Genomic DNA, 72089 nt, shown 5'->3' with positions numbered 1-72089 from the left:
TCTGTGCTAAGATTGGAAACTTTGTCTGGCTTTTGTAAAACTACCCTCCAGAGCACTTCATTCTTTGACAATAAGCAAGCCTGTCACCCAAGTTACAGTAAATCTGAATCAAGAACAACTAAAAGAGCCTCCCTAAATCACTGTATTTCAATGCATATGTGTTGAGGTGAGAGTGAGGTAATCTTTAATCTTGGCAATGTGTGGATTCATGATATGTGAGGGGTTATGTTCATTTTTTGAAAAATGATAAAAAGGATGGCAAAAATGATAAAAAGAAAAAAGGAAGAAGAGGGACTGTTCTTGTGCTAGTTATCAGACAAATCAAATTTAGAAAAAAGCAATATGGAAGGAGAAGATTTGACAATTTATTCCCTAAATATTCACTTGGCAATATTTCCACGGTATAATACCCCAGTGTGAAGCCTTGCTCATAAGGTTAAGAACACCCAGGGTTGTTCGTACCTGCAATTTATGTTAAGAGAAACTGATTAGCAGTCATACTTTAGGTCAATGTTTTTCAAATTATGGATCTTTGTTATGTCATTAAATTGCTTTGGTAAATCTCATGTAAATATATTTTAATTATGATAATTTGAAATAGAAAATATCAAAATACAGAGTTTGTCATAGTAAAAATAAGCATTATTTTGGGAAATTTGTTATTGAGAAATTTGATTTTATATACGTGTATATGTACACATGAACATACATATAGATATATAGATATATGTAGTAGATTATATTGTGAAATATATTTCTTACTATGTATAATATTCAAAGACTATAAATGCAAAGACCTGGTTCCTTAGGCAGATAAATATAGATTAATACTCAGTTTTCATCATATGGCTGTGAAATTCCTCTCAGAATACTTCTCTTATTTTTTTTTCTCTCTCTCTTTATATGCCAAGTGCCAAAAACTGAAATTTAAACGAACTGACCTTAGTGCTAATATACAGAACGGGTTACAAGAATCTCATTTTGCAAGAACCAGTTTAGCTAGTTGATGTCTTTAAAATGATCTTAGTGGCAAGAAAAATGGATTGAGAAAATCAAATGAGGTGCCTGAGACAGGTCAAAATTTTACAAAGAGCAAGTAAGTTGAAGCAAATCTTGTAACACAAGGTCTCTTGGTTTAGTGTTACATGCTATTTAAACAACTCTTTCATCTACATATGTTTGCAGGACTTTTCAGGTATGATGACTGACAATAACTAATTTTCCTTCCTCTGTTTTCCAATTGTGGTACTCATATAAACGAAAAAGAATTGTAAAAATTTATATATACTGGAAACTGGTGAAAAACTGCAGAATCCCAGAAGGAGTTCTTGCTATCCAAAGAAAGAAAGAAAGGTGAGGAGTGACGGATGAGAAAGACAAGTAACAGGCTGCCCATTACAGATAAATTCTATCGGAATTATACCACATTATGCCTCCTGTAATCCCAGTATAGCCATCAGATTTTCTTACCCCTACCCATAGCAATGCGCTTCCCTGATGGCTCAGATGGTAAAGAATCTGCCTGCAATGAAGGAGACCGGGGTTCGATGCCTGGGTCAGGAAGATCCCCTGGAGAAGAAAATGGCAACCCACTCCAGTATTCTTGCCTGGAGAATCCCATGGACAGAGGAGCCTGGCGGTTTGCAGTCCATGGGGTTGCACACAGTGGGACATGACTGAGCATGCATGCACACCCACACCCATAGCAATACCCAAAGATATGTACACATATATCTCAAATCAATAGATCTCAAAGTACAGTTTTCTCAATAATCTCAAGTGTATCTACTAGTAAAACAAAATTTTAAAAAGGATTTTAATGTAGTGTGGGGAATACCAAAGGAAAGTAGATATTCTGCTGTTGGATAACCCATAGCCATCAATGAATCAGTCCTCTCTTTCCTCAGCATAGAGCATGGGACCAAACAATTAATGAGTATATGAACATAAATATGAAGAGGTGCAATGCATGAACATAGGGGTGAATGTATCCTTTTGAATTACAGTTTTTGTTTTTGTTTTTTTCCTGAATATATGCCCAGGAGTGGGATTGCTGGATCATACGGTGATTCTGTTTTCAATTTTCAGAGGAACCTCCATACTGTTTTCCATAGTAGGTGTGCCAACTTACATTCCATCAACAGAGTAGGAGGATTCCCTTTTCTCCACATCCTCTCTCAGTTCAGTCACTCAGTCGTGTCCAACTCTTTGCGACCCTATGAACTGCAGCATGCCAAGCCTCCCTGTCCATCACCAACTCCCAGAATCCACCCAAACCCATGTCCATCGAGTCAGTGATGCCATCCAACCATCTCATCCTCTGTCGTCCCCTTCTCCTTCTGCCCTCAATCTTTCCCAGCATCAGGGTCTTTTCCAATGAGTCAGCTCTTCGCATCAGGTGGCCAAACTATTGGAGTTTCAGCTTCAACATCAGTCTTTCCAATGAACACCCAGGACTGATCACCTTTAGGATGTACTGGTTGGATCTTCTTGCAGTCCAAGAGACTCTCAAGAGTCTTCTCCAACACCACAGTTCAAAAGCATCAATTCTTTAGTGCTCAGCTTTCTTTATAGTCCAACTCTCATATCCATACATGACCACTGGAAAAACCATAGCCTTGACTAGACGGACCTTTGTTGACAAAGTAATGTCTCTGCTTTTTAATATGCTGCCTAGGTTGGTCATAACTTTCCTTCCAAAGAGTAAGCGTCTTTTAATTTCATGGCTACAATCACCATCTGCAGGGATTTTGGAACCCAGAAAAATAAAATCAGCCACTGTTTCCCCATCTATTTGCCATGAAGTTATGGGACCAGATGCCACGATCTTAGTTTTCTGAATGTTGAGCTTTAAGCCAACTTTTTCACTCTCTTCTTTCACTTTCATCACATCCTTTCTAGCATTTGCTGTTTGTAGACTTTTTAATGATGGCCATTCTGACTAGTGGTACCTACCTCATTGTAGCTTTGATTTGCATTTCTCTAATGATAAGCAACGTTGATCATCTTTTCATGTGCCTTGTAGCCATCTGTATTTCTTCTTAGGAGAAATGTGTATTTAGATATTCAATCCATTTTTCATTTTGTTTGGCTGAGTTGTATGAACTGTTTGTATGTTTTGGAAATTAACCCCTGTTGGCCACATCATTTGCAAATATTCTCTCCCATTCTGCATGTTGTCTTTTCCTTCTTTGCTGTGCAAAATCTTGTAAATTTGATTAGATCTCATGTATTTATTTTTGTTTTTATTTCTAGTGTCTTGGAGCACTGACCCAAGAGAACACTGGTACTATTTATATCAGAGAGTGTTTTGCCTATGATCTCTTCTAGGAATTTTATGGTATTATGGCTCATGTTTAAGTCTTTAAGCCATGTTGAGTTTATTTTTGTATATGTTAAGAGAGTATGTTCTAGCTTTACTGATTAACATGTAGCTGTACAACTTTCCCAACACCACTTGATGAAGAGATTGTCTTTTGCCCATTGTATATTCTTGTCTCCTTTGTTGAAGTTTAATTGACCATAGGTGTGTGGGTTATTTCTGGGCTCTCTATTCTGTTCTATTGACCCATATGTCTGTTTTTGTGCCAATATCATGCTATGTTTATTAGTATAGCTTTGCAGTGTTGTCCGAAGTCTGTGAGGATCATACCTCCCGCTTTGGTCTTTTTCCTCAGGATTGTTTGGGCAATCCTGGGTCTTTTATGATTCCATATATATTTTAGGTTTATTGTTTCTAGTTCTGTGAAATGTCATGGGTAATTTGATGGGGACCACATTAAATCTGTAGATTGCTTGAATAGTATGGCCATTTTAATAATATTAATTCTTCCAATCCAAGAACATAGGATATCTTTCCATATGTTGGAATCATCTTTAATTTCTTTTATTAATGTTTTACAGTTCTTTCATGTCCTTGGTAAGGTTTAGTCCTAAATATTTTATTTGGGGGGTATGACTTTAAAAGATATTGTTTTTATACATGTTCTTTCTGTTGTTTCTGAACATACCTATGAAAACAGAAACAGTCTAATGGACATAGACAACAGATTTGTTGTTGAGAAGGGGGAGAATATTGGGTGAGAGAGAAAGTGGGAGGTTGAGGTTAGCAGATGTAAGCTTTTGCATATACATATATAGGTAATTGTTGTCAGTTTATATTAGTTTATAATTGTTATTGTACATATATAGAATTGTTAGTTGTTGTTAGTCCATTATATACATATAATATATAAGGTCCTACTGTACAGCACAGAGAAATATATTCAGTATCTTATGAGAAACCATAATTAAAATAATTTTAAAGGAATATATACCTATATACATAAAACTGAATCACTTTGCTGTACAGCAGAAATTAATACAACACTGTAAATCAACTATACTTCAATGTTAAAAGATAAAGTGAAATAAAAAGGGAAAATTCTTAACAGTAGAATATAGGTAGTAGAATATGGGAATAACATAATAATGGGCTTCCAGAATAGAGACCATGAATAGGTATATTAAAAGGGTGATCAAGAATGTCAATCTTGAGTTCATATATAGCCTATTTTATTTAGGAAAGAATAGTCATGATAAAAAAAAAAATCTTAGTTATTTGCATGCTTCTTCCAATCAAGAATTAGGTTATCAAGAGAGAGTCAATGAGAATGTTTGTAAAGGCCGGTAAGTTTTACCTAAATGTCTTCACATGGCCCATAAAAATACAGAAATAATGTGTTACATAACATTCTTATTTGTAAAAAGTCATTTTTTGTCTTCAGAAAACCTGAGTAAACTAAATATATTTGTTTTATATCTTTAGACATAATTGCAATTCAAATTTGTTAACATTTATATTTCATAAACATTGGTTTTTCTATCTTTGCTAAAGATAAATTGAACTAGTTATATGCAATAATTTTCCTATGAGTCAATGTCAAAAGACAGTACTATTTTATATAGCTAATTGAATTATTAATATATACATAAAAAACAATCATCTTTCAGTGTCAGTGATCTTATTTTAAGTACAATCATACTTATTGTGTTTTTAATATAGTGTATAGCCTATACTTTCCAAATTTCGGTAATTTTTTAAAAATTTTGTAATTTACCTTGCTTTTTTCCTCTGTATTTTGGATGAATCACAATAATTACAGTTCTCCTTGCTAGTATTAAAATAAAACAGTCTTAATATGTATGAAAATCACATACCTTTTTATGCATTGTTTCTGGGCATATTTCCAATAACTTACAGCTTTATTAAAAAGTTATTAATTTCAGAATGTTCCCATGTATTTACTTCCCTGGTGGTTCAGATCGTAAAGAATCCACTTGCAATGCAGGAGACCCAGGTTTGATCCCTGGGTCAGGAAGATCCCCTGAATAAGGGAATGGCAACCCACTCCAGTATTCTGGCCTGGAGAATTCCATGGACAGAGGAGCTTGGTGGAATACAGCCCATGGGGTCACAAAGAATAGGATAAAATTGAGTGACTATGGTTAATTTTTGCATTATCTTTGCATTAAAGATATCTTTAATATCTTTATATATGTAATATATATATTATGTATATAAAATATATATATATATCTTTATATATGTATAAAATATACACACATACACACACACATATATTCTGTTCATTTATATGACATAAGGCTAATCAGTTCAGTTCAGTTGCTCAGTCGTGTCCAACTCTTTGCAACTACATGAACTGCAGCACGCCAGGCCTCCCTGTCCATCACCAACTCCCAGAGTCTACCCAAACCCATGTCCATTGAGTCGGTGATGCCATCCAGCCATCTCATCCTCTGTCGTCCCCTTCTACTCCTGCCACCAATCCTTCCCTGCATTAGGGTCTTTTCCAATGAGTCAACTCTTTGCATGAGGTGGCCAAAGGATTGGAGTTTCAGCTTCAACATCAGTCCTTCCAATGAACACCCAGGATTGATCTCCTTTAGGATGGACTCGATGGATCTCCTTGCAGTCCAAGGGACTCTCAAGAGTCTTCTCCAACACCACAGTCCAAAAGCATCAATTCTTTGGTGCTCAGCTTTCTTCACCATCCAACTCTCACATCCATACATGACTACTGGAAAAACCATAGCCTTGACTAGATGGACCTTTGTTTGCAAAGTAATGTCTCTGCTTTTAAATAGGCTATCTAAGTTGGTCATAACTTTCCTTCCAAGGAGTAAGCGTCTTTTAATTTCATGGCTGCAATCACGATCAGCAGTAATTTTGGAGCCACAAAAAATAAAGTCTGACACTGTTTCCACTGTTTCCCCATCTATTTCCCATGAAGTGATGGATCAGATGCCATGATCTTAGTTTTCTGAATGTTGAGCTTTAAGCCGACTTTTTCACTCTCCTCTTTAACTTTCATCAAGAGGCTCTTTAGTTCTTCTTCACTTTCTGCCATAAGGGTGGTGTCATCTGCATAGCTGAGGTGATTGATTGATATTTCTCCTGGCAATCTTGATACCAGCTTGTGTTTCTTCAAGCCCATCATTTCTCATGATGTAGTCTGCATATAAGTTAAATAAGCAGGGTGACAATATACAGCCTTGACATACTCCTTTTCCTATTTGGAACCAGTCTGTTGTTCCATGTCCAGTTCTAACTGTTGCTTCCTGACATGCATACAGGTTTCTCAAGAGACAGGTCAGATGGTCTGGTATCCCCATCTCTTTCAGAATTTTCCACAGTTTATTATGATCCACACAGTCAAAGGCTTTGGTATAGTCAATAAAGCAGAAATAGATGTTTTTCTGGAACTTTCTTGCTTTTTCGATGATCCAGCGGATGTTGGCAATTTGCTCTCTGGTTCCTCTACCTTTTCTAAAATCAGCTTGAACATCTGGAAGTTCACGGTTCATGTATTGCTGAAGCCTGGCTTGGAGAATTTTGAGCATTACTTTACTAGCGTGTGAGACGAGTGCAATTGTGTGGTAGTTTGAGCATTTTTTGGCATTGCCTTTCTTTGGGATTGTAATGAAAACTGACCTTTTTCCAGTCCTGTTGCCACTGCTGAGTTTTCCAGATTTGCTGGCATATTGAGTGCAGCACTTTCACAGCATCATCTTTTAGGATTTGAAATAGCTCAACTGGAATTCCATCACCTCCAGTAGCTTTGTTCATAGTGATGCTTTCTAAGGCCTACTTGACTTCAGATTCCAGGATGTCTGGCTCTAGATGAGTGATCACACTATCGTTATTATCTGGGTCGTGAAGATCTTTTTTGTACAGTTCTTCTGTATATTCTTGCCACGCCTTCCTAATATCTTCTGCTTCTGTTAGGTCCATACCATTTCTGTCCTTTTTGGAGCCCATCTTTCATGAAATGTTCCCTTGGTATCTCTAATTTTCTTGAAGAGGTCTCTAGTCTTTCCCAATCTGTTGTTTTCCTCTATTTCTTTGCACTGATCACTGAGGAAGGCTTTCTTATCTCTCCTTGCTATTCTTTTGAACTCTGCATTCAGATGGGAATATCTTTCCTTTTCTCCTTTGCTTTTTGCTTCTCTTCTTTTCACAGCTATTTGTAAGGCCTCCTCAGACAGCTATTTTGCTTTTTTGTATTTCTTTTCCATGGGGATGGTCTTGATCCCTGTCTCCTGTACAATGTCATGAACCTCTGTCCATAGTTCATCAGGAACTCTATCAGATCTAGTCCCTTAAATCTATTTGTCACTTGCACTGTATAATTATAAGGGGTTTTATTTAGGTCATACCTGAATGGTCTAGAGGTTTTCCCAACTTTCTTCAATATATGTCTGAATTTGGCAATAAGGAGTTCATGGTCTGAGCCACAGTCCACTCCTGGTCTTGTTTTTGCTGACTGTATAGAGCTTCTCCATCTTTGGCTGCAAAGAATATAATCAATCTGATTTCCGTGTGGACCCTCTGGTGATGTCCATATGTAGAGTCTTCTTTTGTGTTGTTGGAAGAGAGTGTTTGCTATAACCAGTGTGTTTTCTTGGCAAAACTCTATTAGCCTTTGCCCTGCTTCATTGTGTACTCCAAGGCCAAATTTACCTGTTATGCCAGGTGTTTCCTGACTTCCTACTTTTGCATTCCAGTCCCCTATAATGAAAAGGACATCTTTTTTGGTTGTTAGTTCTAAAAGGTCTTGAGGTCTTCATAGAACTGTTCAGCTTCAGCTTCTTCAGCATTACTGGTCGGGGCATAGACTTGGATTACCGTGATATTGAATGGTTTGCCTTGGAAACGAACAGAGATCATTCTGTCGTTTTTACGATTGCATCCAAGTACTGCATTCAGACTCTTTTGTTGACCATGATGGCTACTACATTTCTTCTAAGGGATTCCTGCCTACAGTATTATTAAGGCTAATAGTTGCAAACAATTAGCTAACCCTTGCAAAACTAGCATTTATATTAGTAAAAAACTATCAAAATAAAATTGATCTTTGTATTTCACAAGAGAAAATACATGTCACAGTTTTGATTTAAAATATATGTGAAACACCCAAAAAACATACACATGCATCATGGAACATGAACTGTGCAGACAGTAGTAGGGATCAGAGGTAAGGAATGAATAAGATCACAGCAGACATCAGAAGGATCCATCTCTGTGTGAATGTCAGCACCATGGATATCTAATGCACTGGATGTACTGGGGATTTGGTCTAAATACATATTTTCTATGGAATTTAGTATTGAATGTAGCCTTATGTAGCCAATAAGATCAAGGATGCTTTCTTCATCTCATTCTGCCTTTTAAAGTCACCAAATATAGGAGAATAAGCATTTCATAGATGTGGAAATATCAGTTGGAGAGAAATTTACCCTTTTCAAAAATAGATATGCACACCAATATTCAACACCTTCAATAAAAAAAAAATCCTATTTTCAGCTCTAATAAACCCCCATTAAATCACAGTAATCATGTGCTAGAGAACAGGTGTTTAAAATCACTAAATTTGGAAGTGGAGTTAGTTGCAGGAGCATGTTGGAAGCTTTTCATTGGCTGAGTGTGACTGCAGTTTCCATGGCAATTCCACATTTACCCTGGTTCCCAAATCTTCTTCTCACTCTTTCAAAATGCAGTGGAAAATACTATTTAGTATGAGGAGAACAAATTGGGTCAAATTATCATCATTTATTTAGCTAGAAACAGGAATAGGAATAAAGAGAACCATGTGTGGACTCTCCTTTACAATTTGCTCACATTTTATTTCATCTGTATTCATTTATGCATAATGTCTACACCCTCTGCTGTTAATCAACATATGTTACCAAAGAAAAATATCCATAGGGCAACAGCTTGTTACAATAATCATCATTTATGGAGAGAAAATGCCAGTCATACAAAACACACTTGGTGTTTGTGCCTAGAGTCTTATATCTTTGTTGTTGTTCACTCAGTCGTGTCCGACTCTTTGCAAGCCCAAGGACTGCAGCCCGGGCTTCCCTGTCCTTCACCATCTGCCAGAGCCTGCTCAAATTCATGGCCATTGAGTTGGTGATGCCATCCCACCATCTTGTCCTCTGCTTCTCCTCCTGCTTTCAATCTTACCCAGCATCAGGGACTTTTCCAGTGAGTCAGCTCTTCCCATCAGGTGGCTAAGTTATTAAAGCTTCAGCTTCAGCATCAATCCGTCCAATGAATATTCAGGACTGATTTCCTTTAGGATGGATTGGTTTTATTTCCTTGCAATCTAAAGAACTCTCAAGAGTCTTCTCCAACACTACAGATCAAAAGCATCAATTCTTTGGCACTTAGCCTTCTTTGTGGTCCAACTCTCACATCCATACATGATTACTGGAAAAACCATAGCTTTGACTAGACAGACCTTTGTCGGCAAAGTAATGTCTCTGCTTTTAAATATACTGTCTAGATTGGTCATATCTTTTCTTGCAAGGAGCAAGTGTCTTTTAATTTCTTGGCTGCAGGCACCATCTGCAGTGATTTTGGAGATCAAGAAAATCAAGTCTTTCACTGTTTCCATTATTTCCCCATCTATTTGCCATGGAATGATGGGACCAGATACCATGCTCTTAGTTTTATGAATGTTGAGTTTTAAGCCAGCTTTTTCACTCTCCTCTTTCACTTTCATCAAGAGGCCCTATAGTTCCTCTCACTTTCTGCCATAAGGGTGGTGTTCAGCATATCTGCTACTGCTACTGCTAAGTCACCTCAGTCGTGTCCGACTCTGTGCAACCCCATAAATGGCAGCCCAACAGGCTCCGCTGTCCCTGGGATTCTCCAGGCAAGAACACCCTGAGGTTATTGATATTTCTCCGGGCAATCCTGATCCAGCTTGTGCTTCATCCAGCCCAGCATTTTGCATGATGTACTCTGCATATAAGTTAAATAATCAGGGTGACAGTATATAGCCTTGACATACTCCTTTCCCAATTTGGAATCAGTTAGTCCTTTGTTCCATGTTTGGTTCTAACTATTGCTTCTTGACCTGCATACAGATTTCTCAGAAGGCACATCAGGTGGTCTGGTATTCCCATCTCTTGAAGAATTTTCTAGTTTGTTGTGATCCACACAATCAAAGGCTTTGGCATAGTCAATAAAGCAGAAGTAGATGTTTTTCCTGGAACTTCCTTGCTTTTTCTGCCAATGGATGTTGGCAATTTGATATCTGGTTACTCTGCCTTTCCTAAATCCAGCTTGAACATCTGGAAGTTCTCGGTTCATGTACTTTGAAGCCTCACTTGGAGAATTTTGACCATTGCTTTGCTAGTGTTTCAGATGAGTGCATTTGTGTGGTAGTTTGAACATTCTTGGTATTGCCTAGTAAATACTGTTTTAGAAAAGGCAGTGAGAATTATCAAGGTAGAAAATTATTTCATAGAGTCCCTCTATCTGGGACTTTTCCTGTGTATCTTTCATCATTGTGGCTGACACCACTTGTTTCTGTTTTCAGCAGTAAATACCTAGTTCTTTAGAGAGGCTGAATGTACATTCTCTGTGTTGGGAAGTGAGGTCTAGGAGCATAGAAACTCCAAAGTTGTTTTTTTTTTTTCTTTTTAATTGAAGGATAGTTGTTTTACAATATTGTGTTGGTTTCTACCAAACATCAACATGTATCAGCCACAGGTTTACTTATGTCCGCTCCCATTTGAACATCCCTCCCACCTACTTCCCCATCCTAAGAACTCTGAAGTTTTGATAGTCAGTATCTCATGCCATCTTAGAACTTTGTGGAGGTGGGTCTAAAAGTAGTGATAAAAGTGAGCTGTTAGCTTATCTTACTTCAGCCAAATAGTTTCCCCATGAAGTCTAATATCAACACTGTGATCTCTGAAACTAAAATGCAAGACATAGAGCAGCAAACTTACATTCCATTTCCTAATAGAGTTACAGTCCTGAACCTCTATCTCTTCTAACCTTTCTTATTCAGAGCCAACAACCATATTTAACCATTTCACATCCTTTCTCTATTTTCCCTGGGCCATGTCCTTCTCTTGGTATTTTCCAGAACTAGAAGCTGGTGTTTTACCAAGTCCCAAGTTTTACTACCTCATAACAGTTATTCCAAAAGGGGAGATGTATAAAAAGGCACAACAAGACAGGGCTTTTAAAATTCCTACTCCCTAACAATGAGAGGTTTTATACTCCAGCCCTAAGGAAAGGAATGTGTTATTCCATCTTTTAAGGAGGCCCCCTTATGTTTTCTCTAAAAAGAGACTTGAGAAATTCAGGGAGGATATTTATAATGACTAAGAGAGGCTTCCATTGTTAGCAGACTTATCTGCCTGTAGTTAAAGACTGTCCAAAGAGAACAATTCATTCTTCCTTAATTCAGCTTCCTTAACAATTTACCTAATTTTATTTATGTGCTTCCCAGGTGGTACTAGTGGTAAAGAATCCTCCTGCCAATGCAGGAGACACAAGAAATGTGGGTTATACCCCTGGGTCACGAAGATCCCCTGGAGAAGAGGAATGGCAACCCATTCCAGTATTCTTGTCTGGAAAACTCCATGTACAGAGGAACATGGTGGGCTACAGTCCATAGGGTCGCAAAGAGTCAGACACGACTGAGCGCGCACACACACACACACACACGATTGATGCACATAGCCTTCTCAGAGCAGCTAATTTGAGGGCTCATAGAGAAGTATTGATAGCCCAATGGCTGGAGGAGAGCCTGGGTGGGATTCTTACATCCCTTCAACTCTCCACAAATACAGACAGAATCACACCTTACTGAGAACTTGTCCTTGTAAGAATATCAAGGTCCCGTGAACATATAGAAATCCCTGAAGGACTCTCTCATCATTCTGCATGTGTAGCTGCATGGGAGATTCCAAGTAAAGCAATATTGCAAATGTGATTTATTATAATCCATTATATGTCTGAGATTTTGTGGCACTTCAATACATACTTCAATTATGTTGTTTAGGTCTCTGTACTGAAGTTATTGTATTGCATATATCTTTTCCACCTTATTTTCTATAAAGTCCAGGAAGGCAAGACATTAGTTTATGTTTTAATTTTCATTCTGTGTGTCTGGATCCATTCAACAAACATTCATTTAGCAAGTTCTATAGGACAAACAGGTTTCCCTCGTGGCTCAGATGGTAAAGAATCTCCCTGCAATGTGGGAGATCTTGGTTCGATCCTTGGGGTGGGAAGATCCCCTGGAGAAGGGAATGGCTACCCACTTCGGTATTCTTGCCTGGAGAATTCCATGAACAGAGGAGCCTGGCAGGTTACAGTCCATGGGGTCGCAAAGAGTCAGACACAACTGAGTGACTACTACCATAGAACAAACACTTAGATAAATAAAATATGATCCCTTCTCTCTAGAATCTCAAACTGGTGAGCCATTTGGGCACTTGCTATGTACCAGAGGAGTCACTGTTTCTCAATTAAACATTTACCTTAAGGAGGAAAAGTTTTATCCCATTTTACATCATAGAAACTAAGAATCAAAGAGAATTCCAATCAAGTGGTTTCTGGAAGAAATCTTAGGTAAAGATGGGATGCTTATAAAGATAAATCTAAAAATCCATCTACTATACAGAAAAGGAGAATATGATTCAGAAAGTTTAAAAAAACATATCAAAAAAGAAAAGTCTAGAGAAAAATATCAGGGAAAAAAACGAGCCAAATGAGTTATCTGAAGTTCTTGCTTTATTTCACATGCTGTGTGCTAAGTCACTTCAGTTGTGTCCAACTCTTTGCAACCCTGTGGACTGTAGGCAATGGACCCCAGGCTTCTCTGTCCATGGGATTCTCCAAGCAAGAATGTTGGATAGGGTTGCCATGGTCTCCTCCTTCCCCACTCTGGGATGGAACCCATGTCTCTTACATCCCTGGATTGGCAGGTGGGTTATTTACCACTAGCGCCACCTGGGAAGCCCATTTCACATGCTGCCAAGATGGTAAGTTGGCAGATATAAAGCTTTTCTGAGAAACACACTGGTAATTAAGCAAGAACCTTTGTGTATAGGTCTTTTTAATCCAGATCTATCTCAAAGTTGTGAAATGAAACAGGAGATATTTCTCAAAAATCTTTGTCTTTAGGTAGTGTTTTCCCACCATGTAAATAGGTTGCCAAAGGGATATCTCCTTTTGTTTCCTGTGTAACTAACTGACATGTATTTGAGCGAAGAATTCTACTTATTTTACAACTTAGTAATGAAATAAGAAAATATAAATGCTATTTATTCCATTTCCACTACTATTACCTAGTGATGGTGCCATACCAAAAATGTATATATATATATTTCTATTATTCTGTATGTATTCCTTTTTTAATTGGAGGATAATTGCTTTAAAATTATATGTTGATTTCTGCTGTACAACATTGTGAATCAGCCATAAATATACATATATCCCATCCCTCTTGAACCTCCCTCTCACCCAACCCCTCATCTCACCCCTGTAGGTCATCACAGAGCACCAGGCTGAGCTCCCTATGTTGTATAGCAGTTTCCCACTAGCTATCTATTTTACATGTAGTAAAGTATATATTTCAGCGCTACTTCCTCTCAATTTGTTCCACCCTCTCCTTCCCCCACTGTGTCCACAAGTCTGTTCTCTGTCTGTGTCTCTATTCTGCCCTGCAAATAGGTTCATCAGTATCTTTTTTCTAGATTCCATAGATGAGTTAATATACAATATTTTTCTCTCTCTTACTTCACTCTGTATAATAGGCTTTAGGTTCGTCCACCTCAGTTCACCTGACTCAAACTCATTCCTTTTTATGACTGAGTAATATTCCATTGTATATATGTACCACAAGGTCTTTATCCATTCATCAAAAATGTATATCTTCAAGCCTTGATATTTCAGAACTCTTTGTGCTATCCAGAAATCTAAGATTGAAGATCAATTAAACTTCTCTTTTTTGAAAAGCCAATATTAATGCCACTGATTCATCCTAATTTATGAAGGACAATATGAGATCTTTATTATGTCTGAGTTAGTATATCTTAAAGAGTAAGAATAATATTTTCATATATTTATATTTATTAGTTTTATAGAACTAAGAAGTTTTAGATTCTTGACAACTCTTCCCTTTTTTCATTCATCTTTCTTTCTGTCACTTCTCCCATAATTGCTCCCATTTATTAATATGTACTGTGTTGAAAGGGGCTTCCAAGGTGGTTCAGTGGTAAAGAATTTGCCTGCCAGTGCAGGAGCTGAAGCTGATGTGAGTTCAATCTCTGCATCGGGAAGATCTCCTGGAGGAGGAAATGGCAACTCTCTCCAGTATTCTTGCTGAGATAATCCCATGAACAGAGGAGCCTGGTGGACTACAGTCCATGGGGTTGCAAAGAGTTGGACATGACTGAAGCGATTGAGAACAGACACACATGTTGAAAGCAGCAAACTAAGTATACAACTTTTACCTCCTCACATCCTGCTTGTGTACGATTAGTAAAGTTTCTCTTCTCATTATCAGGGAGGCACTACAATGAAGGGAAAAGAGCAGGGTCTGAATTTAACTCACCTGAGTCCAAGTCTAATTTTGGCTTCTTCTGTCTGTAAGACTTTATGCAAATTACTTAAACACATGAGCCTCAAATATTTTTTAAAATCTTCCAAAGTGAATAATGTCACTATTCTGTAAATGTTTTGTGAGAAATTTATGAGACTTCCTGACCTACTGTCAGATCATGTAGTTGTTAAATGAATACCTCCCTCCTTTTCCTTAGACTTCACTCCTGGGCCAATGTATCATCATATTAAAGAGCCACTGAATAGGGACTCATGCCCTCTACTATCTAGAGAAACAAAGGATATTCTGAACCACTAGGGGTGCAGAACTTGTGCATTCAGCTTTTACCTAGCTCAGGCTCTTTAAAATATGAAGTTGACCCTGATCTTGTATGTGAGATAGTGTGTTTTAAAGCATCAGAGAATTTGGCTCTCAGTATTTATCCACTGAATCTAAAATTACAACCACTAGATTCTGTAGAAAGGGGATTTTACTAGCTCTCTGACTTTAGGGAAGAAACATAGTCAATCTAATGAGTAAAATGAGATATTAGGTGATATCAAGCAGGCCATGATGGAAATACTGCTGCTCCCTCCAGAGTCTCTAATAGAAACATTTGATCCATTACAAAGCTCCTTCCTTCTGGGACAGGACCTCAAAATTCTGTTTAACACAACTCTTGTGTTGGGGATGTAGTTTGATTGTTATTTGTTAGTGCTTGAGTTATATATTTCCTTATCTGCCTTCCAATTTTTAATTGCACATTCTATGATTATAATTAAAATGAGACCCATTTGTTATCCTATGTTAGAGTTACATCTTCAAGAGTCAATTGAGTGTTTATGTCTCTTTGTTCCAGCCTACTTTACTTTTTCATTCGTTTGCTCTCTAAAGATTATTAGCCATAAAGTGTCAAAATTTGGGGAATTGTTGCCAAAAATCATCATTAGTTTTATAACCAGTGATCTATAGTCCTTCTTCTGGCAGTTAATTAGACATACCAATCCATGCTTATGAAAATAATAAAACCATGTCTTATAAAGAGGAAAAATGCTTGTTTTTTTTCTATAGAATGATATTCAAATAACTAAAACAGTGATATCAAATCACTGTGATATAAATTTTAACAAGGGTAAGGACTGCTTAGAATTCATCTTTGATGTGTGTCCTCTATAGTTTCTAACCTTCTCATTTAAGCTGTCTTTCTATTGAACTTCCTTAAGTTTTAAGCTTAGGATCAGAATCATCAGAAGGGGTCCATGTTAGGGTCCCACAGTTTAGTCCTGGCTTGTTTCTATCCACTGTAAAGTTCCATGCATTTTGACAACTGTCATGTGGCCACCATGACAGTATCATAAAAAATACTCACACTGCCTTAAAATTTTTCACACTTCAGCTACTTCCCCTACCCTTGCCAACCTCTTGGGAGAATTGCTATTTTATTGCCTCTATAGTTTCACCTTTTCCAGAATGTCAAATATTTGGAATCACGTAGTATACAGCCTTTACAGACTATCCTTTTTAACTTACCTTTAACTTGCCTTAACTTAACCTTTAACGTAACTTAACTTTAACAATATGCATTTCAGGCTCTTCTATATCTTTTCATGACTTGATACATCATTTTTTTTGATCAGAAACATGTCCCATTGCATGGATATATCATAGTGTTGATGCATTCATCTATTGAAAGGCTTCTTGGTTGTTTCAGTATAAACAATCATGATTAAGTCATATAGAAATTTGTGATCAGTATTTTTTGTACATATGACCTTCCAAATAAATTTGATAAATACCTAAGAGTACAACTGTTGAATCATATGGTAGGGTTATATCTGGTTTTGTTTAGAAACTGGCAAATTGTCTTCCAAAGTGGCTGTACCATTTTGCATTTCTACTGGCAATAAATGAAAAAGTCTTGCTGTTCTACATTCTTGTCAACATTTGTATCGATAGGCTTTAGATTTTAGCCATCCTAATAGATAGGTGTGTAGTGGTATCTCATTTTGTCTCAGTTTTCAACTCTTAAAAATAAATGATCCTGAGCAGCTTTTCGTAACGTTTTTTTACCATCTGTTTATCTTCTTTACTGAAATGTTTCTTCAGATCTTACACTCTTTTTTTTAAGTTGGGTTGTTTCCTTATCATTAAATTTTCAAAGTTCTTTGTATATATTGGTTACAAATTCTTTATCAACTAGATAATAGCAAGTATTTTTCCCAATCTGTGTCTTGTTCTTTCATTATTTTAACAGTGCCTTTGCAGAAGGTTTTGATTTTAACCAACTCCAACTTTTAATTTTTTCTTTCATGGACTCTGTTTTATGTTGTATCTGACAATGAATCACCTAACTGAAGGTTACCTAGATCCACAGGTATCCTGTGATATTTTCTAAAAGTTGTTTAGTTTTTGAAAAAGAAAAAAATAAGTTCATGATATATGTCTAGTTAACTTTTGAGAGAAGTGTAAAACCTTTGCCTTGATTTTTTTATTTTAGTCACATTACTTTTTTTTCTTGGCTAGATAGACTGTTATTAATTTTATATATCTTTTCAAAGAACTTGATTTTTATTTATGGACTTTCTGCAGTTTTCCTATTTTCAAATTTTTTTTATTTCTTTCCTAAATTGTACAGTTTCTGTTTGCTTCAGGCTTCATTTTTTCTCTTTCTCCCTTGTGGTCTAAGATAGGAGCTTAAGTTATTGGTTTTAGATCTTTCATCATTACTAACAAATGCTTTAAATGCTAGAAATTCCTTTAATAACTATTTTTGCTGCATTCTATAACTTTTGATGAGCTGTATTTCCATTTTCATTTAATTCAGTTAAAAGCTGTCTTTTGAGACTTCTTTGACCCATGTTTTATTTAGAAGTCTGTTGTTTAATTTCAAAATGTTTGGAGATTTTCTCACTGTCTTTCAGGTTTTGATTTCTAGTTTAATTCCACTGTGACTTGAAAAAATACTTTGCATGATTTCTGTTTTTAAATTTATTAAGTTTTTGGGGGGCTTGGAATATGGTTTGTTTTGTAGGAAATTCCATGTGAACTTGAGAGGAATGTACATTCTTTTTCTTTTTTGATTGAATACGCTATAAATATTTATTACATCAAGTTGATTAATAGTGCATTTTTGGTCAAGTGTATCCTTTCATATATTCTACCTGCTGGACCTTTCAGCTACTGAAATAGGGTTGTGAAAGTATCCAATCATAGTAGCAGATTTCTTGTTGCATTCCATCAGTTCTTGTCTCTTATATTTCAGGATTCCATTATTAGGTGTATGCATGTTAAGATTGTTATGTCTTTTTGGAATATTGTGCCCTTCATTATTATGTATACCCCTCTTTATTTCTGATAATGTCCCTTGCTCTAAAGTATGCTGTGCTTGGAATTAATACAGCTTCCTTTAATTTACTTTAGTTACTTACTAGGATGGTATCTCTTCTCCTTTCCTTTCAATTTTTATCTAAATGTATCTTTAATGTTTTTTCAGTCAGATAAACTTTGCCTTTAATTAGTATATTCACATTTAAAGTGATGATATATATACCTGGATTAACATCTACTACATTTGTGACTGTTCTCTAATCATTGCAGTTGCTCTCGGTGTATTTTTATATTTTCTTCTCTATTTCTGCCTTCTCTGATTTTAGTTGGGAATTGTATATAATTCCATTTTCTCTTCTCTCTTAGCATAATAATTATGTTGTTGTTCAGTCACTCAGTTGTGTCTGACTCTTGGCGACCCAACGGACTGTAGCACGCTACGCTTCCCTGACCATCACCAACTCCCAGAGCTTGCTTCAACTCATGTCCATCGAGTCGATGATGCCATCCACCATCTCATCCTCAGTCTTCCTCTTTGCCTCCTGCCTTCAATCTTTCCCAGCATCAGTGTCTTTTCTAAAGAGTCAGCTCTTTGCATAAGGTGGCCAAAGTATTGGAGCTTCAGCATCAGTCCTTCCAATGAACACCCAGGGCTGATCTCCTTTAGAATGGACTGGTTGCATCTCCTGCAGTCCAAGGGACTCTCAAGAGTCTTCTCCAACACCACAGTTCAAAAGCATCAATTCTTTGGAGCTCAGCCTTCTATATGGTCCAACTCTCACATCCATACATGACTACTGGAAAAACCATAGCTTTGACTAAACGGACATTTGTTGGCAAAGTAAAGGCTTTGCTTTTTAATATGCTGCCTAGGTTTGTCATAGCTTTTCTTCCAAGGAGCAAACATCTTTTAATTTCATGCCTGCAGTCACCATTTGCAGTTATTTTGGATATCAAGAAAATAAAGTCTGTCTCTGTTTCTTTTGTTTCCCATCTATTTGCCATGAAGTGATGGGACCAGATGCCATGATCTTAGTTTTTTGAATGTTGAGTTTTAAGCCAGATTTTTCACTCTCCTCTTTCACATTCATCAAGAGGCTTTAAGTTCTTCTTCACTTTCTTCCATAAGGGTAGTGTCATCTGCATATCTGAGGTTATTGATATTTCTCCCAGCAATCTTTCTTCCAGCTTGTGCTTCATCCAGTCTGGCATTTCTCATGGTGTACCCTGCATCTAGTTTAAGTAAGCAAGAATGATACACACCCTTGATGTACCCCTTCCCCAATTTGGAACTTGTCCGTTGTTCCCTGTCTGGTTCTAACTGTTGCTTCTTGACCTGCATACAGGTTTCTCAGGAGGCAGGTCAGGTGGTCTGGTATTCCCATCTCCTGAAGAATTGTCCATAGTTTGTTGATCCACACAGTCAAAGGCTTTAGCATAGTCAATGAAGCAGAAGTAGATGTTTTTCTGGAATTCTCTTGCTTTTCCTATGATCCAACAGATGTTGGCAGTTTGATCTCTGTTTTTCTAAATCAAAATTGAACATCTGAAAGTTCTTGGTTCACATACTGCTGAAGCCTAGTATGGAGAATTTTGAGCATTACTTTTCTAGCATATGAAATGAGTGCAATTGTGCAGTAGTTTGAACATTCTTTAGCATTGCCTTTCATTGGCATCGGGATGAAAACTGACCTTTTCCAGTCCTGTGGCCACTGAGTTTTCCAAATTTGCTGGCATATTGAGTGCTGTACTTTCACAGCATCATCTTTTAGGTTTTTAAATAGCTCAGCTGGAATTCCATCACATCCACTAGCTTTGTTTGTATTGATGCTTCCTAAGGCCCACTTGACTTCATACTCCAGGATATATGGCTCCAGGTGAGTGATCACACCATTGTGGTTGTCTGGGTCATTAAGATCTTTTTTGTATAGTTCTTCTGTGTATTCTTGCCACATCTTCTTAATATAATTATACTTCTTAAAAAAACTAGTGGTATCCTAAACATTTGTAATATATTTTAAATGAATATGAGGATACTTTAAAATATGATTATATTATTTCACAGATATCCAGATATTTGCAAAAGGGTATTATTCCCAATTCCTCCCTTCCTCGCCTGACAATGTTCCTGTCGTTTACTTCGTATACTGAAATCGCACAATATATTTTCCTGTTATTACTCTGTAAAAAATACTTTGAAAATTCTCTTAGATTAAGAATAAGAAAACTAAAATATTTTATTTCTACCTTCATTTTATTCCTTCTTTGATATTCTTCCTTCTTTTATGTAGATATACGTTTCTACATTATTTTCATTCTTCTTGAAGAACTTCTGTTAATATGCTTGCAGACCATATACGTTGATGATGAATTTCCTCAATTTTTTTCTGAAAAATTCTTTATTTATCTTTCACTTTTGAAAGTTGTTTTCTCTGTAGAATTTGAGTGTTCTGGCTTTTTTTTTTTTTTTTCTTATCAAACTTTAAATATTTTACTCCAGTTTCTTCTTGCTTTGTGTGGTTTTTCCCTCCATTCTTCTGTAGGTAACGTGTTTTATTCCTCTGGTTTCCTTCAAGATTTTCTCTTTGGTTTTCTGTAGTTTGAGTAGGATATGCCTTAGTTCAGTTTGTTTGTTTGTTTGTTTGGTCTTTATTCTGTTTGGGTTTTATTTATTTATTTAAAAAAAAGACAAACTATAATGTATTGGGTAATAGAAATTGAGGTAAATAGACCTTCAGTGTAAAGTCTGTGTTTATCTTTGTGGGTGTTGGGCTCTGTTTAATATCTTGTGTAGCTGCAGATGATATAGTCTAGCTCTAGTGTCTTTGTCCGTGTCTCCTGTTGTCTTTGGGTTGTCATAAGACCACTCTCTTAAGTAGAGTCTATTTCTTGGAGCTCCTTCATCTGTGAATCCACTGCTATTATACTAGAGCTCTCATGATTTGGTAGTCAGGTCGGGGGAGGGGAAGCATAATTTATTTTGGAATTCAAATTTTATCTTTTAGTGGGCTTACATCCTCCACTAATGTTTCTTAGCTTTATCCTTTGCCACCTTAGATGTAACAGGAAGGGCAAAGGGGTTGAATATGGGTAACTGCTCTTCTCTTAGGTTGAATAAGTTTATGGTAAAGTTTTCTCTTGGAGGGAGTCCTTTGTTTTTGGTAACTCTCTGGGCATACTGCAAATGATTACTTTTTTCTTACCCTGTTAGAAATGAAAGTGGATTTCCCTTGACTTTTCACTGTGAGAACACAGTATATAGTTCTTTGACTTAAAACTCATGTAAGTGTGGGATTTCCTCTAAGACTGAACTTTAGGAAATGTGTCATTCTCAAGCTAATCTGTACTCGGACTCCAGCAGCTAGTGAAAATTACCATGTAGGTGTTTCTACCAGTTAATGTCTTCAGAAGCTTCTGCTTCAAATAAACTGATCTTGGCTCTGTTTCTCTGTATTTGACTATCTTTCTAGATTTTTGGTTGGGTTTGCCTTGTGATATAAATTCTCTGAAAGATATAAAAAAATAATTGATTTTCAGTTTGTTCAACCCTTTTCTTGTTTTAATGGTGGAAGTGGTGATTTTTAAGCTGTTTATATCTCATAGTTGAAACCAGAAATCTGTTGGATTTCATTTTTGATAGAAAGTCTAATATTCTAATAACTAGTTCTCTACTTTCTGGATTAATGTCCATCATTAGAAGTTTGGTTACAGTATGTACATCATGAACTGTTATGTAGTTTTTATAAAAAATTAGGAATTAGGATATTTCTAATTACTATACAGGATAAAGAGAGATGTCCAGAGTATATTGTTTTGTGAAAAATAATGTCCAGAAAATTATATAATAAGTGACCATTTGGAAAATCAGGGGAAATATTTCATGTTTGCTTATATAAGAATAAATAATCTTGAGAAATCTATGAAAATATCACAAGTAGTTACCTATAGGAAACAAAGGTAAGGTGATGAGAAAGAATGAACCGAGGAAGATACAGAAATTATCATATACCATTGTAAGCAATATCCTTATTTTTGGATGCTATGATTATATTTCTCTCTCTCTCTCACACACATGTAACACACCCTCAGGTGTTTCTTTTTGTTTTATTTTCATTTATAAACTTTGGGAAAGTTAACACTGGTTTATATAGTTAATGATAATAAGGAAAATATCCTATAAATATAAGGCTTTTCATATTCCTCATCATATTTCACCTACGATATGTTATGCCACATACTACTTGGTCAGACCTCAATTAGAGACTCAAAGTTTAATTGTCTTTAGACAAGTCTTTAGAATATTTTAAGGATGTTGATATATTGTCACTTTTGTTATAGATGGATCTGGGATAGTCACTTCGAGTTAGTATGTTGGACGCTACCTCATACATCAAAGTTCCTTTGTTTTGTTTGCCAAATAGAATTTTTCTTGCTAAGATATAGGATTGGAAACCCCATATTTACCATAACACTTTGTATACATTTTATTATAAGTGTATCCTAAGAGTCATCTCTTCTTCCAGACATCAAAACAAATGAACATTTTATAAGTTATCAAAATGCTTTGAAGAGTTCCTAGTCTATTTTAACTTTTTCCATCCTTAAGGTTCTCAGTTAAGTCATGGGTTCTGAATCTCCCAAGTCAAAGGTAAAAAGGAGAAAGAAAAAGTTCACATTTAAAATGGTCCACAAGGGTCACTGTGAGAATATTTTTTAAGCAGAAAGTTTCCTAAAATTTTGGAAATAGTTTCAGAAAAAGTTAGTGACGCAGTACAAGTTCTTCCTTCATTAAATCCCCTGCAATCCCAGATTGCCACATTGCTTGATAGTGCCTATTACAACTTAAAGTGGGAATAAGAAGTATTTCTTTTTCTCATGTGTCAAATTACATCCATCATAAGTACTATTACTAGCAACCCTGAGAAAGATACTGATATAACATCTTGATTTGAAGATACATACTTAGAGTTAAAGTGATCCATCAGAGTATCTGTTATAGGTGCAAGGAGGGAGAGTGGTGGAACAGAAGCAAGACATCTGCCAAATCCAGGGGCTTTGCAACTCAGGTAGCCCAACTTTATCAACTATTTATAAATATTAGCAACATTTGCTAAATATAAACAATTAACATAAGAGTATAAAAAGCAACATTCATTGAGCACTTAACTATGTTATAGGCACTCTGCTAAGGACTTCACAAGCATTAACTCATCTAATGATTACCATAACCCTAGGAAATATTGTCCCCATCTAGCTCATCCAAACCATCTCTTAGAGGAAAGAAGTGACTATAAAAATGAGAATCCTGCTTCAGACATAATTGATCTTGAAATATGTATATGAAAATAACTAACCTAGGCTTCATTAAGTTTACCAAGTTTGCTGTATATTTTAGAAGTATTTGAAATACCCAACCTACTTTCTGGTGGTTTAAGAAATGCTTATGATTTTTATACGTTATGAGGCAAAATGGTTGCCTGACAAGGCCTTACAAATAGCTGAGAAAATAAGAGACATAAAAGGCAAAGGAGCAAAGGAGAGATAGAGCCATTTGAATGAAGAGTTCCAAAGAACAGCAAGGAGAGATAAAAAAGCCTTCCTCAGCAATCAGTGCAAGGAAATAGAGGAAAACAACCGAATGGGAAAGACTAGAGATCTCTTCAAGAAAATTAGAGAAACCAAGGGACCATTTCATGTGAAGATGAGCACAATAAAGGAGAAAAAATGGTATGGACCTAACAAAGATATTAAGAAGAGGTGGCAAGAATACACAGAAGAACCATACAAAAAAGATCTTTATGACCCAGATGATCATGATGGTGTGATCACTCACCTAGAGCCAGACATCCTGGAATGTGAAGTCAAGTGGGCCTTAGGAAACAGCACTATGAACAAAGTTAGTGAAGGTGATGGAATTCCAGTTGAGCTATTAAGATGCTGCTGTGAAAGTGCAGTATTCAATATGCCAGAAAATTTGGAAAACTCAGAAGTGGCCACAGGACTGGAAAAGGTCAGTTTTCATCCCAATCCCAAAGAAAGGCAATGCCAAAGAATGCTCAAACTACCACACAATTGCACTCATCTCACACACTAGTAAAGTAATGCTCAACATTTTCCAAGCCAGGCTTCAACAGTATGTGAACTGTGAAATTCCAGATGTTCAAGCTGGATTTAGAAAAGGCAGAGGAACCAGAGATCAAATGGCCAACATCTGTTGGATCATTGAAAAAGCAAGAGAGTTCTAGAAAAACATCTATTTTTGCTTTATTGACTATGCCAAAACCTTTGACTGTGTGGATCACAACTGACTGTGGAAAATTCTTAAAGAGATGGGAATACCAGACAATCTGACCTGCCTCATGAGAAATCTATATACAGGTCAAGAAGCAACAGTTAGAACTGGACATGGAACAACAGATTGGTTCCAAATTGGGAAAGGAGTACGTCAAGGCTGTATATTGTCACCTTGCTTATTTAACTTATATGCAGAGTAACCATGAGAAACACTGGGCTGGATGAAGCACAAGCTGGAATCAAGATTGCTGGAAGAAATATCAATACCCTCAGATATGCAGATGATACCACCCTATGGCAGAAAGTGAAGAACTAAAGAACTTCTTGATGAATGTGAAAGAAGAGAGAGAAAAAGTTTGCTTAAAACTCAACATTCAGAACACTAAGATCATGGGAAATGTATGGGGAAACATTGGAAACAGTGAGAGACTATTTTTTAGGCTCCAGAATCACTGCAGATGGTGACTGCAGCCATGAAATTAAAAGACGCTTGCTCCTTGGAAGAAAAGCTATGACCAACCTAGACAGCATATTAAAAAGCAGAGACATTACTTTATCAACAAAGGTCCATGTAGTCACAGCTATGGTTTTTCCAGTAGTCATGTATGGATGTGAGAGTTGGACTATAAAGAAAGCTGAGCCCTGAAGAATTGATGATGCTTTTGAATTGTGGTGTTGGAGAAGACTCTTGAGAATCCCTTGGACATAAAGGAGATCCAACCACCCAATATTCCAACCAGTCCTGAATATTCATTGGAAGGACTAATGCTGAAGCTGAAACTCCAATACTTTGGCCACCTGATGTAAAGAACCAACTCATTAGTAAAGACCCTGATGCTGGGAATGACTGAAGGTGGGTGGAGAAGTGGATGACAGAGGATGAGGAGGTGGTTGGATGGTATCACCGACGCTATGGAGTGAGTTTGAATAGGTTCCGGGAATTGGTGATGGACAGGGAATCCTGGCGTGCTGCAGTCCACGGGGTGGCAAAGAGTCAGACATGACTGAGCGACTGTACTGAAGCATACAATATTTTCTAAGTAAATTTTAAGTTAAATATTTCCACTACAATATTGGTTTAAATAAGTGACATGATGACAAAATCAACATACTAAATAAATAGAAGCACAGAAATAAAGGGAAGGCAAAAAGCAAAATATGCAGGAAAAGTATCCCAAAATTTGCAATATAATATGCATATCTCCCCTTGCTTGTTTAAAAGAATTCCCACCATAGCCTTTATTCCATTAAAAAGGATAAGTATTATGACATAGGACAGGTGGTGTGTTTACATCTTTGATCATACTATAAACTTAATTTCTATTCCAGAAGAAACTATTGGAAATGTAATGAAAACATAATGAAGTCAACATTGTTGCTTACCAAATGGGATTTTGCCTCACAGTTAATTGGATGTCATTGTAAAATGCTGACAGAGAACAGAATGGAGGGAGAAACTTAAAGACAAAATGATTTTATCTAAGCATTTGTATTTTCAAAAGTAGCTTTTACCATCTGGATATTTGCAACCATATAGATAAAATACATAGCTAGGTGAGGTTTTTGCTTTTCATCTAGATTCCCCTGTATCCTCTCCAGGGCTTAGACAGAAATGGACATTCAATAGATACTTGATAAATACTCAATGATTAATATTTGCTATCCTGTAGCAAAAACCACAGGCTCTCTCTGAAACTGAATCGATTGGAGATTCGATATAAAAATGTCAGCCAGCTTTTTTCGTTTATTTTACCTCTTTGTAAAATGTGGGGCTTTCTTGAATTTTTAAAGTTTTATCTAGATATAATTCATATACATACCATTTGCCACTTAAAAGTATACAGTTTAGTGTTTTCTTATTCTATTCACAACAGTCATTATTACAATCAAATTTACAGATATTTTAGTTCCCTCAAAAGAAATCCCGTACATGCTAGTAGTTAACACTGATTTCTCCCCATGCCTACCTCTGCCAGTCCTAACCAACCACTAGTCTACTTCCTGTCTGCAATCATTTGCCTATTTTTGATATTTCATATGAATGGAATCACAAAATGTGTGACTTTTGTGATTCCCATATTTCATTAACATAATATTATTAATCTTCACCCATGTTTTAACATGTATTATCTATGTGTATTGCCAAATAGTATTTCACCTATATAGATATATCAGGTTTTAGTTATCCATTCATCAGTTGATAGACATTTTTAGATTATTGTAAATAATGTTGCTATGAAAACTGACTACAGATTTTTGTGTGGATATTTGTTTTCATTTCTCTTGGGTATTTACTTAGGAGTACAATTGCTGGGCCGTACAATAACTCTGTTCTTAATCTCTTGAGGAACTACTAGACTGCTTTCCCAAGTGGCTATACCATCTCTAAATCTCACCAGGAGTATATGAGGGTTCTAATACTTCCAGTATTATAGGCCTCCTGTGCCTGGAGTAAAGAGTTTTCCCTATAAGTGGAGGCTGAGTGGGGGAAGAGAGAGACAGTCCATTAGGCCTGCTCTGCTTGTCTGAAATTTGAGCTTCTATAAAATGGAGTTGGTAGAGGATGAGAAAGGCCAGCAGCCTGCTCTTTCTGGGGTGAAACCACAGGCCCAGGCTGGATGCTGGGGAGGAAAGGAACCCCTATGTTCTTAGCTATACACATTGAAAGTAGAACTCTTGTGGCAAAAAGAGGTGAAGGGAAAGAGTGGCCCAAATGCCACAGACTCCCTATTCTTACCAAGATTAAGTAAATTATCTTGAATAAATGATTCTCCGTTCTCTGTGTATCTTTAGGACAATTTCAAAGACTTAGAGTGGTTGTTTTCTGTATATATAATTTTCACCAGTTAAAATGTTGATTAACAATGTTGTGTTAGTTTCAGGTGTACAACAAAGTGATTCAGTTATATATACAAGTATCCTTTTTCAAATTCTTTTCCCTTTTAGGTTATTCCAGAATATTGAGCAGAGTTTCCTGTGCAATGCAGTTGATCTTTGTTAGCTACCTATTTTAAATATAACAGTATGTATGCATCAACCCGCAGAATTCCCAATCTATCCCTCCCTTCAGGCTTTCCCTCCTGGTAACCATAAGTTCATTTTCTATGAGTCTGTTTCTGTTTTGTACATTTCATTTTTTAGATTCCACATATAAGCAATATCATATGTATTTTTCTTTCTCTGACTTAGTCCACTTAGTATGATAATCTCCAGGTTTATCCATGTTGCTGAAGATGGCATTATTCCATTTTTAAAATGGCTGCTTAATATTCTACTGTATATATGTACCATATCTTTATTCATTCGTCACTGAACATTTAGGTGGTTTCCATATCTTGGCTGTTGGAAATAGTGCTGTGGGGAACACTGGAGTGTATGTATCCCTTTGAACCTGTTTTTCTCTGGATATATGCCCAGAAGTGGGATTGCTAGATCATATGGTAGCTAGATCTTTAGTTTCTTAAGGGACTTCCCTTACTGTTCTCCTTAGTAGCTATGCCAATTTACGTTCCCAACAACCGTGGGGGAGGGTTCCCTTTTGTTCCACATCCTCACCAGTATTTATTGTTTGCAGTCTTGGATGCATTCTAATTGCTGTGAGATGATAGCTCACTGTAGTTTTGATTTGCATTTCTCTAATAATTAGCGATGTTGAGCATCTTTTCCTGTGCCTCTTGGCCTCTGTATGTCTTCTTTGAAGAAATGTCTGTTTAGGACTTCTGCCATTTTTTTGATTGGGTTGTTTTCCTGATATTGAGCCACATGAGCTGTTGCAAATTTTAGAGGTTAATCCCTGTGGGTCACATTTTTTACAAATATTTTCTCCCATTCTCTGTGTGGTCTTTTCATTTTGTTTATGATTTCCTTTGCTGTGCAAAAGATTTTGAGTTTAATTACATCCTGTTTCTTTATTTTTGTTTTTGTTTTCATTACTCTAGGAGATTGATTGAAAAAGATCTTGCTGTGATTTGGGTCTTACCGCCTATGTTTTACTCAAATAGTTTTTATAGTATCTTGTCTTAGGTCTTTAATCCATTTTGAGGTTATCTTTGTGTTTGGTGTTAAAGAATGATCTAATTTCTTTTTCTTCTTTTTTACATATAGCTGTCCAGCTTTCCCAGGACAACTTATTAAAGAGATTGTCTAATCCATTATATAGTTGACTCTTTTATCATAAACTAATTGACTATTGATGCATGGATTTATTTCTGAGTTTCTATGCTATTCCATTAATCTATACTTCTGATTTTGTGCTAGTACCATACTGTTTTGATGACTGTCGTTGTAGTGCAGTATCAAGACAGAAAAACCTGATTCCTCCAGCTCTGTTTTTTTTTTTTTTTTTCTTCTCAAGAGGGCTTTGGCTATTCATGGTCTTTTTTTTTGTCTCCATACAAACCTTAAGAATTTTTTGTTCTAATTCTTTGAAAAATGCCATTGATAATTTTACAGGGATTGCATTGAATCTGTAGATGCTTTGGGTAGTACATTTTGGCAATATTGATTTTTCCAATTTGAGAACACAGTGTATCTTTCCTTTGTGTTATCTTTGATTTATTTCACCAGCATTTTACATTTTTGGGGGTATTGGCATCTTTGTTGTTTTTCTTCAGTTGCCCAGTCATGTCTGACTATATGCAGTCCCATGGACTGTAGCACATCAGGCTTCCCTGTCCCTCACTATCTCCCAAAATTTGCCCAAGTTCATGTACATTGCATCGGTGATGCTACCAACCATGTCATCCTCTGATCTTCTCCTTCTGCCTTCAAATTTCCCAATATCAGGGATTTTTTTCCAATGAATCAGCTGTTTGCATCAGGTGACTGAAATAAGGAGCTTAAGCCTCAGAATCAGTCCTTCCAATGAGTATTCAGGGTTGATTTCCCTTAAGATTGACTGGTTTGATCTCCCTTATGTCCAAGGGACTCTCAGGAGTCTTCTCCAACACCACAATTCAAAGGCATTGATTCTCTGATGCCCTGCCTTCTTTATGGTCCAGCTCTCATGACCACTGGGAAGACCATAGCCTTGGTTATAAGGACCTTTGTCAGCAGAGTAATGTCTCTGCTTTTCAACACACTGTCCAGGTTTGCATAGCTTTCCTGCCAAGAAGCAATGTTTTCTGATTTCATGGCTGCAGTCACCATCTGTAGTGATTTTGGAGCCCAAGAAGAGGAAATCTGTCACTACATTCACCTTTTCCCCTTCTATTTGCCATGAAGTAACAGGGCCAGATGCCATGATCTTAGTTTTTAAATATTTAGTTTTAAGCTAGCTCTTTCACGCTCTTCCTTCACTCTCATTAAGAGGATCTTTAGTTCCTCTTTGCTTTCTGCCATTAGAGTGCTATCATCCACATATCTGAGGTTGTTTGTGTTTCTCTTGCCTATCTTGATTCCAGCTTATAACTCATCCAGCCTGGCACGTCTCATTATGTGTGCAGCGTATAGGTTAAATAAACAGGGTGACAGCAGACAGCCCAGTCATACTCTTTTCTCAATCCTGAATCAATCAGTTTTTCCATACAGGGTTCTCACTGTTGCTTCTTGACCCGCATACAGGTTTCTCAGGAGACAGATAAGATGCTCTCGTATCCCCATCTCTTTAAGAGGTTTACACAGTTTGTTATGACCCACACAGTCAAAGGCTTTAGCGTAGTTGATGAAACAGAGGTAGATGTTTTTCTGGAATTCGTTGCTTTCTCTATGATCCAGCGAATGTTGGCAGTTTGAACTCTGGTTCCTCTGCTTTTCTAATCCCAGCTTGAACATCTGGAATTTCTTGGTTCACATGATGCTGAAGCCTAGCATGCAAGATTTTAAGCATGACCTTTCTAACATGGGAGAAGAGTGCAATTGTCCGATGGTTTGAACATTCTTGAGTGCTACCCTTCTTGGGAATTGAGATGAGGGCTGACCTTTTCCAGTCTTGTGGCTACTTCTCGGTCTTCCAGATTTGCTGAATATATTGAATGTTAAGACTTTAATAGCATCATCCTTTAGAGTTTTGAATAGTTCCACTGGAATTCAATTGCATCCACTATCTTTATTAACAGCAGTGCTTCCTAAGGCCCACTTGACTTCACACTCCAGAATGTCTGGCTCTGGGTGACTGACCACACCATTGTAGTTATCCGATTCATTAAGATATTTTTTGTACAGTTCTTCCATGTATTCTTTCCATCTCCTTGATCTCTCCAGCATCTCCTAGGCCTCTGCCATTTTTATCCTTTATTGTGCCCATCTTTGGGCAAAATGATCCTTTGATATTTCCAATTTTCCTGAAGAGATCTCTACTCTTACCCCTTCTGTTGTTTTCCTCTATTTTTATATGCTGTTCATTGAAGAAGGCCTTCAATAATAATGAAGTGTCATATCTAATACTAAACCTACCTAAAATGTTGCTGTTGTTGTTATTCAGTCATGTCTGACTCTTTGTGACACCATGGGCTGCAGCACATCAGGCTTCCCTGACCTTCCCCATCTACTGGAGCTTGCTCAACTCATGTCCATTGAGTCAGTGATGCCATACAACCATTTCATCCTCTGTCATCCCCTTCTCCTCCTGCCTTCAATCTTTCCCAGGATCAGGGTCTTTACTAATGAGTCACTTCTTCACATCAGGTGGCCAAAGTATTGGAGTTTCAGCTTCAGCATCAGTCCTTCCAATGAATATTCAGGATTGATTTCCTTTAGGATTGACTGGTTTGATTTCCAAGGGACTCTTTGCATCCCAAAGGACTCTCAAGAGTCTTCTCCAAAACCACAGTTCAAAGCATCAAATCTTTGATGCTCTGCCTTCTTTATGGTTCAACTCTCGTATTCATGCATGACTACTGAAAAAAGAACATAGCTTTGACAACACGGACATTTGTCAGCAAAGTAATGTCTCTGCTTTTTAATACACTGTCTAGGTTGATCATAGCTTTTCTTCCAAGGAGCAAACGTCTTTTAATTTTATGGCTGCATCTGAAATAATTTTGGAGCACAAGAAAATAAAGTCTGCCACTGTTTCCATAGCTTCCCCATCTATTTGCCATGAAGACATGGGACAGGATGCCATGATCTTAGTTTTTTGAATGTTGAATTTTAAGCCAGCTTTTTCACTCTCCTCTTTGCCTTTCATCTTTAGTGCTTCTTCACTTTCTGTCATAAAGGTGGTGTCATCTGCATATCTGAGGTTATTGATATTTCTTCCTGCAGTCTTGATTCCAGCTTTTGTTTCATCCAGTTTGGCATTTCGCATGATGCACTATGCATATAAGTTAAATAAGCAGGGTGACAGTACATAGCCTTGACATACTCCTTTCCCAATTTGGAACCAGCCCATTGTTCCATGTATGGTTCTAGCTGTTGCTTCTTGACCTGCATTTCGATTTCTCAGGAGGCAGGTAAGGTGGTCTGGTATTCCTATCTCTTGAAGAATATTCCACAGTTTCTTGTGATCCACACAGTCAAAGGCTTTAACATAGTCAATGAAGCAGAAGTAGATGTTTTTCTGGAACTCTCTTGCTTTTTCTATGATCCATGGATATTGGCAATTTGGTCTCTGATTCCTCTGCCTTTTCTAAATCCAGTTTGAACATCTGGAAGTTCTTGGTTCATGTACTGTTGAAGTCTAGCTTGGAGAATTTTGAGCATTACTCTGCTAGTGAATGAAATGAGTGCAGTTGTGTGGTAGTTTGAACATTCTTTGGCATTGCCTTTCTTTGGGATTAGAATGAAAACTGAACTTTCCCAGTCCTGTGGCCACTTCTGAGTTCTCCAAATTTGCTGGCATATTGAGTGCAGCACTTTCACAGCATCATTTTTGAGGATCTGAAATAGCTCAGCTGGAATTCCATCACGTCCACTAGCTTTGTTCATATTGATGCTTTGTAAGGCCCACTTGACGTTGCATTCCAGGATGTCTGCCTCTAGGTGAGTGATCACACATACTATCATGGTTATCTAGGTCAGTAAAATGTCTTTTGTGTAGTTCTTCTGTGTATTCTTGCCACCTCTTCTTAATATCTTCTGCTTCTGTTAGGTCCATACTGTTTCTGTCCTTCATTGTGCCCATCCTTGCATGAAATGTTCCCTTGGTGTCTCTAATTTTCTTGAAGAGATCTCTAGTCTTTCCCATTCTATTGTTTTCCTCTATTTCTTTACATTGATCACTTAGGAAGGCGTTCTTATCTCTTCTTGCTATTCTTTGGAATTCTGCATTCAGATGGGTATATCTTTTATTCTTTGCTTTCACTTCTCTTCTTTTCTCAGCTATGTGTAAGACCTCCTCAGACAACTATTTTGCCTTTTTGCATTTCTTTTTCTTGGGGATGGTCTTGATCATTGCCTCCTGTACAATGTTACAAACTTTGTCCATAGTTCCTCAGACACTCTATCAGATCTAATCCCTTGAATCTATTTGTCTCTTCCACTGTATAATCGTAAGGAATTTGATTTACGTCATACCTGAATGACCTAGTGGTTTTCCCTACTTTCTTTCAATTTAAGTCTGAATTTTGCAATAAGGAGTTCATGATCTAAGCCACAGTCAACTCCTGGTCTTGTTTTTGCTGACTGTATACAGCTTCTCCATCTTCGCTGTAGGAGATAGGAAGAATAAAAGAAAAGCAGGCCCCAGCAAGGGCCGCAAAAGATATTTATAATTATTGATAAACTGGATGCTATAAGGCATGAGACTTTTGGAACAAGTCCAGAGGGAACAGTTCATAGTCTTGAAAACAAGATATGATCCTGGGGTCACAAAACCGTCCCCAGACTGTTTCTCAACTGGCATCTCAGAGTCACATGTTTTACGTATCTGGTGGAAAATCTATAGATAAGAATATTAGTCTTAGTTACTGATTTGTTATTGATTACTGTTTCTTAGTAATCAATGTTTCTTACTCAGTGGTTGATGATCACTTTGTTCTTTGGCCCTGAAGGCCACATGAGCTATAGCTTAGCTCCCTGCATATTCTTTCCTTCACGGCTGAAAGTATAATAAAGCTGGCTTGGGTTCAGTTTCAGCACCTTCACCTTGGAGTGGTGTTGGTCCCCTGATCCTCGCTTTTCACTGAATTCTTGTGTCTTGTTTCCCATTCTCCCGCCGTTTCGTGCTTTTGGAAACCCTGCTTGTCAAGCCGGTCCTGACAATCGCCTCAAAGGATATAAACAATCTGATTTCCTTACTGATCATCTAGTGAGGTCCATGTGTAGAGTCATCTCTTGGGTTGCTGAAAGAGGGTGTTTGCTATGACCAGTATGTTCTCTTGGCAAAACTCTGTTAGCCTTTGCCCCGCATCATTCTGTACTCCAAGGCCAAACTTGCCTGTTACTCAAGATATCTCTTGAATTTCTACTTTTGCATTCCAGTCCCCTATGATGAAAAGGACATCTTTTTTGGTGTTAGTTCTAGAAGGTCTTGTAGGTCTTCATAGAACCATTCAGCTTCCACTTTTTTGGCATTAGTGTTTCAGGCATAGACTTGGATTACTGTGATACTAAATGATTTTCCTTGGAAACGAACAGAGATCGTTTTGTCGTTTTTGAGACTGCTCCCAAGTACTGCATTTCGGACTCTTTTGTTGACTATGAGGGCTACTCCATTTCTTCTAAGGGATTCTTGCCCACAGTAGTAGATACAATGGTCATGTGAATTCACTTCACCCATTCCAGTACATTTTGGTTTACTTATTCCTAAAGTGTCAATGTTTACTCTTGCCATCTCCTGTTTGACCATTTCCAATTTACCATGATTCATGTACCTAACATTCCAGGTTCCTATGCAATATTGTTCTTTACAGCATCAGACTTTACTTTCACCACCAGACACATCCACAGCTGGGTGTTGTTTCCACTTTGGCTTAGCCTCTTCATTGCCTCTGGAACTATTTCTCTGCTCTTGTCCAGTAACCTATTGGGCAGCTACCGACCTGGGAAGTTCATCTTTCAGTGTCATCTTTTTGCCTTTTCATACTGTTTATGGGTTTCTCAACCCATAAACAAGAATGCTGAAATAGTTCCACATTCCCTTCTCCAGTGGACCATGTTTTGTCAGATCTATCCAGCATGACCTCTCCGTCTTGGGTGGCCCTACACGTTATGGCTCATAGTTTCATTGAGTTAGACAAGGCTGTAATCCATGTGATCAGTTTGGTTAGTTTTCTGTGGTTGTGGTTTTCACTCTGTCTGCCCTCTGATAGATGTGGGTAAGAGGCTTGTGGAAGTTTCCTGATTGGAGGGACTGGTTGTGGGGAAACTAGGTCTTGCTCTGATAGGCAGGGCCATGCTCAGTAAATCTTTAATCCAATTTTCTGCTGATGGATGCGGCTGTGTTCCCTCCCTGTTGTTTGGCCTGAGGCCAAACTATGGTAGGGGTATTTGTAACCTCCTTCAAAAGGGCCTGCAATACAGGAGACCCCAGTTCGATTCCTGGGTCAGGAAGATCCCCTAGAGAAGGGAAAGGCTACCCACTCCAGTATTCTGGACTGGAGAATTCCATAGGCTGTATAGTCTTTGGTGTCACAAAGAGTCTGACACGACTGAGCGACTTTCACTTCAGGAGGGCTTATGCCAGCATGCCTTGTGGCTCCCAGGACTGTTGTACTTAGTGCCCCTGTATGTGGACCCACGCCTCTGCCAGAGACTCCTGGACACTCACAGGCAACTTTAGCTCAGTCTTTTGTGGGGTCACTGCTCCTTTCTCCTGGGTCTGGTGTGCACAAGGTTTTGTTTTGCCCTCCCATTGGGAGAGCAAAATGAGTCTGTTTCCCCATTCCTATGGAAGTTCTGTAATCAAATGCCACTGGCCTCCAAAGTCAAATCCCCTGGGCTTTCTCAGTCCCTTTGCAGGGTCCCTGCTGCTGCTGCTAAGTCGCTTCAGTCGTGTCCGACTCTGTGCAACCCCATAGACGGCAGCCCACCAGGCTCCACCGTCCCTGGGATTCTCCAGGCAAGAACACTGGAGTGGGTTGCCATTTCCTTCTCCAGTGCATGAAAGTGAAAAGTGAAAGTGAAGTTGCTCAGTCGTGTCTGACTTTTAGGGACCCCATGGTCTGCAGCCCACCAGGCTCCTCCCTCCATGGGATTCTCCAGGCAAGAGTACTGGAGTGGGTTGCCATTGCCTTCTCCGTTGCAGGGTCCCTAGGTTGGGAAATTTGTGTAGGCCCTACAACTTCTGCAACAGTGCAAGATCTTCGTTATAATCGTTCTCCAGTTTGTGGGTCGTTTGCTAGTATGGTGGGGCCAATGATGACCTCCTCCAAGAGGACTTAATGCCACACACCGCACCTCCCGGGTCTGCTGCAGCCAGAGCCTCTGTCTCCGTGGCAGGGCACTGCTGACCCATGCCTCTGCAGGAGACACTCAAACACTCAAAGACAGGTCTGGCTCAGTCTCTTGTGGGGGTCACTGCTCCTTTCCCTAGGTCCTAGTGTGCACAAGGGTTTTGTATGTGCCCTGTGAGCATCTCTGGTGGGTATGGCATTTGATTCTAAATGGGATTTCACCCCTCCTACCGTCTCGTCGGAGCTTCTCCTTTGCCCTTGGACACAGGGTATCTTTTTGGTGGGATCCAACATTCTCTTGTCAATGGCTGTTTAGCAGCTAATTGCGATTTCAGTGTTCTCACAGGAGAAGATGAGCACACGTTCTTCTACTCTGCCATCTTAACCCTGAAGTATTAGGCCTTCCTGTCTCTCCTTGCTATTCTTTGGAACTCTGCATTTAGTTGGATGTACCTTTCCCTTTCTCCCTTTCTTTTCGCTTCTCTCCTTCAGCTGTTTGTAAAGCAAACAGCTTTTTCTTTTTCTTTGGGATGGTATTGTTTGCTGCCTCCTATAGTTCTTCAGGCACACTGTTTACTAGATCTAATCCCTTAAATCCATTTGTCACCTCCACTGCAGATTCGTAGGTTTATTCCTATGTATATTTTATTATTTTTGATGTGATGGTAAATGGGATATTTTCTGTAATTTTTCTTTCTGAACTTTCATTTTTAGTGTATAAAAGTGCAACATATTTCTGTTTATTAATTTTGTATCCTGCAACTTTACCAAATTCATTGATGAGCTCTCGTAGTTTTCTAGCAGCATCTTTAGCATTTTCTATGTATGTATCATGTCATCTGCAAACAGTGACAGTTTTACTTCTTCTTTCCCAAGTTGGATTCGTTTTATTTCCTTTTCTTCTCAGATTGCCATGGCTAGGACTTCCAAAACTGTGTTGTGAAAATGGACATCTTTGTCTTGTTCCTAATTTTAGAAGAAATGCTTTCAGCTTTTGTCCATTGAGTGTGATATTAGCTATAGCTTTGTCATATATGGACTTTATTATGTTGAGGTATGTTTCCTCTATGCCCACTTTCTAAAGAATTTTTTATCATAAATAGATGTTGAATTTTGTCAAAAACTTTCTCTGCATTTATTGAGATTATCAGGTTTTATTTTTCTATTTGATGATGTGGTTTATCACATTGATTGATTACTTGATCATCGTGTATGATCAATTTAATGTATTATTGCATTGGGTTTGTTGAGGGCTTTGTATCTATGTTCATTGGTGATATTGGCCTATAATTTTCTTTCTTTGCTGATATCTTTGGTTTGAGGATCAGGGTAATGGTGGCCTCAGAATGAGCTTGGGGGCATTCCTTCCTCTGCAATTTTTTTTGGAATGGTTTCAGAAGGATAGGTGTTAGTGTTTCTCTAAATGTTTGATAGAATTCACCTGTGAAGCTATCCTGTCCTGGACTTTCCTTTGATGGGAGACTTAAGGCCTCTGCCTCCTCTTCTTGATGACTCTGGCTAAAGGCTTATCAATTTTGTTTAACTTTTCAAAGAACCAGCTCTTAGTTTCATTGATCTTTTCTGTTGTTTTCATTGTCTCTTTTTCATTTATTTCTTCTCTGATCTTTATGATTTCTTTTCTTCTGCTAACTTTGAATTTTATTTATTCTTCTTTCTCTATTTGCCTTAGGAGAATGATGGTTGAGATTTGTTTGAGTCTTCCTGAAGTAAGTAAGATAGTATTGCTATAAACTTCCCTCTTGCTGCATGCCATAGGTTTTGGATCATTGTGCTTTCATTTGTCTCTAGGTATTTGTATCTAGGTATTTGTATCTACCTTCTAAGAGTGGAATTTCCATTTCCCCCAGTCTTGTGAAATTCCTGTGATCAAACCCCACTGACTTGCAAAACTGGATGTTCTATGGACTCCTCATCTCATTGCCAGCTCTTCAGGCTGGAGAATTTGACATGGGGCTCAGAACTTTCATTCCTGTGGTATAATTACTTTACAGTCTGCAGGTCACACAAATGGCAGGTATGGAGTTTGACCTTATAATTGCGCCCCTCCTACCATCTCATTGTGGCTTCTTCGTTGACTTTGGATATAGGGCATCTTTTTTGATAGGTTCCAGAGGTTTTTTTGTTGTTGTTGTTGATGACTGTTCAGGAGTTATGTTAAGTCCCCTACATACTAATAATTTCTGTTCTGAGAGTGTCTTCATAAGTCCAACTAAGTTAACTTAATTGTCCAACTAATGTAATCAGCTATAACAGGTTTATAATACTTTTCACACAAATAATAGACAAAAAATCAAACATGAAAAATAAAATCATTTTAATCTTACAGTATAGTATCTTGAGAAGTATAATACCACCTATATCACTACTGCTTTTACACTTGCTTCCAGATATTCTAGGCTTGAAATAAAGCTACTGTACTGCTATACTTTATACAGTGCTATACAATAAAGTATACAAAGCACAACCACTTGTAGAGGATGCATGCATGTGACAATAGGCACCAGACACATGAACTAACTTACATGATTGGATATATGAACTCACATTCACGTTTTCAAAAGTTCACAACTTGAAGGTTCATATGCAGGAGACTTACTATAGTTGTGATTTTGGTGTTTTTGAAAGAACAGGTGAGCTCATGTCTTTCTACTCCATGATCTTGTCTAGGGCAAATAATTCACACAAGAAAAATATTTTTAACTGATTGCAGCTAAATTAATACCTACTTAGTAAGAAATTTAAAATTTTAAACCTATATATGTGAAAAAAATGAAAGATCTAAGTTTCCACTATACAACTCCAAAAATGGAGCAAAGAAACCCGAATGGTCAAAGAAAAGAATAAAGAACAGAAATCAACAAAATAGAAAAAAAATCATAGCCAAAATAATTCTATTACCATATACAAAGATATTGTAAAAAAAAAGAAAATCACAGAACAAAATTCCTCAGGCATATCAATGCAAAACTCCATAATAATATATTAGCAATGAAGACATTAAGATCACATAATAAAGGAAGATTTGAATACCAATAATACATGTATTTAAGGAATAGGTGGTGATTTAAAATAACCCTGTTGTCCTCTTTTCTGATGGATTCTTATCTGTGGTAGAAAGGTCAATGTGATTCCTAAAGCTATTAAGGTAGTGATTGTGAAAAATGAAATATTGAATGTATTCTTAACGGGAAGCATTAAATGTGGGAAACTGGGGACTAGAAAATCTGAGATTCTAGAGTAAAACCTAGAGGAGGATCAGGGAAATGGTGATAGGGTTTGTTCTAAGGTCATGATTTAATAAATACTCGGCTAGATTTCCTTCTAGTGGGTCTGGCCTTACTTACCTGAATTCAGTTATTCAAGAAACTAATTCTGAAGCTTTCTTATGAACAGGATATATGTCTCAACCTGAGCACACATACTAGCATGAAGAAAGCATTTACAGAGATACATAGTAAACAGAACATCACTGATATTTGTTTGAATTCCCCCACATTATGACTTTCAAAAATCTGAACATAATGAAAGAACGTAACTTAAAGTGGATGTTTGAAAGTGCAGATCTTCCTCAGCTTATGATGGGTTACAATAAACCCATTCTAAACTGAAATTGTAGGCATTTGGAATGCATTTAATCAACTTAGTGCAGAAGACACTGTAGCTTAGCCTAGCCTACTTTAAACATGCTCAGAACACTGACATTATCCTAAGTAGGGTAAGACAATCTGATACGAAGCCTATTTTATCACAGCATTAAATACATTGTGGGCATTTATTGAATACTACATTGAAAGTTAAAAACAGGATGGTTGTATTGGTAGAGAATGATTCAAAGTGTGTTAGTAGTTCACCCTTGTAATCCTGTGGCTGCCACTGCCTAGCACTACAATGAGCATCATATCAGGTTAGTCTGGGAAAAAGTCAACATTCCAAGTCTGAAATTTGGTTTCTACTAAGTGACTGTCACTTTCACACTAAAGTCAAAAAGTCGTTAAGTCAAACCATCATCAGTCAGGGGTCATCTGTACTGGTGAAACTTCTCTGAGAAGAAGAAAGGAGTAAATAAATACCTGTAGGGAGTTTGGAATTGGACATTAAGTACAACTAATGCAGAATTTCTTTAAAATTTCAGGTTCTGTTTTAAGAGAATTTTATTTCAGTATATAGAGTAATGTTTCAATTTTATTTACTAGTTAAATTGTTTAAGGCCTTGTCCCTCAGTCATGTATGATTCTTTGTGACCCCATGAACTATAGCCTGCCAGGCTCCTCTGTCCATGGAATTCTTCAGGCAACAATATTGGAGTGGGTAGCCATTCCCTTCTCCAAAGGATCTTCCCGACTGAGGGTCTCCTGCATTACAGGCAGATTCTTTACCCTCTGAGCTACCGGGAAGCCCCCCACCAAATCTTCAGGTAAAATGCAGCTTCAGGATTGTGTGCCATTTTATCTTATAGCATCAGGTAAATCCTGTTCCTCCATCACATGCTTCCAGGGGTGTTTATACAGTGAGAAACATATGAAGCAAAGTCCTGATATTTTAGGAAAGCAGAATAAAAGGAGAATATTCAAATTAGGGCGATGGTATAACGAACTGCTATGAAAGTAAAGGCCATGCGTTCTACTTCTTTTTCATCCACAGTGTTAGACACAGTTCTCAATGTGAATAACTGGTTACTTTTTTTTTTTTTAACCGGTTTTTCTCCCAATGCTTTGTCTCAGTAGCTCATTGATATTTTGTGTAAAGTTCACGTTACAGTTAAACCTTCCCTTCAATACAACCTTTTAATTTAGTGAGTCTAGAAAACACACATTTTTGTTTAACAAAAGTCTTGAAACAGCAGGTTCCTATTTGGAAATGAAGACTCTACATCATGTACCTATGACATGAAATATCTATTTTAAGGAAGAGAACACTGAAACAATGTTTTACTGTACTTTTAACTTTTTTATCATCCTGAAATGTATAGTTCTTAGAGTAAATTATTGTGAAAATAGAGATATTGCCATAAAACTCCACTGTAGTTTATTCATATTTACAATTATAATAAATCTTTTCAACCTCAGCTATAATAACCTGATTGAGGCAAAAAAGAATTGCAGAAGAATGGTATCATCTGCAGCATTGCCACAATTTTATTGCAACATGTAAAAGCAAAGTAATTATACAGTAAAAATAAACTTAAAGAATTATGAACCAGGTTTAGAGATTAAGGCATTAATTCTTTTGATATATGAGCAGTCAGTGGTTGTTTTAGTTATCTATGGCAATTCCTCAATTGCACAGTAAGAGTTGTAAGTCCTTGGTTACTAGGGATTTACTATGGCCCAGACATTTACATTTCATTAAAGCCTGTCCAGTGGAAAGGAGGGTGGGGCTAATGATCTCATACCCAACAGCAGGGCCTTAGTACCTTGTTAATAGACTGCATTTGCAATGGCCAGAAGGCTTGATGTTATCACTTAAGAAAAGTTTGTTTCAACCTCAGTTGGTTCTCCTAAGTCCTCACTAGAATGCTGTGGTTATCTTTTTTCTAGAGTTTATCCCTCTTTTTTGCAATTTTCTTCTTAGAAGCCTGACTCCTCTACCAGCCTGAGTTCAAATCTGCTGTGTTCTTTTTGGTGTTACTACCATAGTGCCATGGGTTTCCGTGATGGCTCAGATGGTAAGGAATCTGCCTTCGATGTGGGAGACCTGGGTTCAATCCCTGGGGTGGGAAGATCCCCTGGAGAAGGGAACGACTACCTACTCCAGTATTCTTGCCTGGAGAAATCCATAGACAGAGGATCCTGGCAGACTACAGTCCATGGGATTGCAAAGAGTCAGACACAACAGAGAGACTTTCACTCACCATAGCGCCAGCCATTAGGAAATGTGGTCCGTGAGGATGGAGCAAACATTATCTCAATATAACAAGCATGTATTTATTCTAGATATATCACCAAGGAGATTTTGGTGTTTGTGCGTGATGTTTTTAGACAACTTTGGTCGGTTCACCTAGCCTGGGACCATATCTCCCTTTTCTAGTGCTTCCTTCCTTCAGCCTCATTCCCCACCCCAGACCCCACCAAAGGAATAAACCCCTTGGTAGAAAAAAGTGAACAAACTTCCCTAGTGGCTCAGATGGTAAAGAATCCGCCTGCAATGTGGGAGACCTGGGTTCGATCCCTGGTGGGGAAGATCCCCTGGAGAAGGGCGTGGCAACCTACTCCAGTATTTTTGCCTGGAGAATCCCATGGAGATAGGAGTCTGGTGGGCTACTGTCCATGGGGTCACAAAGAGTCAGACATGTCTGAGTGACTAAGCATGGCACATCACAGCAAAAACAACAAAAAACGTCAACAGAAGAGAAATGCAGGATTATTTTCCCAGATCTTCTTTAAGACTGATTTTAGTCTGTATATTAGAGTTCTCCAGAAAAAAAACAGAACTAATTTCTCATCTATCTATCAACTGAGAGAGGTGTATTATAAAACATTGGCTCACATGATAACAGAGGCTGAGAAGTCCTATGGTACGCAGTCTGCAAGCTGGAGACCCAGGAGAGCTGGTGGTGTAATTCCTGTGCAAGTTTGAAGACCTGAAAAGCAGGAGAGATGATAGTGTAAATTTTAGTCCAAGGGCAAGAGGAGATAAAATGAGATGTCCCATCTCAATTTGGCAGGTCGGAATGGGACACATCTTCCTTTCTTCTACTTTTTTTCTGCTCAGGTTCTCAATAGATTAGGGCCTGAGTAGAAAAAGTGGGCAGTAAGACTGCCCACTTACACCAGGGAGGGCAGTCTACTTTACTGTGTCCACCAATTCAAATGCTGATGTCATCCAAAAATGACCTCACAGACACACCTATAAATAATGCTTAATCTGGGCACTCTGTGACCCAGGATGTTCACATATTAATAAACCAGCACAGTCCCACCTTGAGATCATCTGTATTCCTGCCCCTGGGTTCAATGAAGCACTTCCTCTTTTTAATGATTTGCCTATTTGGTTTAATCAAAATGGTTTTATTACAAGTAATGAAATATTTTATCTAATGTATCATAACTTATAACTTTTAGCTTGAAGTGTCAGCGATTAAGAAGCTGTATTTTTCGAACCAAATGGTTTTCTCCCATTTATCTATGTTGCCAGAAGATCACATAATGGGCACTGCTATAGCACAGTTAAATCTCATTCTGCTAAAAAGAGAGGTTGGGATTGTCATTTAGTATCTTTCTTAATCTTTTTGTTGTTTACATAAAAATCAACTTAGTTGTTTATATAGCCAAATTTAACTTCAAGCCATAAGACAGGCACTCTTTAGAGTAGGAACTTTAAAAAAATGATCTTATAGAGACAAGTTGGTATCTTAGCACTGAGCTTGTTTCATGTATTACATGATGTCCCAAACCACATCTTAGGAGCCCCTTTTACTGCTGACATCTGTGATTTGGGGGAGTGGCCAGTAAGAAGAAGCAAGTGGTGATAGATGTTTTGGAAGCAAACTGAGGCTGTCACATATAGATCCCAACCCTCAGTAACTCTTACACTTGCCCTGATACTCTCACTCAGGATATTTCTTTACAAGTAAATTTCTGTTCATTCTGGTGTTTATGCATGCTTTGTGCTGACCTTTGCAGTGTGGCAAGAGGAAAGATGTGTGTCCCTGCTCTCTTGTGATCATTCTGTCACAAAAAGCGTGACATAATCAAACAGTGAATTGACAATAGAAACAAGGAATACGGAGTTTTGATTTCACATTCAAAAAACATGTGAATCATTTTTTTTCATGATTTCACAAATTATTCATGCAAAAATTCTTAAAGTTTTAGTTACCTTAGCTGCATTGAATACACTCAACTCATGTTATAAGTGAGGAAACTGAGGACCAGGGATCAACCCAAGATGGAAAGTTAGTTAAAATCTAATCTACCAGTAAACAGTTTGTAGAGGTTCTGATTTCCTGTTTAGTAATCTTCCTACCTCACTGAGATTATTTCAGGTATATCAATTAGACAAGCATTGAATTTATTTATTAATGGGAAAAAAATATTTATGGTAGATGACAAGTGTTCTTCTAAAACAATGTATAAGTGACCAGGTCATTTAAAATAGCAGAACCTGACCCAAGACATCTAGTGGCAGGCACAACTAACACACTGCCCTTGCTCTGACACTAACCAACCTGACTCCATTGGCTATTTATGCACCCCTTCAAAACAATAACAGCACTGCAAATAATACTAAATAATATGATGAAAACCCTCAATATTTTTTATCAGTGTGAATAACCTGCCAAGTGACATAAGATTTTCTTTTCTAACACTTCTCAGATTAATTCAAAACATTCAGTCTGACTAAAAACATGGAGCATTCCAAGCTGTTTCCAAGCCGAACATACTTATAATATTCAATTACTATCTTGTTTTGTTCTATGAAGACCTACAAGACCTTCTAGAACTAACACTAAAAAAAGATATCCTTTTCATCATAGGGAACTGGAATGCAAAAGTAGGAAGTCAAGAAATACCTTGAATAACAGGTAAATTTGGCCTTAGAGTACAGAATGAAGCAGGGCAAAGGCTAATAGAGTTTTGCCAAGAGAACGCACTGGTCATAGCAAACACCCTCTTCCAACAGCACAAGAGAAGACTCTACACATGGACATCACCAGATGGTCATACCGAAAAGATTGATTATACTCTTTGCAGCCAAAGATGAAGAAGCTCTATACAGTCAGCAAAACAAGACTGGGAGCCACTGTGGCTCAGATCATGACCTACTTATTTCCAAATTCAGACTTATACTGAAGAAAGTAGGGAAAACCACTAGACCATTCAGGAATGACCTAAATCAAATCCCTTACGATTATACAGTGGAAGTGACAAATAGATTCAAGAGATTAGATCTGATAGACAGAGTTCCTGAAGAACTATGAATGGAGCTTCATGACATTGTACAGGAGTCAGGGATCAAGACCATCCCCAAGGGAAAGAAATGCAAAAAGGCACAATGGCTGTCTGAGGAGGCCTTACAAATAGCTGTGAAAAGAAATGAAGCAAAAGGCAAAGGAGAAAGGGAAAGATATACCCATTTCAATGCAGAGTTTCAAAGAAGAGTGAGGAGAGATAAGAAAGACTTCCTCAGTGAACAATGCAAAGAGATAGAGGAAAACAACAGAATGAGAAAGACTAGAGATCTCTTCAAGAAAATTTGAGATACTAAAGGAACATTTCATGCAAAGATGGGCACAATAAAGGACAAAAATGATATGGACCTAACAAGCAAAAGATATTAAGAAGAAGTGGCAAGAATGCACAGAAGAACTTTACAAAAAAGATCTTCACAACCCAGATAATCACAATGATGTGATCACTCACCTAGAGCCAGACATCCTGGAATGCAAAATCAAGTGAGCCTTAGGAAGCATCACTATGAACAAAGCTAGTAGAGGAGATGGAATTCCAGTTGAGCTATTTAAAATACTAAACGATGATACTATGAAAGTGTTGCAATCAATATGCCAGCAAATTTGGAAAACTCAGCAGTGGCCACAGGACTGGAAAAAGGTCAGTTTTCATTCCAATCCCAAAGAAAGGCAATTCCAAAAAATGCTCAAACTACCACACAATTGCACTCATCTCAAACACTAATCAAGTAATGCTCAACATTCTCCAAGCCAGGTTTCAACAGTATGTGAACCATGAACTTCCAGATGTTCAAGCTGGTTTTAGAAAAGGCAGAGGAACCAGAGATCAAATTGCCAACATCTATTGGATCATCAAAAAAGTAAGAGAGTTCCAGAAAAACATCTACTTCTGCTTAACTTATAATGCCAAAGCCTTTGATTGTGTGGATCACAACAAACTGTGGAAAATTCTTAAACAGATGGGAGTACCAGACCACCTGACCTGCCTCCTGAGAAATCTATATGCAGGTCAAGAAGCAACAGTTATAACTGGACATGTAAAAACAGACGGGTTCCAAATAGGAAAAGGAGTATGTCAAGGCTGTATATTGTCACCCTGCTTATTTAATGTATATGCAGAGTACATCATGAGTAATGCTGGGCTGGAGGATGCACAAGCTGTAATCAAGATTGCCGGGAGAAATATCAATAACCTCAGATATGCAGATGACTTGACCCTTATGGCAGAAAGCGAAGAAGAAATAAAAAGCTTCTAGATGAAAGTGAAAAAGGAGAGTTAAAAAGTTGGCTTAAAACTCAACATTCAGAAAAACTACGATCATGTCACCTGATCCCATCACTTCATGGCAAAGAGATGGGGAAACAGTGGAAACAGAGACAGACTTTATTTTGGGGGGCTCCAAAATCACTGCAGATGGTGCCATGAAATTAAAAGATGCTTGCTCCTTGCAGAAAAAGTTATGACCAACCTAGACAGCATGTTAAAAAGCAGAGACATCACTTTGCCAACAAAGGTCCGTCTAGTCAAACTATGGCTTTTCCAGTAGTCATGTATGGATGTGAGAGTTGGACTATAAAGAAAGCTGAGCACCGAAGAATTGATGCTTTTGAACTGTGGTGCTGGAAAAGACTCTTGAGAGTCCCTTGGACTGCAAGGAGATCCGACCATTCCATCCTAAAGGAAATCAGTCCTGAATATTCATTGGAAGGACTGATGCTGAAGCTGAAACTCCAATACTTTGGCCACCTGATGCAAAGAACTGACTCACCAGAAAAGACCCTGATGCTGGGATGGATTGGGGGCGGGAGGAGAAGAGGACGACAGAGATGAGATGATTGGATGGCATCACCGACTCAACAGACATGAGTTTTAGTAGGCTCCAGGAATTAGTAGTGATGGACAGGGAGGCCTGGTGTGCTGCAGTCCATGTGGTCACAGAGAGTCAGACATGACAGAATAACTGAACTGAACTGATCTTGTTTTGGGACTATCTTTGCCTCAAGTGTCAAGTAAGGAGATTTCTATTTGCACATATGAGACATGAAGAATATGTAAAGTGTCCCTATTGAAGGATGTTGTGTTTTGTAGTGACTTTACAGAGTATAATACAAGAGTCTGGGTATGGGTATAGCTGAAGTTTCCTAGGCCTTCTGTTTTGGCCACTATTCTACCACTCTTTTTAATCCATATCTGTTTGGTGATGGAATATCATTATTTGCAATATAAGCACATATAAATCTTCTGGAACTAGACTTGTTTAGAAACAGGAAGTTCATGTGTGGAGAGTTCAAGATCTGAGAGGTAGATGGTCCAGACCAGTTTCTAGCTCTATCACCTGATTTAGCTAATGAACTTGGGCATTAAGACTTTAAAGTTTGACTTCTGCTGCTGCTAAGTTGCTTCAGTCATGTCTGACTCTGTGTGATCCCACAGACGGAAGCCCACCAGGCTTCCCTGTCCCTGGGATTTTCCAGGCAAGAGTACTTGAGTGGGGTGCCACTGCCTTCTCTGTAAAGCTTGACTAGACTCTATGTAAAATTCACAGTTGTGAAAATCAAATGAAATTGCCATGAAGACACTTTATAAAAAGTAAAAATTACTTAATAAAGTAAGGTATAGGACCCAGGAAACAACTCATATCAAGATGAGTAAATGTTTACTTACTCTCACAATTAAAAAATATCAAGAAGATATTTCTTTTAAGTTCAATTTAATAGGACAAAATGCTAAGAGGAAAAAAAAATTGGAAAGCACTTAATAACAGACTGTGATTAATCACTTTAATAAATGGATTGATGTTGGCTATGCTACTGATCAGCAAACCAATTTCAGTAATTCCATTATGCAATAAAGATATTCCATCCAAATTTTCTCAGCCAGTGGTTGGCTTACATTCAGATACGGAGATTTCTGCTTGTGTTTGTATAATACATTGTGTCTTATGGCAGTCAAAGGAAAGAAGACATCCTCAATTTAATTATTACAGTGATTTTCTAATGTATATCTTAGGTACAGAATTTTTATCCAAAGGAAACTTAGTAGGAAGCCCTACATGTAGCAGTGTGATCATTTCAGTTGTTTTTGGAGGGCTTCGCACAAACCCCACCCAAGCTTCTACCTGTCCTCTTTGCTCTAGAACACTTGGGGAATAGCCACATGATGATCCTAGGAGAACAGTATGAAAACCATTTTTTTTTTTTAATTGAAAACAAAGCACTTTGAAGGATTTGAAATACAGTTTAATCATGATGCAGTCTCACAATAATGCCAAATGTTACCTTTGGCTCCATGAGATCTTGGATATATATCTGTTGATTGACTAGCTCTGTGGGTTCATGTAAGTAAGCAATATAAATTATATTTCTTTTCTAACACTTCTCATTGATTTAAAAATCCTGACCTCAGTGATATTGGATACTTTGTAATAGTACTGGCTACTCCTTACAGTACATGTAGGAACTGACCAGATATTATGCTTAGTAGTTTTTTGGTACAACTTCCAGTTACAATCAGTTTTCATTCACTTTGATAATTTCCCTAATGAAAATGCTGTACATTTTATAAAGAAGATATATTCTCCCCATTCAAACAAACAAAACACTCTTGATTTGAAATATACTCTCGATGGAATTGTAGAGCAAAAATTTATATTTGAGCATATGTTTCAGAAACATTTTGACATTATAGCTATTTAAACCTGGGAAACATTCCTAGCACTCTGGTTTGATCCAACAAAATTGAAATCATGAGAATCAAGGGTGAACTCCTGTTTCCACAGACTTTCATGCTCAACAGGACAAAAAAGAGTGAGAACTTTAAGTGAATTAAAACCACTTCCTTCGAGAATTATAAAGGTGCTCATAAAACTTTTGTCAATTGATTCTGAATACAGTCTGCTCTCAGCAGAATATGAAGGGAACCCTCTTCCCTGAGATGGTAGGACTTCCTTCTGAATCTAGGTTTTTTAGGAAGGCTTTGTGATCCCTCTTCCCAGGAACTCAGCAAACAGAGAAAGAAGAGAGAAAATCAGCAAGTGTTGTCATACAAGTTTCCTTATTTTTCCATATCCATCTTAGCTTATTGGAACCCCTTAATTGATGAATGAGGACTTTATCAAGCCTGGCAGGAGTCATTATGTCTCTGATTTTCCTTGAAATGTATCTGTCGTGCAGCTCAAAATTGAATAGCCAGTTTGGGGCTTAACCAGAGACATGGCACTGACTTAAGACACTCTGAAGGGAATGAATGATTAATGCAGTTTATAGACAGGCTAGCGCTTCTTCTGTCTCATGTGCTTTTTGTATGTAATCTCCAGCGGTTCAAGTTCAGATGGATCTAATGAAAAAGGACTAGATGTTTTCCACCTTCCCTTCAGAGCATGCTGTACGATTTATCCACTGACAAAATGTGCTAATGAAATGTCACCTTGGACAGCTTGCTAAAGGATTGATGGGCTGAAAGTTTTGCACTTTATTTAACTTTTGCAGGAAAAATGAATAAGTCCTCCAAACTCTGTATGATATAGAGATCCATTATGGTTTTCTAACTCAGGAAGTAGCTATACCACTGACGGGATGGAGGATAGAGAAAGATGCTGATGGGGTAAAGTTTATAAATAAGCAGATTGAGGATGTGTGGCTTTATTATACCTCCATTCTAAATTATTGTCAAGTTACATGATTTTATGAAGGCATTTCCTTCTATATACTTGATACAATTGTTTTCAATCTATTAGTCTATCAAAGGGAAATAAAATCATCAACCTCTGTAACCAATTATTCTATTTCTTTATCTGTTCTTTATTCCTTCATTACCAGAATCCCAACTATAAAACCAATCCTGAGAATGGTTTTAAGCCTTTTAATTTATTCCACTCATAAAAACTTCATAATCTGTGAGCAATGGCCACTGAAGATCATTAAAGGGAATTGAAAATGGCAGATAAGAAAAAAATCGGAATATGGAAGGAGATAAAACTGTACATAATCAGAAAGTCTGTTGATAGCAGTAAAAGGACGAAATACACAAAATGGACTAGCACTGAAATAAAATCAAAGAAGTAAGTGAAAAATACGCAAAAATATTGGAATGCAGATAATAACTGAGTTATAAGCTGTGTACATCTACACTGACCAAATATATAAAAATAACCTCACAGTGACTCAATACTCACACAGATGGAGAAGCTTAAAATATATAGATCTAGAGAAGGTAAGTTAATGCTTACTTTATCTAGAATGGTGAATGGAAGAGTAAAAAGGGACATTTTGTCACTCCTTAGTCCAAGGCAAAAGTTTGGTAGACTCTACCTCTGGCGGTTCAGATGGTAAAGAATCTGCCTGCAATGCAGAAGACCTGGGTTCAGTCCCTCAGTCAGGAAGATCCCCTGGAGAAGGGAATGGCTACCCACTCCAGAATTCTTGCCTGGAGAATTCCATGGACAGAGGAGCCTGGCAGGCCACCGTCCATGGATTAGCAGAGTCAGACATGACTGTGCAACTAACATGCCAAGGGAAGAAAGCTATCTGTTATCTAGTTTTTAATTTCCATAATTGTTAAAATGAGGATAAGAGTATTATTAGGATAACACTAGCTGCTATAATAATTAAGTCTCTAAATTTCAGAGGCTTAATAAAGTAGAAATTGATTTTTCACATAGTGTCAAACTCAAGACAGTAGGGAGTTAACTTTATCCTCTGCTAAGATTGAGAGATCTTCATTTTTGTCAGCTTGGGGCTTCTCTATTTTTAATATATAGCTCTTTTAAGATTGTTTAATATAGAACTTCCAAGAAAAAGTAACAAAACTGTCAGCATATGAGAGGTTTATGAGGCTAACCTAGTAGAGATCCACTACTCAGTAGGCTATATGACTGATTCTAACTACAAGAGAGATTGAAAAATGTAGACTAGGTGAATGTATAGAAAAAGGAGGAAACAAGACAGGTCATCTGTACAGTTCCTTTCATTTCTATTGGAAAAATCAAATAATATAATGCTTATAATAAACTCAATATCTCATATGCATTTCTTTTTTATTTTACTCATCCCTTTAATATTAAATGCCTAGTAAGTATTAAACCTTTGTTATTACTATTTGGTTCTACTTAGGATAGCTATTTTTGTAACCATTGGTGGGGAGGAAAGCATAGCGAAAAGACAATAGACTTAATAAAACTGAAAACAAATAGATCATGCCCTTTGGAATATAAAATCATTGAAAAACTGACCTTTATAGTCATTTCAGAACTGAAAATATGTTTGTCTTTGATTTGTTAATCATTTTCTGCCATATTTAATTCCCTCAGCACATATTCTGTGTATTGTATTTCAGCATGATTTAATTGTTTTTATTATGTACATACCTGGGTGACAACCATGACATAAAAGTTGCTCAAAGGTATATTAAATATTTACACTTGTTTCATTTTTAAATCCTAAATTATAATCTTTTAAATGCATTCATGTCACAGTGTAGTTCCCAAGTTTTTGAAGCATACCAAAATAAAATTTGAAAAAATTACCACTTTGGTGATTAGAAATTCAAAGACTAGGACTCATTTTGTTTGTTATCTTATGTTTTATGTGCTAGGTATCTGAAACCCTTATGTTTTTATGATGTAAAAAATGAGGGCTGTCACTGTGGCCTATACAACATTACCTTTCTTATGATAGTAGTATGATTAGTACATGGATACTGACTCACTTACTGATGTTTATGTAAGTTTTTGCAATTTTATATACTTGTGAGAATTATGATTACTCTTAATTAAATATAAGTGGATATAATGATTACTGAAAACATAAGATTTGGAGTTAGCAAGACTTAAGTTTGAATCTTGGGCTTCCCTGGTGGCTTAGACAGTAAAGAATCTTCAATGTGGGAGACCTGGATTCTATCCCTGGATTGGGAAGATCCCCTAGAGGAGGGCATGGCAGCCTACTCCAGTAGGCTAGAGCATCCCCATGGACAGAGGAGCCTAGCAGGCTACAGTCCATAGGGTTGCAAAGAGTCAGACACGACTGAGCGACTAAGCACAGTGCAGCACAAGTGTGAACCTTACATCTACTTTAAGAAACACGTAAATTAATTGAAACTCAGAGTCTAAATGTATACATTTACCTGAAAACTAGGGAAATTAATATGAACTCTGCATGATACAGAGGGCTTCCCTGGTGGCTCAGATGGTAAAGAATCTGCCTGCAGTGTGGGAGACCTGTGTTTGATCTCTGGGTCAGAAAGATCCCCTGGAGAAGGGAATGGCAACCCACCCCAGTATTCTTGCCTGGAGAAGTCCATGGATAGAGGAGATCGGTGGGCTACAGTCTATGAGGTTGCAAAGAGCGAGACACAACTAAGCAACTAACAGTTTCACTTTCTTTCCGCACTATACAAGATGGTCATACATTTTATAGGAGAAAACAAATTTTAATGGGCTTAGACTGTTTTCTGCCACAAAGTGAATTCTCAATAAATATTTCAGGAATATGTCAAAGTTAAATTCCGTAATATCAAAGATCTGTGAATCTAGTTTATATAATAATTTTGACACTAATTTATGTATGTTATAGGGATGAGTAAATGAATATTGTATGTTATCACTTACATGTAGAATCTAAAAAAAGCTGAATTCGTAGACACAGAGAGTAGAATGGTTGGTGGTTACCAGGGCTGGGAGTTGGAGGAATGAGCAGACCTGAACCAAATGGCATAGACGTGCTCTTAGAAGATAAGGAAGCTCTGGAGAGAGATCTATGCACAGCACTACGATTATAGTTACTGATGATGTGATGAATACTTCAAAGTTGCTGAGGAGTTAGATCTTAAATATTCTCATCACAAAAAGATTTAACTGTGTGACATAATGGAGGTATTAGCTAGCCCCAGAGTGTTAATCGTATTGAAATCTATAAATGTATCGGATCAAGATTGTCCACCTTAAACATTCACAATGCTTTATGTAAATTTTTTTATTTGTTGTTTTAGTCATGATCCCAAGGCCTGTAGCCTGCCAGACTCCTCTGTCCATGGGACTTCCCAGGCAAGAATGCTGGTGTGGGTTGCCATTTCCTTCTCCAGGGGATCTTCCCCACTCAGCGATCGAACCTGTGTCTTCTGCATTGCAGGTGGATGCTTCACTACTGAGCCACCTGGGAAGCCCTATATGTAAGTTACATCTCAATTTAAGAAAATGTAAATGAAGGTGAGAGAGAAAAGAATGGAAATGGCCTTACCCCAAAATAGATACAAGCTATTTTTAAGAAAAATAGGCTTCCCAGGTGGCTCAGATGGTAAAGCATCCACCTGCAATGCAGGAGACCTGGGTTCAATACCTGAATTGGGAAGACCCCCTGGAGGAGGAAATGGCAACCCACTCCAGTACTCTTGCCTGGAGAATCCCAATGGACAGAGGAGCCTGGTGGCTACAGTCCATGGGGCCGCAAAGAGTTGGACATGACTGAGCGAATAAGCACAGCACACAGCAGGTTTCAAGTAAAACATTCTGAAATTGAGTATTTCTCTACTGTTTTCTCAGGATTATTGCTTTACTGTCAGACTCTGGTTGCTAAATTATGAGCCTTTTATAGATTAAGTTACGTGCCCAAGGTATGATAATATTAATAAAACACCCCTTATCAAACACCCAAGAACAATTTTGCCTTGTGCTTTATCTAATTATTTCATTTAAATCTATAATTATCTTATGAAGAAGCTAATGAACCAGTTAAGATAAGCAGTTCATATATAGTGGGGGTTTCTAAAAAGCTGAGAGGGCCAGAATGAGACAAAAGAGAGATATTAAATACAGAACAATAAACACCTAGCAGGTTAAAGGTATATGTGCTTAGGAAACAGAAGTGCTTCTAAACAAACAGGATTTGCTTTGAACCTCCCTGGATTGTGATCATGGAAACACTAAATTTGGCAAATGATGAGTGGTATGAAATAGTAAAACAATTATTTTTGAAGAAGTCTGTAGAAGGTTGCTGGAAATGGGCTTCCCTGATGGTTCAGCAGTAAAGAATCCACTTTCAAGGAGACAGGGGTTTGATCCCTGGGCCGGGAAGATCCACTGTAGAAGGGAATGGCTACCCACTCCAGTATTCTTGCCTGGAGAATTCCATGGACAGAGGGCCCTGTGGGCTGCAGTCCATGGGGGCTGCAGAGTCAGACACAACTGAGCAACTAAGAACACATGCTGGAAAGGAGGGTGTGTAGGTGGTTGCAATTTCACTAACTTATCCAAGTAAACCTCCTTAGTTTTCACTGTAGAGTGTTGGTAAAGGAAAATAGAGTCCATTTCTTAGGTCAGGTTCCCTGGGAAGAGTAAAAATTAGGCAAAGGAATTAACTAAACTGAGCTGCATTTGCAACAAATTCCTAAGCAGTCCAGTTGGGATGACCCCCAAATGGAGCATGGGGACAGGGCCTTTGTTCCTCAGTGGAGATCAACCACTGACTACAGCCTTCCCCCCAGGGATGGGTACAGGATATTACAGCCTAATATTTTCTACACAGGGTAGATTTCCTACTGCAAAAACAGTAATAATTCTTAACCCAAATGAAATTTTCAGAAATTTACCACAAAATATCTAAGAGCAAGAAGGAGAACTGTTAAGTTACATAAAGGACTTGAGAAAATGGTAAGAAATAACTAAAGTTAACATTATTTAAGAAGACTCAGATGAAATATATTCAGATAATAGAAATAAGCCCTTCATGGATCACAGCCTTGTCTTGATGAAGGGGTTTGCATAACTCAATGAAGCTATGAGCCAAGCCATGCAGGGCCACTCAAGATGGACAGGTCATAGTGGAGAGTTCTGAGAAAACGTGTTCCGCTGGAGGAGAAATGACAAACTACTCCAGTACCATTGCCACAAGAACCCCATTAATAGTACAAAAAGGCAAAAATACATGACACCAGGAAATGAGCCCACCCAGTTGGAAGATGTCCAATATGGTATTGGGGAAGAGCAGAAGGCAATTACTAATATCTCCAGAAAGAACAAAGCAGCTGGGCCAAAGCAGAAACAACACTCAATTGAGAATGTGTCTGGTGGTAAAAGTGAAGTCTGATGCTGTAAAGAACAGGACTGCATAGGAACCTGGACTGTTAGGTCCTGAATCAAGGTAAATTGGATGTGGTCAAACAGGACATGGCAAGAGTGAACACTGACATCTTAGGAATCAGTGAAATAAAATGGAAGGGAATGGGTGAATTTAATTCAGATGGTCATTATATCTACTACACTGGGCAAGAATCCCTTAGAAGAAATGGAGTAGCCCTCGTAGTCAACTAGAGTCTGAAATGCAGTACTTGAGTGAAATCTCAAAAATGACAGAATGATCTCAGTTTGATTCCAAGGCAAACCATTCAACATCACAGTAATCCAAGTCGAGGCCACAGCCACTAATGCTGAAGCATATGAAGTTGCCCAGTTCTATGAAGACCTACAAGACCTTCTAGAACTAATACCCAAAACAGATGTCCTTTTTATCATAAGCGACTGGAATGCCAAAGTAGAAAATCAAGAGATACCTGGAGTAACAGGCAAGTTTGGCCTTGGATTACAAAATGAAGCAAGGCAAAGGCTAACAGAGTTTTTCCAAGAGAATGCACTGGCCATAGCAAACACCCTCTTCTAGCAACACAAGAGATGACTCTATACATGGACATCACCAGATGGTCAATACCAAAATCAGATTGATTGTATTCTTTGCAGCCGAAGATGGAGAAGCCCTATATAGTCAGCAAAAACAAGACCTGGAGCTGCCTGTGGCTCAAATTATCAGCTCCTTATTACAAATTTCAGGCTTATATGGAAAAAAAGTAGGGAAATATATTGAAATAATGGAAATAAAATAGGTCCCCTTGTCAGATATTTGTAATATGTGGATTTGTGGATTATTGAGTGTCTCACAATGAACTAAAAAATATGTGGATTTGTAATTTCCTGCATTTGTTGTCCCTATCTTTACTGATAACTGGTTAAATTAAATATTAAATTATAAATGTTTTATATCTATATATAATTGTAAAATATCCCAAGTTTGAGATAAATATAAATGGATTAATCATTTCCTTTAAGCTCTTTTCAGTTGCAACAAAAATGCAACCACACAAGTTACTCTGGATACAAAATTTCCAAGAAGACAAAGATTTGTTGTGCTCCAGCTTCAGAAAGGAAATAAGTTGAGCTGGAAAAGAGGGACTCAAAGACTTGAGATGATCATAGAGAGAAGAATAGAAGACAGGTTATGAAGGATTTTGTTAATCAGACAAAAGGTCTTGGATTTCATTCAGTAGGGTAATGGAGCTGCTCAAACTGGTTTGTGAGAATTGATTACTAAATTTTCATAAATACTGTGAGCTTGTTTTTTTTTAAACATCATCCATATCAAAGATTAAATTAGTTATTTAAATTTATAACTAAATGAATTGTTTTGGAAACAAAGCTCACCACTTCCTAAATTATTTTGCTATAGTTTCCTATTATCACAGTAGACATTTGAAAACTATGGTATCTACATGCTGAGTATGCAATGCAGTGAAATGCTAATACCCATCTCTTTCCAACTCCACATTCTCTGACATTACACATGATGCTAGCTTGAAATTGGTGGGAGTTTTGAAACAAAGAAATTCATTATGCTAATCCATACAAAATATAGTTGTTGCTTTTTTTTAGCTCCAGAGATTTGGTTGCTTAACATTTATCACCAAATAATCTCTTTCTAATTGAAATAAGAAAATATAGATTTTTAAAATATCTAATTGAAATAAGAAAATAAGTTTAGCAAGAAAGTGGCATAATTAAACTTTGTTTTGTCTGCTTATTTTATTTTTATTTTTTTGGCTTTATGTTTAAGGTAAGCAGACAGAAGACTTGAGAGAAGTAATGGAGAAAGTTGGAGGGGTTTTATTATAGTATGCTCATCTCAATGAGGCAAAGAGAATGAATTAAAAATAGGATAAATGTTGTTGTGAGACTTGAGAAAGAGAGAAGGATCCAGGATGACTAATATTCTGGCTTGAACCATGTGTGTCTGATGGTGCAATTTACAATGACCATTAAACTAGAGGAAGAAGGAGTAACAGAGAGCTGGTGACCGGAGCAGAGGAAGAAATAGTGCAGTTTTGAACACGCTAAATCTGAGGTACATTTTAAATATCCCACTTATATAGCCTGGAGGATCATGCCAGGGAGTTACAGGAATATCAAAAGCATTGAGAGCATGAGATCACTGAGGACAGAGGATGACAAAAGAGTCAAAGTTCCAGATCACTGTCTTTATGACACTGACATCTCACATTTTTGCTTTTCATTTGATGTCGACAGAATGTCTTAAAGCTTTCCTACTTGTTTATCCTGCATGGACAAAACACACCACAGCCTAAATGTTTTAGTCTCTGTTTTACTTTAGTGAGCTTTAGCCATATCCTAGCTAACTCTCTTCCTTTCAGTCCTGGCTTATTCTACAATTCCTCTGTCTTGCACACATTTTCCCTAATGAGGGGCACATAGCTGAAAGGAAAGATAACTCAATGATCCAATGACAAAATCTACTGACAGATTATGTAGAGACAAGAAGATGAGATTAAACAGCAAACCACCTCGAAGACAATCATTATTATTCTTTTGTTTCTTCTTTAGAGAACAACTTCATCAAGTTTTCATAATCACTGTCACCTGTAATTGACTCTCTTGATTCCAATTGTTCTCTCAGCAAGTATCCTAGCCTTTACTCATTCCTTGAAGAATACATGCATAAAAGCTCGAGAATTAGGCAAACTTTCCTTGCACTAAGACTTGAACATCCCTGCCAGAAGTCAGTAATAGTCTGACATACACTACATACTTCAGTTGTACAGAGAACATATTGTAAAATATATATTACTACTTCAGTATTCTTATATTTGCAAATCTTGAAATATACATTTTAAATTTTTTATCACAGATACGAATGTCCAGATGTTAATTTTGAAAATAGATCCAAAGCATCATGCCTATACCAGAGTCCTCTGTGAAAGATAAAGTTGTGTAAGCAGCTTGATCATTAGCTGATGAGATATGCCATTAGAAGCAAAATAGAAATTATTGTTTGAAAATGTGAACATCTGGAAAGATCTACATATCCTATATACAACCAACCTCTTTGGTTTTGAACACTGAGTTCTTACTAAAATTCTAAGTCTGTACAATACTACAAATCTTCAGTAATCAAAGCAATGTGGTACTGGCACCAAAAACAAACAAACAAAAAAAGGGGAACACATGTAAACCCATGGCTGATTCATGTCAATGTATGGCAAAAACTATTACAATATTGTAAAGTAATTAGCCCCCAACTAAAATAAATAAATTTATAAAAACAAAAAAAAAAACAAAAAAACAACAACAACAAAAAAAAAACAGACATAGGGATCAATGGAACAGAATAAAGAGCCCATAAATAAGCCCACACACCTCTGGTCAATTAACCTTCAACAAAGGAGCTAAGAATACACAATGGGAAAAAGTCTCTTCAGCAAATGGTGCTGGGAAAGTTGGACAGCTGCAAGTAAATCAATAAAATGAGAACACACCCTCACACTATGCACAAAAATGTACCCAAAATGGCTGAAAGACATAAACATAAAAATGACACCATAAAACTCCTAGGAAAGATCATAAGCAAAATATCTTCTGACATAAATCATGCCAATGTTTTCTTAGGTCTGTCTCCCAAGGCAATAGAAATAAAAACAAAAATAAATTAATGAGACTTAATAAATCTTCCAAGCTTTTGCATGGAAAATGAAAACATAAACAAAACAAAAAGACAGCCTACAGAATGGAAGAAATATTTGCAAACAATGTGACCAAGAAGTGCTTAATGTCCAAAATATACAAACAGCTCATTGAACTCAACAAAAACAATAACAAAAAAAAACCCTATCCAAAAATGGGATGAAGACCTAAACTGAGATTTCTTCAAAGAAGAAACACAGATGGCCAAGAGGCACATAAAGAAATGATCAACATCAGCTATATATGACAAACCCACAGCAAACATTATTCTCAATGGTGAAAAATTGAAAGCATTTCCCCTAAAGTCAGGAACAAGGCAAGGATGCCCACTTTTACCACTACTATTCAACATAGTTTTGGAAGTTTTGGCCACAGCAATCAGAGCTGAAAAAGAAATAAAAGGAATACAGATAGGAAAAGAAGAAGTAAAACTCTCACTGTTTGCAGATGACATGATCCTCTACATAGAAAACCCTAAAGACTCTACTAGAAAATTACTAGAGTTGATCAATGAATATAGTAAAGTTGCAGGATATAAAATTAACACACAGAAATCCCTTGCATTCCTATACTCCAATAATGAGAAAACAGAAAGAGAAATTAAGGAAACAATACCATTCACCATTGCAACAAAAAGAATAAAATATTTAGGAATATATCTACCTAAAGAAACAAAAGACTTACATATAGAAAACTATAAAACACTGATGAAAGAAATCAAAGAGGACACAAACAGATGGAGAAATATACCGTGTTCATGGATTGGAAGAATTAATATAGTGAAAATGAGTATACTACCCAAAGCAATCTACAGATTCAATGCAATCCCTATCAAGCTACCAATGGTATTTTTCACAGAACTGGAACAAATCATCTCACAATTTGTATGGAAATAAAAGAAACCTCGAATAGCCAAAGCAATCTTGAGGAAGAAGAATGGAACTGGAGGAATCAACCTGCCTGACTTCAGGCTCTACTACAAAGCCACAGTCATCAAGACAGTATGGTACTGGCACAAAGATAGAAATATAGATCAATGGAACAAAATAGAAAGCCCAGAGATAAACCCACGCACATATGGACACCTTATCTTCAACAAAGGAGGCAAGAATATACAATGGAGAAAAGACAATCTCTTTAACAAGTGGTGCTGGGAAAACTGGTCAACCACTTGTAAAAGAATGAAACTAGAACACTTCCTAACACCGTACACAAAAATAAACTCAAAATGGATTAAAGATCTAAACGTAAGACCAGAAACAATAAAACTCCTAGAGGAAAACATAGGCAAAACACTCTCCGACATAAATCACAGCAGGATCCTCCATGACCCACCTCCCAGAATATTGGAAATAAAAGCAAAAATAAACAAATGGGACCTAATTAAAATTAAAAGCTTTTGCACAACAAAGGAAACTATAAACAAGGTGAAAAGACAGCCTTCAGAATGGGAGAAAATAATAGCAAATGAAGCAACAGACAAACAATTAATCTCAAAAATATACAAGCAACTTCTGCAGCTGAATTCCCGAAAAATAAACGACCCAATCAAAAAATGGGCCAAAGAACTAAACAGACATTTCTCCAAAGAAGACATACAGATGGCTAACAAACACATGAAAAGATGCTCAACATCACTCATTATTAGAGAAATGCAAATCAAAACCACAATGAGGTATCATTTCACACCAGTCAGAATGGCTGCTATCCAAAAGTCTACAAGCAATAAATGCTGGAGAGGGTGTGGAGAAAAGGGAACCCTCTTACACTGTTGGTGGGAATGCAAACTAGTACAGCCACTATGGAGAACAGTGTGGAGATTCCTTAAAAAACTGGAAATAGAACTGCCATATGACCCAGCAATCCCACTGCTGGGCATATACACCGAGGAAACCAGAATTGAAAGAGACGCGTGTACCCCAATGTTCATCGCAGCACTGTTTACAATAGCCAGGACATGGAAGCAACCTAGATGTCCATCAGCAGACGAATGGATAAGGAAGCTGTGGTACATATACACAATGGAATATTACTCAGCCATTAAAAAAAATACATTTGAATCGGTTCTACTGAGATGGATGAAACTGGAGCCCATTATACAGAATGAAGTAAGCCAGAAAGAAAAACAACAATACAGTATACTAATGCATATATATGGAATTTGAAAGATGGTAACGATAACCCTATATGCGAGACAGAATAAGAGACACAGATGCATGGAACATTTTTATGGACTCTGAGGGAGAAGGTGAGGGTGGGACGTTCTGGGAGAATAGCATTGAAACATGTATATTATCATATGTGAAACAGAACACCATTCCATGTTCGATGCATGTGACAAGGGCTCAGGGCCGGGCCAATGGGATGATCCAGAAGGATGAGATGGGGAGGGAGGTGGGTGGGGGGTCCAGGAAGGGGAACACATGTAAACCCATGGCTGATTCATGTCAATGTATGGCAAAAACTATTACAATATTGTAAAGTAATTAGCCCCCAACTAAAATAAATAAATTTATAAAAAAAAAAAAAAAAGAAATGATCAACATCACTAATTATTAGAGAAATGCAAATCAAAGTTACAGTGAGGTACCACCCAATACCAGTCAGAATAGCCATCATTAAAAACTCTAAAATAAAAGCCTAGAGAGGATGTGGAGAAAAGGGAACCCTCCTACACTGTTGGTGGGAATATAAGTTGGTGCAGCCACAATAGAAAAAGTATTGAGGTCCTTCAGAAAATTAAAAATAGAATTACCAAATGATCTAGTAATCCCACTCCTGGGTATACATCCAGACAAAACTCCAATCAAAAAGATACATTCACCCCTATGTTCATAGGAGAAATATTCACAGTTGCCAAGACATGGGAACAACCTAAATGTCCATCAGCATAAGAGTGGATAAAGATGATGTGGTGTATCATCTTTATCTACTCTTAATGCTGATGGACATTGGAAAGTTACACAATGGAAAGTTACTCAACCATAGAAAAGAAATAATGCCATTTCCAGCAACATGGATACAACTAGAGATTATCATACTAAGTGAAGCAAGTCAGAAAGAGAAAGACAAAACCCATACGATATCACTTATATGTGAAATCTAAAATATGATCTAGCTATAAAACAGAAACAGACTCACTGACATAGAAAACAGAATTGTGGTTGCCATGGGGGGGGAAGTGGGAGAGTGATGGGCTAAGAGTTTGGGCTTAGTAGATGCAAACTATTACATATAGAATGAATAAACGACAAGGTCCTACTATATATAGCACAGGGAACTATATTTAGTTCCTGAGATAAGCCGAAATGGAAAAGAATATTTAATAAAAATTTTATGTATGTACAACTGAATCACTTTGCTGCATAGCAGAAATTAACACAACATTGTAAATCACCTATATTTCAGTAAAAAATAAAATTCTAAGTCTGTAAAATGAAGTCCTTATAAACTAATAGGTAAATGTTAAATCAGTTTTGCAACCCATATATGCCTATATGGAATTTTTTTTTACTATTTTAGCCAAGAAACAGAGCTGAGCCCAATTCTCACAAATGCACCTACTATTTGCCAAATATATATTCACTTTAACAAATGCTGGTTTATATGCTAGCATTCCTTTCACTGTGCTTGACTTGTGACAGTCTTCTGCATTTTACTAAGATTATATGTACCTGCTTTGATAGCTGTTCTTTTCCTTGGAAAATTATAATTCATTAGAAAATTTCCTGTGTTTATTAATTTCTATTTATTTGTCTTTTCTTTAACTTTCTGGATGCTCATGTATCCAAAAATAGGTAGCACAACTTAATAATGTCTATCTTTGGAAAGCACCACTTAAATCTCAAAAATAATCTTAATTGATTAACTGGGGAAAAAGAAAAGATATCCCAAATACTCAAAACTTTAAATGACACGTCTTGAGTTTTCAATGAATTTTGATGTAATAACTAAAATGAGCTGAATTTTGTTGTATAGTGAATTTTTTCCTAAGCTTTTGAATTCCCATCACTGGGAATTAAAACTTGGTAAGCATCTGCCAAAGGAACATTGGAGGATATTTCTTCACTGATCGGAAGGAGTCTACTTTTTTATCTCTATTTATCAGTATACAGATAAGGGAAAACTTGACCAGTTCACTTCTCTATGGAAGGGAAAGAGGCAAGAAACGTCATCCTGTGAGATGTAGTGTACTTAATGGAGAGGAACAGCAAAATTTGCTCTTTCTTGCAGCAAACGAAAAAGGAGCATAACACAGTCTAACATGATTTATAAGTTCCATAATTCCATGGACTAACCCACCAAATTAAAATAAATTATATATAATTCATTATATAATTTAAACTATGTTTTATACATTATAAGTATATAGTTATATATATTATATTTTATATATGTATGATATATGCACATATATATACATATATGATATACACACATATATATGCATTCCTGACTCATGACACTGGGAGAAATTTTTCCCAAACGTCTTTAATCAGAGACAGATGGTGGTGGTTTAGTTGCTAAGTCATATCCAACTCATGTGATCCTGTGGACCTGAAACTTCCAGGCTCCTCTCCATGAGATTTCTCAGGCAAGAATACTGGCATGGTTTCCACTTCCTTCTCCAGGGGATATTCCTGACCCAGGGATCAAACCCAAGACTCCTGCATTGCAGGTGGTTTCTTTACTGACTGAGTCACCATAAATTCCATAATTTCATGGACTAATCCACCAGATAAAAATAAATTAAGCATATGATTTATTATATATTATAACTATATACTTATATAAAATATATATTTTATATTTGTGTATATATATATACATATATACATTCCTGACTCAAGATACTGAGCGAAATTTTTCACAAGGGTCTTTAATCAGAGACAGAAATATATAATATTCAAAATGTCTTCACAGCAAATATCAAAACTAATTCCAAGTGTTGTTCCAAAGCAATATGAAATCTAACAAAGTAAAGCACTATGACAATTTCATATTTTGTTAAGAAAAGATTTGAGTATCAAGTGTTCAGATTTCCAGATCTTATGAAATATTTTAGATAAAAGAAGACCAAAAATGTTTAACTCTACTCAATCTGAATTTTATTCTGTATGTATGTTATCACTCAGTCATGTCTGACTCTCTGCTACCTCGTGGGCTGTAGCCTGCCAGGCTCCTCTGTCCATGGGATTCTCTAGGCCAAGAATATTGGAGTGGGTAGCCATTCCCTTCTCTAAGGAATCTTTCTGACCCAAGGACTGAACCCATGTCTCCCACATTGAAGGTCAATTCTTTACCAAATCTGAGGTATCAGGGAAGCCCATTATTCTGTATATTTTAGTCTAAGTATAAAAAAATCTGTTAGTTTGGAGATAAAGAAAATTTCTGTATACTTTGCTCAGTTCCCTTAACTTTTCTCCACCCTTTCCATACCTGCAATTTATAAAATTAAACAAAACACTTTTCATCATATTTGTGCTTGTTTACCTGTGCTTTGGATATGCAAGAGAATGTAGCAATGAGATTACTGTATGGAGAATCCAATTTAGTCTTTAAAATATTTGAAACAATTTAAAGAGTAGACAGGAAGAACCAATGTCAGTAACATTTCAGCATTGCTCAGAATAAAGAAAAGCTGGGAGTTCTGCTGAGTCACCAGTCACAACAGAGAAGAAAGCACTGAACCTGAGTTAGTAGTAGCTTTAGAATTCTATTTAATATTCACTAAGGGTATTCCAAAAATGTCAGGTCCTGCTCTTTAAACTTTTATTGTGCATCTGTGCATTTTCTGCCCTTTTAAAGACCTGATTCACTAACTTTTTAAGCCAGTGGTGAAAATATTTCTAGCTTCCACTGAGACATATTGGGGGAAAATGGCATTTTATTTAATAATAATTAGTTGGAAAATGTTTCACATTTAGAATAAAAAGGAAATTCTAGGAACTTTTCTAAAGGAGTAGGCACAATATAAGCTAAAATAGCTAATGATCTGCATAAAATAAACTTTGAGGGGAAAAGATAATCTAAATGTTGTAACTTCATCATTCAAAAATTCTTGTTAAAAAAATTGCTTCTTGATTCTTCAGTACATACGAAAGTATTTGATGTGTGATTAAAGTCTTGTTTTGTCACTAAGTTATATCCGACTCTTTTGAGACCCCATGGACTGTAGCCCACAAGGCTCCTCTGTCCATGGGATTTCCCAGGCAAGAATATTGGAATTGGTTGCCATTCCCTTCTGCAGAGGATCTTCCCAACCCAGGGATTAAACCTGCATCTCTCCTGCATTCGCAGGCAGATTCTTTACCACTGAGCCACCAGGGAAGCCAAATTAATCAATAACAACTATATAAAAAACACTGTGATACATATTGTATTACCTTTCTACTTTATGTAGATTTGTTTGACTCAAGGTTTTCAATCATCTTATGAAAGTGGATTCATTCATTCACAAGGCATTTATCACTAGCAATACAATTAGATATACAGATCAGATACATTATGCTTTATTCAAAGAAATGGTTGTCTTCATGAAGAAATCAAACATGTAGATAGTAATCACAACTTTATAGTATGAAATTAGGATAAATAGTGTCATATGAGAACTAAGAAAACCTAACCTAGTCATCTAAGAGGATGTAAATATGGACTTGCTCTAAATAAGTGCCTAACTAGAAGAAACTACATTGGCAAAGATTATCAAGATGGCAGGCACTTCATCTTGATTATAGCCTTGATATCTTACCTTCTATTTTAAATAAAATTTGACCATGATGTGGCCTCCTCCTCAGACTGCACATCTGTTTAGCCCCTTAAAGACTCACCTTGACTGAATTACAGTGTAGTATTTTCTTTTTTAAATAATCTTATTTTAAAATTAAAAATGAGATTCATTTTTTTATGAATTAGCAACCTTAATTCCATTTGCAACCTACTCCTTCCTTGCTATGTAATATATTCACAGACTCTGAGGATTAATATATGGGCATCTTGAGATGGGGGCAATATTCTGCCCACACACATGCCTGTTAAAATTAAACACTGACTAAAGGTATATCATGATATAAACATGATCATCTAGTTCTCTAGAAAGCTCGTAGTGAAATGTGAGCTATGCTAACATCTTCACCATAGGTTAATTCATCAAACATATACTTACTAAATGTCTACTCAGTGCTGGTGGCTCATTTGGTAAAGAATCTGCCTGCAATGCAGGAGGCCTGGGTTCGGTCCCTGGGTTGGGGAGTTCCCCTGGAGGGGAGAATGGCAACCCACTCCAGTATTCTTGCATGGAGAATTCCATGGACAGAGGTCCTAGCAGGCTACAGTCTATGTAGTTGCAAAGAGGATTAACACTTTTACACAATGCCTGACACTGTTTTAGGTAAAAATTTTCTTGGGGAAACACGTGGGAAACACATGAGAAGAAGGAAGATTCCTTGGAAAAAGCAGGAACTGGATATTCCTGGAAACCTTGTTATATAGCCACTGAATAAATATCATTGAGATACTATTTTGTACTAGATATGATTCTGGATATTAGGTGCAAATTGGTAAAAAACAACAGGCCGGTCCCCTACTTTTGCAAAAATTACAATCTAATCCAGCAAATATCAAACAAGTGAATAAAAAAAAATTGTAAAATCACAAATTAATAAAGCACAGGTTTCAAAAACAGCAAAAGATCCTACATTAAAATGTAAAAAAAAATCTCAGAGAATTGACATCTAAGCCAGGGTATGTAAAATGACCTAACGCCCCCTAAAAAGTCTCTCAGTGTATGAATAGCTGCATCACAAACACTGAGTGTTCCTGCTTAAAATTAATATCCTTTGACCTCTTTATAGGCTTAATAAAATCAGGTTATCTGATACTAGCACCAAGGAATCTATATTTTAACAACCCTGTCAAATGATCCTTCTGAACACTGAAGTTCATAAATCTTAGCACAATACATAATGTTAGAAGGGTCAATCTTTATAGTTTTTTGCTGTAATGCAAACAACATTTCTGCCACAGAAGAGTCATATTTAAGGATCAGAATATTTACCCACACAGTTGAAAACTGTTGTCTCCAGGAAGAAGGTTTTTGGATAAAAAGAAGAAACCCCTCTGAAGCATCAGCAAGAGTACTAGTCAGGGTTCCCCAGAGAAAAAGAACTGATAGGAGGGGTGGGTGGGGTGGGGAGGTGAGTAGGTTTAAGCATAGCTATTGACTCACAGGGCTACAGAAACAGAGAAGTGTCGGGATCCACTGTCTACAAGCTAGAGAACCAGAACAGTTGGTGGAATAACTCAGTCTAAGCTTGAAGACCTGAGAAGCAGGAGAAGGCCTTCAGGGGCAGGAACAAGACGGACGATATCCCAGCTCAAGGGAAAAGAGAGAGGATTCACCCTTCCTTCCTTAATTTTTTTCTATTCAGGCCCTCAACAGACTAATGCTGCCACCCACAATGGTGAGAGGAGATCTACTTTATTCACCCTACTGAATCAAATGCCACTGTCTTCTGGAAATATCCTCACAGACATACCAAGAAATAAAGTATCATCTGAGCATCCCTTAGCCCAGTCAAGCTGACATAACATTAACCACCATAGGAATGGCATATGTAAATTGAAGACGGTTAAATGATGCTTTGACTTTTCTGTGATCCATGGTAAAACTTGGGGAGTTGTGCTATTTTAGGTCAAATGTAAGTGGCCTGTGAGATTATTAACTTCTCTATTCAACTGAAATAAACATCACTATTGAGTTTTGCAGACCCAAGTAAGCCTCTCAAACAATGGTTATGCCATTATATGATAAGTGATGATATTAAATATTTTAGAGTAACTTCATAGTGATTTATTTGATTTCTTAGGCCTTTTGGTTTTGTGCTCCACTTGTTTAAATCTCTTTCTTCAGTGATAATCTAGTTATTCTTATTTAGTTAAAAAAAAATAAAACAAGGTAGTAGAAACATTGAAAACCAGAAACTATATTGGAAATAACAGGAAGATTTATCAGTGTAGGCATAAGCACATACATAATTGTTAAAGATCTACTTTTGCCCAATTAATAATTGCTTTCCATGTCAACTGGGATTCCCTGGTGCCTCAGACAGTAAAGAGTCTGCCTGCAATGCAGAAGACCCAAGTTTGATCCCTGGGTTGGGAAATCCCCTAGAGAAGGAAACGGCATCCCACTCCAGTATTCTAGCCTGGGAAATCCCATGGACGAAGGAGCCTGGGGGGCTACAGTCCATGGAGTTGCAAAGAGTTGGACACGACTGAGTGACTTCATTTCCATGTCAACAAAAGTCCATCTAGTTAAAGCTATGGTTTTTCCAGTAGTAATGTATGGATGTGAGAGTTGGATTATAAAGAAAGCTGAGCACCAAAGAATGGATGCTTTTGAACTGTGGTGTTGAAGACTCTTGAGAGTCCCTTAGACTGCAAGGAGATACCACCAGTCAATTCTAAAGAAAATCAGTCCTGAATATTCATTGGAAGGACTGATGCTGAAGCTGAAACTCCAATACTTTGGCCACCTGATGCGAAGTACTGACTCCTTGGAAAAGACCCTGATGCTGGGAAAGATTGAAGGCAGGAGAAGAAGGGGACAACAGAGGATGAGATGGTTGGATGGCATCACTGATTCGACGGACATGAGTTTGAGTAGGCTCTGGGTGATGGACAGGGAAGCCTGTCATGCTGCAGTACATGGGGTCCCAAAAGTTGGAAACGACTGAGCAACTGAACTGACTGACTGATTTCCATGTCCAACTAATATTAAAAAATAATTTGATGGAAAAGAGCACTTATAGGCAAAATCCATTTAGTAAACAGAATCAGAATGGTCTTCCTGTGAGAAATTCCTTAGTTCTATGATTTATAACCAAACTAAACTGAAATTTAAATACAAACTTAAATGAATAATAATAATAAAAAAAAAAAAACTGTAAGAAGGAGAAGAGGGATGTCAACACTGGCGCAATGTCTTAATTCAGGTAAACTATAGCACAATGGCCAAATCTGATCAACCACCTATTTTTGTACATACATGGTGCTCCATTGGAAAAACCATGATACTGGGAAGGATTGAATGCAAAAGGAGATGTGGGCAGCAGAGGATGAGATGGTTAGATAACATCACCAACTCAGTGGATATGAATTTGTGCAAACTCTGAGAGATAGTAGGTGATAGAGGAGGAGTCTGGAGTGCTACAGTCCACGGGGTCACAAAGATCGGACATACCTCACGACTGAACAACAACAACAGCAACAGCATGGAGCCAGAAATGTTTTTTACATTTTTAGATGGTTGAAAAATATTAAAAAATACAAATACTTCATGATGTGGAAAATAGATAAAATTTAAATTTCAGTGTTCATAAAGCTGAATTGGAACACAGCAGAGCTCATTCATTTATGTATGGTCCATGGTTTCTAGGCTGCTACCACAGCAGAATTGAGGAGCTGTAATAGAGACCTAATATCCCACAAAGCAGGACATATATACTGACTGGGTCTTCACAGAACAAATTCGTCTATTCCCTTTTTAATTCATTACCTGTTTGAATATTAATGCATATATGTTTCTATCATGTTACCATGTAAAATTATGGTAAAATATTTAATAAAAATGTTAATGCATATATGCTTATATCTTGAGGGCTTCCCTGGTGGCTCAGAGGGTAAAGAGTCTGTCTGCAGTGTGGGAGACCTAGGTTCAGTCCCTGGTTGGGGAAATCCCCTGGAGAAGGAAATGGCAACCCACTCCAGTATTCTTGCCTAGGGAACACCATGGACAGAGGAGCCCAGCGGGCTAGAGTCTATAGGGTCACAAAGAGTCGGACACGACTGAGCGACTTCACTTTTCTTCCTTATATCATGTTAGTTAAGTTTTAGTAAAATATTTAATAAAATATTACACATATAAAATATGCATGGTATATAGTATAAATATGAGTGTGTATATATATGTATATATGTGTGTGTGTATATATGTGTGTGTGTGTGTGTGTGTGTGTATATTACCCCTTACGATTAAGATTGTCATGTACTGTGCATGTCACATGCATACCTCATTTAGTTCTCCCATGCAGTATATGCAATATTTGAGTTATTTCACTTAACTCTTGAAATAGTCATGCAAGGATGTGCTAGAATTAAACCCATTTAACAAATGCAAATATTGAAGTTTACATAGACTACCTGATGTCCAGAGTCACACAACTGGAACTCAAGCCCCATTTAGCCTAACTCCAAAATGTCATACTAATTTACTGTTACTACTGGGTTGGCCAAAAAGTTTGTTCAAGCTTTCGCATATATGAGAATGCAGAAAAGTCTGAACAAACTTTTTGGCCAACCCAACGTTTATATTTAGTTACATATTTATACAAATAAAAATTTATACACACTCAAACACTAACGCATCAAATGCTAAAGCACTTTTGTAACACATTTGTTTTAATTTCAATTTAAATACATCTTTTGCTGTTTCAAGAAAATCTTTCTTCAGAACTGTAATAAGTAACACATCTAACATTGCTAGACAGAGTCTGTTAATGCAGACAAAAGACGGTTTCATAGAGGGCCAATATATTTTTATCCTTTTCTCCTGGAATATGTTCTATCTAAGTGGAGTGAGTAGGCACATAAACTATCCCTCATTTTATAAACCTCCAGTGAATACTGCTGAAAACACCGGTGAGTTAGGGGATGCAAACTGAAGGAGGAAGGAAACTGAGGGAGTAGTTCAGTTCAGTCTCTCAGTCGTGTCCGACTCTTTGCGACCCTGTGAACTGCAGCACACCAGGCCTCTCTGTCCATCACCAACTCCCGGAGTCCACCCAAACCCATGTCCGTCGAGTCGGTGATGCCATCCAACCATCTCATCCTCTGTCGTCCCCTTCTCCTCCCGCCCCCAATCCTATCCAGCATTAGGGTCTTTTCCAATGAATCAACCCTTCACATGAGGTGGCCAAAGTATTGGAGTTTCAGCTTCAACATCAGACGTTCCAATGAACACCCAGGATTGATCTCTTTTAGGATGGATTGATTGGATCTCCTTGCAGTCCAAGGGACTCTCAAGAGTCTTCTCCAACACCACAGTTCAAAAGCATCAATTCTTCGAGGCTCAGCTTTCTTCACTGTCCAACTCTCACATCCATACATGACCACTGGAAAAACCATAGCCTTGACTAGATGGACTTTTGTTGGCAAAGTAATGTCTCTGCTTTTAAATATGCTATCTGGTTGGCCATAACCTTCCTTCCAAGGAGTAAGCGTCTTTTAATTTCATGGCTACAGTCACCATCAGCAGTGATTCTGGAGCCCAAAAAAATAAAGTCTGACACTGTTTCCACTGTTTCCCCATCTATTTCCCATGAAGTGATGGGACCAGATGCCATGATCTTAGTTTTCTGAACGTTGAGCTTTAAGCCAACTTTTTCACTCTCCTCTTTCACCTTCATCAAGCGGCTCTTTAGTTCTTCTTCACTTTCTGCCATAAGGGTGGTGTCATCCACATATCTGAGGTTATTGATATTTCTCCTGGCAATCTTGATTCCAGCTTGTGTTTCTTCCAGCCCAGTATTTCTCATGATGTACTCTGCAGAGGAAAACTGGCCATCTGCTTACCAATCTGAAATTACTCCAGTTTTTCTCCCTTTCAGTTTGCAGATTTAGTTTGAATGACTATATTGTACCCAGTGGGGATTCATAACCCTCCTAATTCTATGACTCAGGAATTAATTACTGGTGGGAATATTTGTCCAGGCTGTCCTGAGGACTTCCCTGGTGGCTCAGGGGTAAAGAATCCACCTGCCAGTGCAGGGGACATGGTCCAAGAAGATCCCACATGTCACAGAACTAAGCCCATGCGTGACAACTACTGAGCCCACACACCCTAGGGCCTGTGCTCCGCAACAACAGAAGCCACTGCAGTGAGAAACCTGTGCACCGCAACCCAGAGTAGCCCCCACCCGCTTCAACGAGAGAAAGCCCATGCACAGCGCAAAGACCCAGTGCAGCCAAAACTAAATAAATCAATTAAAAAAAAAAAAAGGCTGTCCTGACATTTGGACCCACAGAAGGCTCTTCCCCAGCCATTCTTTTAAATATGTTCCTGGGGGGAAAAAGTCTCCTTCAGCACCTTGGGTTGTAAATGACTCAATAGAATTAGAATACTTGAAGAGATTTTAATAAAATTTTAACCTATAAATTATTTGAGACTAAAACAGTTTGTGACACTTTACTAAAGTGTATTTTATTTTGAAAGGGAAAAGGGAGACACAAGTTAAAGAAAAAAATAATGTCACGTGTATAAATCTGAGATGTAAAGTCTCCATTTTTTCCTTGATAAATGACATTTAACTTGGTACAAAAAAGCTAAAATTTAAGAAATTTCTACATATCCCCGTGTCTTTATTAGATGTTTCACATATGCTATTTTGTGTAATTCCTACAGCAGCCCAGAGAAACATACGTTTTTCTCTCATTTAAAAATTGATCTAAAAAAAAGGAAAGATGAAACAAACATAGCTGTTGTAGATTA

The 72089-nt window shown here is 37.4% G+C and overlaps 1 long non-coding RNA gene across 1 annotated transcript; it reads left to right on the top strand.

Annotated features, from left to right (window-relative positions):
• The first annotated feature begins 13255 nt into the window (after nucleotides 1-13255).
• Nucleotides 13256-67379, top strand: LOC145509492 (uncharacterized). The gene is made up of 4 exons (XR_014056113.1): nucleotides 13256-13356; nucleotides 49563-49804; nucleotides 52732-52911; nucleotides 66970-67379. It is a non-coding gene; the product is annotated as an uncharacterized LOC145509492 (long non-coding RNA).
• Nucleotides 67380-72089: the final 4710 nt, after the last annotated feature.

Source organism: Giraffa tippelskirchi, chromosome 1, assembly GCF_054371585.1.
Source record: "Giraffa tippelskirchi isolate mGirTip1 chromosome 1, T2T-mGirTip1v1.2.pri, whole genome shotgun sequence".
In the NCBI taxonomy this organism is placed as follows: domain Eukaryota; kingdom Metazoa; phylum Chordata; class Mammalia; order Artiodactyla; family Giraffidae; genus Giraffa; species Giraffa tippelskirchi.
Note: the sequence above shows the minus strand (reverse complement) of the source record. Positions and strands in the feature narration are given on the sequence as shown.